This window comes from Pseudopodoces humilis, chromosome 5 (assembly GCF_049639895.1).
Source record: "Pseudopodoces humilis isolate 2021_Gansu_Grassland_sample_001 chromosome 5, ASM4963989v1, whole genome shotgun sequence".
Taxonomy (NCBI): Eukaryota; Metazoa; Chordata; class Aves; order Passeriformes; family Paridae; genus Pseudopodoces; species Pseudopodoces humilis.
The window spans coordinates 65282530-65354618 of NC_142204.1; the positions used below are offsets into that span (position 1 = coordinate 65282530).

Consider the following 72089-nt stretch of genomic DNA (forward strand, 5'->3'; position numbering starts at 1 on the left):
AATTACCAATGTTTAAACAAACTAATGATTTATAAAAGCAGAATAAAATTTAGCAGCTAGAGTTAGAATTCAGCCTTGTTGCTCTGGGTGATGGACATGCCTTTTTCAAGGCTAATTGTTACATCAGTCCTTTTGTGCCGTGCATTTAAGACAGTTTCTAAATATCAGAAAGGAGGGATGCAGGGAAAGGGTAAGAAAGAAGAGAGGAATTCTTGCAACCTCTCAAGAATCCAAATATTGGACACAATCAGCAGTCACAGCTGAAGAAAATAGATTCAGTGTAGCCCGGTATTTCCTGTGATTTCTGATGGGTAACACCAACTGTGATGCAGAGATAATCCACATTTACAGTAAACTGTAGGCCAGGTTGGATGGGGCCCTGAGAAACCTGACCTAGTAGATGGCATCTCTGCCCAAAACTGGATAATCTCTAAGGTGCCTTCCAACCCAAACCATTCTGTGATTCTAGGAAATATTGTTCAAGATTAAATATGTAATTTTTATAATACATATAAAAATGGATTTTAAAAAAATCTACTTGAGGTTTACATAATAACAAAAATGTTACTTTTAACATTGTCTCATATTTAGTATTTTCTCTGTGGTCATCTTCAGGGAAATAAATCAGATAGAGTGCTAAATTTAAAGACTGACCACTTTGGTCAATATTCACGTGAGTTGCCAGGAAGCTAAATGTCAAATGTTATAAGACATGGCATTTATGTCCAAGATGCTGACTAGGTTCTCATCTATCTGCTGGTAAAGGGCAATATATAAACAAGATAAAAATGTATCAAGTCTCCTAAAGCAAAAGAAAATGATTGAAATCAACTTTCATTTTGTCAGATTGTGCTCACAGTGTCCTCTGGCATGCTGGTAAACCTTAGCTAAATCCTTCTTTTTCCTCACCTTGTAGAACTTCTACTTGCTTGGTTTGGAACAAGTGTGCTCCATGGGACAGTTTTGCAAGGGACTTAAAGTTTATGAATTTTCTTTAAAACTGACTGCAATCAAAGGGCAGATTAGACACTTAGGTACCTGACTGAATCAGCATCAGGAAAAAACCAAGCTGCACATCAGGGCAAGCATCTAGAGAGAAACACCCTGACTCAGGTGACCCTGAGCAAGACCTGAATTCAGACAATCCCAGGTCAGCAGAAATAGGGTCAGTATAGACTTTCCAGCCTCAAATTTGAGAAATGGAGAAAAGCTGCTCAACCTTTACCACCACTCCTTTCAACCTTACTAAAAATACAATTTTCTACCATGGTGATACGTTACCACAATATTTGCTCACACAAGCCTAGAAAGCCAGAAGGTCATCTTGGTGATTAATTTGGAAGCTTGTGTTTAAATACATTACTTCTCATGTAATTAGTGCCTATCCCTGAGTCACATCTGTAAATTCTTAATTGTAATATTTCTTGTATGTGTTATACATTAACATGATTTGCTCTGTGATCTTTCATCCCAAACTTCTTCAATATGGGTGAACTATGTCATTTGTTTCCATAGTGTAGACTAACAGCACAAATGAAGTTCTTATGATATCTCTATCTCATAAAATAGAATACCATGCATGTCAAAATATTTAAACATAATCAGACATGGGCCCTTACCCAAATCCGAATCATTGCTGAAGTTTTGGAAAGTATTAATGCTTTATCTCTCCAAAGCTCCAGAATCAGTCCAAATCTTTATCTGAACTCATCCCATCATGTATAACTTTGAGTTTAATGTAACACAGACAAGGATAGTGAGATTTTTTAGTGGTATAAATCAAAATAACAGTACAGACAGAGCATGGTCTCAGAGCACACCTCACAAAAACTCAGCAAAATTATTATGTGTCCAAGCACATGTTTTACACTGAGTAGCTGTTGCTGTGCATGAAAAAAGTTCTTTGGCCACAATTTCACACTAAGAACATATTGTGCACTGATTCCTGTAGATTAAAAATGCACAATAAGATGAATAAGGAATATTAAATATAAAATAATTTTTTGGCACTTCAGTATTATAAACTCTTGGGTAATTTTGAGAAAATGAAAGGATACTGACATAAATCAATTCAGAAGCTAAAATAATTTATTACAGAGATGGGCTGAAATACTTGAGCATTCACAGTTTCTACAGATCACGGCAAAGTGAATTACACTTACTTTCCAACAGTTGTGAATCATTAAATCAGTTCAAATTATTTGATGTTGTTTTAGATGGTATTCCTTAGGGAATTTCCATATTTGTTTGATATTTCAGATGAACAGCAATAACCACACTTTGAGTTTGTAGTATGTCACCTGAGAAATTCCACCTGAGTCTTTAAAACTGACCTTGATTCATCATCAGTTAATGATATACTGCTGCCAACAAGTCTCATTGGTACAAACCAATAATAAATTATATATTCCAGTGCAGTATCTATATTTTGTTTTCTTTACTCTTTCAAACTCTCTGCCTGGCTCATACTTCAGTCATCCCTTGAGAGGTGCAGGTCAAACACGTGTTTCTCCTGTTTCCACACAGCCACAGTTGCCTGTGAGCTGTAACACGTGGGTATAAAACCCAGGTGATACAACACTAAATGGCAGTCACTGTTTGGCACTGCGGTCAATGGGTCAAGGCACAATTTCTTTTCCATGTAATTTCTTGGCTGCCACAATTGTATATTTTCTCTGGCTGCTACATAACCTGGACATACTAATTTAATGACTTTTCCCTAAGAGCAAAAGCCACTGTTATATTCAGAAAAATGGCTATATATTTCAAGTTTCCTTACATCAATATTATGACAGTACCCACATTGTTTTACAGCCCCATGCTGACAAGCCATTAACTTTGTTTACATTAGACCGTGGCTTAAGTTGGAATTTGGAGTTGGATTTCAAATACCCCAATATCCACACATGTTAGGAGAGGGGTCCTTGGCTGAGCTTACTGAGGAGCAGTACAAAATTTGGATCTGGACCGAAGTGTGATTTTGAATTTATGCCAACCTTGAGGTGTTTTTGCATCAGAAGCTTAAAACACAGCTCTTCCAGAAGAGGGGTACTCTATTTAAAGTATGGTGGTTTTTAAGTCCAAATGACATTGCAGAGTGGTCAAATACCTGCTGAACAGTGGGAATCACTGAGATCTTAGGATCTCATTACCTCATTTTTCAGCCTGTTCTAGGTATTTTCTAGAAGAAAAATAATTTCTTTTAATTCAGTGAAATTTCTCTTGATACCCCATAATATGACAAGAGTTGAGAACTCTATGGGAGATTTGGCTTCAGCTTCTGGTTCTGTCACAGAGACACTGTCAAGCTAAATCATGATGTCTGCTCTCTTGATGGAAGAGTAATAATTCTATTACAGCTCCTAAGTTTGGTGAGGATTGACATTTGGGTGGGAAAGTGATCCTTGTCTGCAGAGACAAGTACTACAGAACAGGACTCTATTGTGAGCATGTCTACGCTGTGAAATCAGCCAAAGCAACAGGAAAATCTTCATGTCCAGGGATTCCTGTCTCAGGCTGGTGTTACCTGCACACAGCTGGGCAGATTTCAGATACAGGCTGGTTTGCAATCTGCCCGTTCTGCTCAGGCTGAAGGCAGGCACAGCAGGCTTGGTTTGTCTGCAACTACCAGCCTGCTTTCAGTGAGAACCAAGAGCGACAGGAGCAAAGGATCATTTCTCTTTACAGTGTTCCACTCAAATAGCATAGTTAAAAAAACCCAACCCAAACAAAAAAATTTAAAAAACAGAGCTGCCACCACCAAAAATGACAAAAATGCATCCTGCAAGCTTCAAATAATATAAGAAACAAATCATATAAAGAATAAGATTTCACCATTTTAACCATTGTTTTCACATTATTGAAAAGATGTCAGTGACCACAGAGACAAGCATGTGCTCACCTCAGAACAGACTTTAAACAAAGCACAGATTTATTTTCATGGAGAGAATAAACAGACATAATTTGTATTTCTCACTTTGGAAAGCTGGTCCATGTGATGTCCAAGGGCTACACTTCAAAGACATCCCGTGTGAACTTTTTCCATGTGACTTCATGTGTGGCATTACAGAGATGAAGAGGCCAACTCCTAAGAAGTGGGAAACAGTGCCTGAAAATGTACTCTGTGAGCAGATATTTATGGAAGATCAGAAGACTTTATAAAGTAAATAATGTACATTTCGCAAATATATACAATGTACAGACTATTTACCAAGAAACTTGAAACGGCTGTCTTGGAAGAGTTCCAGTTTCTCAAGTAATCTGGTTATCAGGTTTTAAGAGAGATCCAACATGTATCACACTGACAAAATCTGGCTAAATATATTTTTTCCAGAAGGAGAAGGGTGGTAGTAGGAAATACCCTTTTTAAGGCAATTAACAAACACTCCTTTTACTGGCAAGTTGTTCCAAGTAACTTAGAGGGGAAAAAAAGGTAATCTAATTTGGAAATCTGCTTGTAATGCACACGTGCATAAATCTATTTTAAAACAGGCCTGGGTAATGGATAGCAGTGCAGAGACTCAAAAAAACCTTCTAAATTATCTATTTCAGGTCATTGCAGAAGTCACTAACCTGTGCTGAGGGGTGCCAGAGCTGGGACCCTTCTTCTAACCAGTCCAGGCAAAACAGCTTCTCTACACAGGTTTTCCATTGCCTATTAAAAATTAGAGTAAAAGGCTGTGTGACAACAATAATGTTGAGTCTATACTCTGTGTGTGCATGTATTGTCAATATGTCTGGTTTTTTCCTTTGGTGCTTTCCATGGTTATATTTTAACCTGGATTATTTTTACCTTTTTTTAAAAGTAAGATATTAAGATCACCCCAAACGTGGAGTTTCTGCTGAATTCAAATATACAGATTTGTTAAAACAAGAGGTTATTTTCTGCACCTTAGCAACAATAAGAAAAAGGGAAAAGGCATAAGTGACTGAGAAGGCTGGGAAGGAAATGGAAGTTGGAGGCAGTTTGGGGAAATTTTTGAAATATCATAATCCTCCTTTACAAGGTTCTCTCAATGAAATCGTGCCACTCAAAGATAACAAAATATTTTGCTTGGAAATGAAGAAAATTGAGGAAAAAAGCTTTTAAAATAACTTAAACATGAAAACCATTTTAAATAATACTAAAAATATTACTCTTACTTCAAATAATTGCAAAAGTTTGACCTAAAGTTTTAGACTGCCCTTAGTTATGATGACATACTTTTTGGAAAATATCTGCTTTGGAAAGACCATAAATAGTTTTCCTCCTTTTTTCCCTCTTTTGACTTGAAGAGCTATTTTTTTTTCTAGTATTGACACTTTTTCATAGGCACTAAATTTGGGCTACCAGTCTATTTCATAGACCACTTACAAATTTAAAGCTTTTGGGAGAAAAATTGTTTCACTTTTTTGCAGTGGTCTAAAAGACAAATGTGATTTAAGTTAAGTGTACAGACACTTTGGATAATGAAAAGAAGAAAAAGAGATATTGTGAAAATGTTACTTATTCTGAGCTACTCCTAAGCAGATTTGCTCAGATTACTATATAGATTTGTGGCCCTCTATATCAAATTTATGTGAAATGAAAACCAATTTTAAATGTAAAGCTGCCTGTCCCTTAATCAATTCTAATTATTGGTCTCTTGAGTGTAACACCAAATGTTGTTAATTAGCTAATCTAGTTAGTCCTGTGCAAGGGCACTGATTCACAATAGCTAAGGATCTGACTCATTCTCCTTCTCTCACACTAAATACCTCCATTTCCCATATCTTCTCAACAACTGCAATTATGACATCATTTTATTTCTCTGGAACAGCTGAAAATTCTTCCCTGCCTGAAAAGCTAACCCATTGGATACTTTGCTGTTGGGTTTGGGAGTATGGATGACACAGGGGGATCACTTATCACTTTATTAATTTATCATCATTCTTGCCCAGGGAAAGCTGATCATTCCAGTGGTAACTCACTGAATTTGCATTTGCATGTCATACACTCTTTAGTTAACCCTTAGCAGGAAAATCCTAAATCAGTGAAGAACTGGGCCAAATTTGTACTGGGCTTGTTTAGCCTAGAGAAAAGGAGGCTCAAGGAAGACCTTGTTGCTCTCTACAATTCCCTGAAAGGAGGGTGTATCCAGGTGGTGGTTGGGCTCTTTTCCCAGGTAACAAGAGAGAAGACAAGAGGAAATGGTTTTAAGTTGGGAATATTTAGATTGGATATTAGGAAAAACCTTCTTCATTGAAAGAGTGGTTAGGCATTAAAATAGGCTGCCCAGGATAGTGCTGCAATCACTGGCCCTGGTAATGTTCAAACAATGTGCAGCTGTAGTGCTGAGATGTTTGAGTGGTGGACTTGGCAGTGCTGGGTTAATGATTGGACTCAATGGTCTTGGAGGTGTTTTCCATCCTTAATGATTCTGTGATTCTGTGTCTCCAACATGACCCTATTTTTATGCAACAAAGTCAACAAACATATCACTTCAGTGCCACATGGCAAATTTTTAACTTTTACAATCCAAACACCAAGTGACCAAGCAGCTTTATCCAAGATACAGAGGCACTGCACTGAGAGTCAAAACTAAGTTTTAGGCATGTGCAAATCTCAGGCTCTTCAATGTATCCTTATTTTTTTTTCCTTTTTCTTTGAGACTAAAACTTTCTGTTGTATTGTTAAAATACAGAACTACAGAGTTCATGGTGCAGAGAGTTAAGAAAGCTGCATCATCTAAAAATTGTCATATTTTTCTAATGCTATAATAGTTCAAATCATAATGAATTCCATTTGGTCTTTTGGAAAAAAATATCACTACTGAAACTCAAAATATCCAGACAGAAAGAATGGAGTATAGGGTACTGGTGAAAGCACAGCTTAACAGTTTGGGACCAGGTTTGATCTTGGATATGATCTGTGACATTTACAGACCTGCACAGGAGCTCTCGCCCAGCACTGCACAGTGCAACACTCCTGGGTGCCTGACAGTACATTTTGTCCCCAGGCATGGAAAACAAGACACCCATTTCCCCAAATGTCTGCATTTCTCCCTGTAGTGTATTTCTCACTAAAGTATTCAGATAAGTAACCAGGCACTGCCACAGAAAGCCCAGCTTTGCTCTACAGTGAGTGCACATGCTGGAAAGTAGAAGCTGGCATGGTTAAAGAATGAGGGAGATTTTTTGCAAAGACCTATTAAGGAACAAAATGCACATTGCTGGATTTTCAAAGTAATACGTGCTTGTTAATTGTCTCTTACAAAAGCTTGTGTACTTACATAAATTCATTAAATAAGTTAAAAATAACCATTTTAACACTGTCAATTCACAAGGAAATTATGCTTTTGTGCTCTTATATGCATTGCAGAATTAAGTACTTAGCATGGCTTATATATATTAACAATATATGAGATGAAATAAAAGAATCCACTATGTTTCGAAGAATTGAGAAATACATCTTATTTCCAGTTGTTAAAAGTGGAAAACTGCTGCTAATTCAAGTCTTTCAACCCAATGTTAGATTTTTTACATTTCTTCTTCTGGCTTAACATGATATTTAGTTTAGTGACTAAACTGTTTAATTTATTTTTTCACTAATTGCACAGTCATAGGCCAGATTCAACATGGATGTAAACCAGGGTCATCAGTAGCATTGTAACAGCTTGTATTTGGCTGCTTGTGATCCTACTAAAGGCTGCCCTCAAAGTAGGTGGAAGCAAAACCTGCTAGCCAAAATACATATTTTTCTAGGACTGATGCTAAAAAATAAGGAATCTCCAGCCTGGAAATGTTTTTATTTCTGCATATCTTTGGCATATCTTTCCTTTTACCTTCTCTCCCTTTGCAAACTATCACTGCATGTCATCTCTGAGCAGAGCAGTAAAATAGTTCAAGCATATTTCAATATGTATTATGTAGCCATTGGGAAAAAAGTGGGTCCCAAGTATTTTCATTTTCTGTATCTTTAGTGTCTCTTCCTTCTCTAATTGCATGTTTTCAGGAAATAAATACAGAGGTAAATTCACGGTCATATTCTCTTAATACTTATCCAGGGCAAACTCCACTGACTTGAAGGGGGCACACTCAACACAAGCAAGATTTAGTGTATGAAATGTCAGAGTACTATAAATATAGTAGCAGGTATATGCAAAAGACAGATTTTTCCTCTACACCTTTTTAAATGAGAGGTGTGCTCTGAAGGTTATATAAACATGAGTCTATAGAAAAAAGTGTCAAGTATTTTATACAAGACAAACCTTCCTCTCTTAGAAGCCTTGAATAGACTTATGAATAATCTTAAATTTTTCTATAACCTTGAGTCATGTTTACAGTATCAAAATCTAAATTTAGCTTTTAAGTTTTTAGATGCTTGGTTTAATTTTCATCTTTTTGTCTCTGTCTCTTTTTTCCAGGATTATCATAACCACTGAAAAAACCCCAAAAAAGGAGCTGTTTTGAAGGAAAGTGTGCCACTAGTAGCAACCCGAGGACCAGGTTTTTAGCCAAGATGAAATCAAGCAAATTCTCTGTCTATAGAGATGTACTCATTTGCATGGCCCTTCAAAGACAGCCTGGTGAGATTTCGTGACAGTGTCTGCCAGGGCTGTGCATGTGTCCAACACATTGGGGTAAATGTGCCCTCATGGCTGTCTCCACTGAAACATCTCCCATCAGCCTTAATGAAAACTGTGTGTGAGATCTGGATATTGCTCTGATGGCAGTAAACACAACTGAAAAGTGTCAGACTGCACTGCTGCTTGGAGTAAATCCTTACAGCCCTCAGCACTGTTCCCATCTATTGCAGAGCTGTTAATCTCAAATATTCCTGGCTAATAAACAGTCTTTGGTCTCTCTAAACAGTCACACAGATGAATCTTTCAGACAATGAAACAGCAGAATTTAAGATAAAAGTAGGAAGTTAATATAAATTTTCACAGAATAATGACAACTACCAGAACTATGTGAAAATTTGTCATTAATTTGTATATGGGGGATAAATGGACAGTCCATTGCACATACAGAATTTCTTTCAACTTTTTGAAATAAAATTCAGGAAGGAGTAGCATAACTAGACTGATTTCTGATGAAGGAGAAATTATAAACAATTACTTATTTTCTTTTAGAATTCTCCTGAGGGAAGTAGATGGTTTATTATTTTTTTTTAGAAGTTTCTCACTGGAAATATTGAAACAAGTTTAAATGGGTCACAGATTAAGTCTCTTGTTCATTGTCATGAATATCAGAAAAGAAATATGCATGATTTAAAAAGCAAAAATAAACTTTAATTTTCTACACTAGTTTTTGGGTCCATTTGTTTTACTTCATTTGCAGTGGGAAACAAAAATGAAGGTGGCATAGAAGAATAATGACCCAACCATATCGTACAAATATGAAACTGAAAGAAAAAAATAAAATTAATTAAAGATGGAGAAAGATCTGTAGAAAATGGGAACAGTTTGGAAGGAAAAGGTTATGAAATAAATAGATCTGTCTGTGGCTACAAAGGCTCCTTGTAAATGTGGCAAATAATTGACTAGCATCAGATAGTTTGTCCTGACATCAGGAGACTGTGATCACTAATTTAAAACACTCTGTGAATCCAGACAGCAGACACCACTAAGGAAGGAAGAGCTGAGAAATCTGGATTTGGGTTTGGTTTTCTTGTATTTTTCCCAAGAATGAAAAAAAAAATTGTGATGGAGTGTGAAGATCCAAAAAGGCACTGTAATAAATTGTAGAGTTGTTCTGGTGCTGTTGCAGAGGCAATAGATCAGGAGAATGCATGAACAGATGGGCACAAAGTTCTGTGGTGACTCAGATGGAATGTCAAACACCAAAACTCAGAAGTTAGTCAGTGACTTGGAAAAATATGGGGTGATAGTTTAAAGCCAACCAGATTTGTTCAGGAAACTTAGTGGCAAAGCTTGTTTTATTTCTACAACTGCCTGATTGTTCTTTCATTTCTTTTCACCTTGTCACTCTGTCTCCTCCCTGTGATGCTCTTCCTGTGCTACTGACCTGAAAGCTGCTGCACTGCAGCCAGGAAAGAACCCCAACAGCCAGGGCTGCCCTCTAACTTAGGCAAGGAGCCACTTTGAAACCAAGATGGTCTGGGATGAAGGGAATAGAGTGTCTTTCTAGAAACGTCTTTTCCATCTCACGCCTTAGCTGCAGTGAGTCCAGACTGGGCTTGGATGAAATGCGGACACACGGGACAAGATTCTCAGTTTGTGTAAATTTGCAAAAGCCTGTTGACATCAGTGGATCTGTACTGATTTAAACCAGCTGAGGAGCTGTCAGGGTTTTTCAGTTTATCTCCCCTAAGCTGTGCTTGCTTTAATTACTCCATGTGATACATCGATATGCCTTAGATGGGCTGGTTTGAGCTGGGTGAGGAGATAACCATCTTGGAGCCATGAGAGTGCAGTCAGGTTCATGAGGAGCTGTACTCACTTCTGCTGACATCAACTTCCTTTTAAATCCTTTTCTACTTCATACACAGAGCAATGAAGGAAGGATTGAAAACTGTGCCTGCATTTATTAGGTTCTGGTACCATTTGGGATATTTTCTGACTGCATTCAAATAATTTTCCCAGCTAACTTGGCTAATTTCTGCAGCAGAACAGCCATGTTCTTCTAGTCCAGGAATTCATTACTGCATGTTTACTGTTGAACTAATTTACTGTCATTCTAGAAATATTTTTCCCCTCTTGAGATGCCTGCCTCCACCTGGAGAAAGAATCAGTGATTTGCTAATGGTACAACACATAAGATTCATTTTTGTTGATCTTTACCTTGTAAGATGTATTGCAGCTGTAGCTCTTGCTGTAGCTGTATTATTTAATGCAAAATGAATTATACGCATATAAACGTATGTTATTCATTTTAATGAGGACCAGGAGATTTACTATGAGGTTAAAAAATGGGTTTGCTTTAAGTCAGCATTCAGAAATCTTCAAAGAACTGTGCAAATGTATTAAAAATACACAAATAAGTATGATTAGAGCCATCCCCCAGGCAAGAAAACAAATTCAGTTTGGAGCTTGGGCTGGTGAAGGGAGGAGACACCTCAAAGCTGGACACCGCAGTGTCTCTCACTGCTGGGTGTCTCCCTCAAGGAGATAAACCACAGTGCCCTGGACTGGGTGGGATAATGAGGCGTCTCCTTAGAGCAAATCAGTACTTAGACAAGAAATGGAAAGGTACCCAGGAGTAACCTATCAAAAACATCAATCACAAGTGTGGACCTGCGTGCTCTGCCACCATCCAGCCTGTGGTCTGCAGAGCTAGGGTGGAGTTGCTTGTACTCACTTCAAATATCAGCTCTGTGAAAAATTTTTTGGGTAAATAAAAACTCAGGCCTCTTTTAAATTTAAAACTCACCTCTTTTAAATTGTGCCATGGCAGCTTTATGCTGGCATTTTCATAACAGATGAGCATTCATGCAGCTCTCCAACAAAAGGAAGGACCTTGTGGTTTCACAGTTGCTTTCACCCCAGATGATTTCAGCTTACATCTGAGTTCAATTTCCTGCTCTATTAGCTGTTTATACAGTTTACATTGAACAGTACCATTGGAATATGGGTGTGGAGGAAGAGTTTAGAAACTAGGTGTTCTCTGTGCCCCCAGTTTGTAATATGAAGTAATTTCCATTTTGCTTGTGCTTGGTTTTGGCCTGTGAGTTGCACACTGAGCCAACTGGAAAACAATGCTTATTCCCTCTAAAATACCTAATATGTCTTTGTGGGTAAGGCAGTCTTCTGGAAAGGAATTTTGAATCCCTAATGTTAAAACAGACCTGGAACCCATGTTTCATGCTTGCTAGGAAGCAAACTAACCTTTGGAATCATGGCCTTCTCCTCCTCAGTGCTTTAAAAGAGGGATGGATCTATCCCTGCTGAATGGAAAACATCAGGATGCTTCAGGCTCCTGTTCCTGTATTCCATTTAACAGCTGCTTAATGAAAAATGTTTAAACAGGGACCAAGGCAGGAAACAAAATAAAATTTTTCATTTTCAGCTGAAAGACTAAACTTCTTTTAGTGTTTTGCTTGCTGAGCTCATAAATCTTTCATGCCTTTGCTTCATAGCGTAATACTAAAAGGAGGGATGCAAAAGTGTCTGACTGTTCCCAGCTCAGCCACAGAATTAAGGAACTTCTCTAGGATGGAGAATTTCTGAATTTGGACCTTTTCAGACTGAACAGGAAATGAAACTCAGCTCTGCAAATTCTACAGACAGTGCTCTCACCATTCAGGTATGGCATAAAAACTGATTGATATCTTTCTGGCATTTGAATTTTTTTCAAAAGAAAGTGGTGTTAAGAAGAGAATTTGATCAGGATCCTAGCACCAGTGGCTCATCTCAGAAAACATATTTATAGGAACTTCCATTTTTTCTGGATCACAATTAGTGAACAATGCTGCTCAGTCCTGCCAAAAAAAAACCCCAAAAAACCCACAAAAAACAAATAGGAAAATACATTTTAAATTTATAGCACTATAACACAGCCACCTTGGAAGGAAGAGTCAGTAAGGATTTTGTCACCTGGCCCTAGTTAACAAACATGTTTTTCAGAGTTCAAATTCCACTTCAGAATGTTAATTCTTTATCCAGATCCATTTTTTCTTCTTCTGCCTTCAAAGTCTGATTAATTTTTACCCATTTGCTTTTTGCCTGAAGAAAGCTGAGAAAGTGTTTCACTTCAGTGATGCAGATGATTGCCTGAGTCTCAGGCTATCAGGGAAACAGGACCAGTAAAGCTGTTTATGTAAAATTGCATGAGAGTTCAACAGTGAAGGAACCACCTGATACACCTGGGATTCCTGGCTGCAAAACCAATGCTGGCCTAATTTTCACAGCCCTTTAGGGTTATGACAGTTCAGCACTTTTAAAAATGTAGTTACTTAGCTGCCTAAATATCTGCAGGCCCCATTTTTAAAAATCTGGCATTCCTGTGTAAACTGGTGAATCTCATTTATCACTGGAAAAACATTTTGCTGTCATATTGGAAGGAAAGAGAAGAATGTTTTTCCCCTTCAGCCTTTAGAGGATAACATGTATCCGTTGCTAGTGAAAATAAAAGAATCACAGAAGTGGTTGAGATTGGATGGGAATTCTGGAGAGCCTCCTGCCCAAAGCAGGTTGCTCAGGCCTGTGTCCAGGATGGGTGTGAGTATCTGCAAGGATGGAGGCTCCACAGTTTCCCTGAACATTTTGTTTGTTTGCTTTTGTTTTGTTTTGTTTTTATGTTTAGATGCCAGGGGCAGGTGAGAGGCAGTCCTTTGGAAGTTGCTGAAGACAATGCACTGAGCAAAATCTTAATATTCTGCCTCACAGAGAAGGAGGTTGTAGAGTAGATGGGGGAAGATACACTTTTACTTTAGAACACTGAAAAAACTATTGTAACTGCACAACTCACAGTGCAATTACCACCACAGCTCTAAGTTTAAGATACCAGTGTATGAAGGACTGGAGTATTAGGGAAAATTGTCTGATCCTTCAATCAGATATAAATTTTGGAAAAATACTATTTCTTGTAAAGCAATTATACAAAATCTTCAACTACACTTCATAAATAACTGATATTTGGCAGATTTGGCTGCACATGCTGCTGTTGTCATAAGCTTATTTTAAGACTGGTAAATTAGCAGATGTTCTAGATAGTTTGTCCTTATAATCCATCTCGTTCAAATTCCCTATTGTCCAGTGAACCATTAGCATTCAAAATCCCATTTTCCCTTTTTATATGGGGCTAATGGGATCCATATTAGTGGATACTATGTATTCATCTTGATTTCAAAATAGTTTTATTGTTATTTTTTGTATTATTAAAGATTGTCAATGGCATACAGTCAATTCATTACCTATTCTGGAGGCCATATGAGTTAATAATCTCCACTTTCACAAAGCCATAGCTGTGTGGCATGTCCTTGAATTGCTCCAGTTAAGCCAGATTTGAGAAACCAGAACCAGATATGAATAAAATCCAATGATTTTTCCCCACCCCCTTATTATATACACAAACTCTTTGGAAATCTCAACACTGAAATGCTTTCTTGTGAATTTTTCCATTAATTCAACTTTCCTCTACACAGATATATAATACTGGAACTTGACAGCTGGCCTGTTGGCACCAATTGCTTAGACTCCTTGAGGGAAAAATAAACCTATTAAAAAATCCTTGGATTTTGCAAACAGGTCTTAAAAACAAAAGATCTGTCAAAATCTGAGCCTAAAAGCTTTTCCAGTAGAGCTTTCAGCATTGAACTTCAATATCCTCTGGTTTCCATCTGTACAGCTGTACAGAGAAAGCATGGGAGAGCTGTAGATAATGACAGATCACCTTAGCATTGTCTAGATTTGGGTCAGAGTGCTATTGAGAGTCTGACTTTACAATACTCCAGGATTAATGTTTTATTTACCCCTGACCCTAGACTGTAATGTGTTTTATACCATGCTGTTTGTGAGGACCAGAGGTTCTGTTTCAGTTGTCTGAGACTTCACAGAGTGGATTTTGTACTCCTGGAGAGGCATTTGGAAAACAGGAAGGTTACCTCAGGACCTTTCAGTGGTTGTACACTCAGATACACAAAGTAAAATCAAAGTAATTCTGAATCCAAGACAAGTCTGTGCATTTCTGTGCAGGTTGTTGTGTTCTCAGAAATCCATTACAGAGCTCTGAGTGCTTCAGTGTCTCAGCAATAAGATGTTGTCATCCTGGTTTTCATGTCTTCCCAACAAAAATGTAGGGACAACTTGTGATTCAAGGAAACATTTGTTTAGTGGGTGCAGCCAAAGGAAAAAGATTCCCTTCCTTATCTGCAGTGAAAACCCCATGTCTGCAGCTTATAAAAGTGATTTCTGATTCCCTCTTCCATTTTATCACAAAACAGCACAACACACAATCCTTACCCAATCTAAAGTCATGATTAGGCTACTTTGATAATTTAGTGTTGTGTGCTGTTCTAACTTCACTGCTTCTTTCAACAGCAAAGATATGATTGCCATTTTTATACAAGAGCAGTAGGTTACATCACAAGTAATGGTGTAGGAATCATTTCTGGGACTGATTCCTCAGCTGCTGTAACACAACCCATGACAAGTTTAAAACATGTGAGGAGTTGGCAGTGATTGCAAAGGAGGACACCACTCAGCAAAAAGGTGGGGTGAATTCTAGACCCAAGAGCATTGCCTGAAAAGTTCATCCAAAAGCTTACATCAACATGTGTGTAACTAAGGAGATCCTTGTAAACAAGTCATAAACCAGGAAGAGAGGCACTCTGAGCAAAAAGATAATCTCAAAGAATAAATACTGAACAGAAAGTGGGACATGGGTACTGTAAAACTCTGATAATGAGCTGTTGATGTGGGAACACTGTAAGGATCAACATTAATGAAAAGTCTGGGAAGATACTGTCTTTACTCACAAATTAATAAATTCAATGTATATTTAAACATCAGAGGGATGCTCATAAGTATGAAGTAGAAAGAAGGAAGTAATTGGAACAAGTTTTTCTTTCTGTGATTATGCATTATTTAAATGTCAGTCCAAAGGACTCCCTTGAACTGTTAGTTTATATCTGGTTTATGTCCTTTTTGAGCAACATCAGTGGACAAACTTCTCAACTGGTGTGAAGTTAGCTTAGAGAAAATGAATTAATTGGGGACAAACCACTTGAGATTACTAAGGATACTGCCTCCTAGTAGATAGATATTCTGATATACACTATGAAAAACAGGGGCACAACAAGACTTCCTCCTTAGAAATATTAAGAACCCAAGCCAGCTAAAAATTATCTTTGATTTTAAACCACAGTCTACATTGTTACAAAATTCACAGACTGGCTAGATTAACCTAAACTCTTAAGTCATAGGTAACTATCATGAAAAGTCCATCCTGACCATGAGCTGTGAATTAAATAAATCAGGCAATGTCTTTTCTCTCCTGCACATGGAGAAAACCTGCTGTGATTGGGAGAGCAGAAAGCTGCAGCCCCATCAGGATGCACCAGCAGCCCTGCTCCCTACCAAGTGCAGCCACGGCTGTAAATCTCCTCCAGGCTGGCTGAGGTTGTTCTGCTGCTGATGGCTTTTGCAGATACACAAACAAAAATTATTTGCTGGACTATCATCTAGAGCTCCACAGACTTTTCTAAATGTTATGTACTTTTGCTACTGGTGGAGCACTTGGACTTATATGACCTCTAGAGGTGCTTTTCCTCTCCCTGTTTGGTCAGGGGATAATAGATCTCTAATTGCATAATCAGAACTTATTTACTTAGATTTTTTTTTTTTTTTTGGTCATAGTCTGCAATTATTTTGCTTCTGTTTGGTTTATAACTTACAAAAAATAAGTCCTTTTTGGCACTATGTCCTCATATCTTTTAGACAGGTACAAGTAGCATCTAACCTATTGTGTGCATCACATACAATCCTATAAAGTAAATAACGACCTTAAGATTTTTGTAGTTTATCAAGTATAGATGCTGGCTTCAAAACTTTTTTCATCAGTAAGAATTGTTTCTGTTACAGTCTATTTTATGAGTTTTACTCTGGTTAAACTCTAAACCATCACAAAATATTTAAATATTACAATCCTAGCAGATTTTGCAGAATTTTGTTCCAACTGCTTATCAGGAAAATATTCTTAAATTGTCGTCCACTATCTATGATCTTGACCTATTTAAACAACTGTATATAATGATGACCAAAATAAAAATAAAATCTCAATGTGTATAACATAATTACTTGCAAAATACAGACTATACTAGATCTTTAAGGATATACTTGAGCCCTGCTCATCCCAATGAATGCAATTTCAGTTTCACGATGTTCTAGGTAAAAATGTTAGTATAAACAACAGAGATTTGTTACATTATGTCTCAGGATTACTTATACATAACTTAACTATAAAATACAGGAAAGTATGAGTCCAGCAGTCTAAACATCTACACTGAGGTACATATGAGGTACATATATTGCATTCTTAATTATGCTGCTCTTCTAAAAGACTAGAAAATTCCTATGGATTTCCAAGACAAGAAGAGCAGTATGTATATATAAAAGCTTCTATGATACCAGAGATTGAGGCTGCTTTTTTGTCTACTTATTATTTCTTGAGTCAGTTCCAAAGACTGCAAATTAACTAAAAGAGCTCTGTCATACCAGAGTGAGGATCTGACGAGGGTGGGCCTTCATCCTTAGGAAAATTGCTTCCTTATAAAAGTACATATAAATGCAATTCACAGGAAAATCAGGGAAGCTGTAGCTGAAGGGATATATACCTCTAATAGAGGATGGATGAGGGGAAACCTTTGAAAATAAATTATTTTAAGAGCTTTTATTCTCCAGACATATGCTAAGCTGCCCTTGGGACAGGAAGTCTTACAATATGATCTATTTTATATTAACCTCAGTCTTACAATATGATCTATTCTCTTTTAACCTCCCCCACTTGAGGATTTAGAGTAGGCTGTCCCCTCCACAACAATAACATCAGTATGTCAGGAGACAGTCGTCCCATGGGGAGATAATTTTGACACAGTGACATAAAGCACACTTCATGTTCAGTGACCCTTCAGGCTGTTGCAGTGTGCTCCTTGCCTCACCTTTCTATAGCTCTCCTCCCTTTTGGCTGCCGTGGCCATTCCCAGCCCCTTGCTGGTAGAGCTTGTCAGGGGATTTCCTGCAGGACAGAGGAACAGGTCACCCTGAGGGTCAAGCACAGCCCTGAACGCTCTCATCTGCCATGATGGAAACCATGGGGCTAAAATCATTTTCTTAAAACTCCTGTGCAGTTACCACCTCCTTCTGAAGGTGCCAGAAGATGTTCAGCAACTAAATTTAAAGGATTAAAATTTCCAAGCATTGAAGCTTCTCCCTGAAAGTGTTTTATCCCTGACACCACTGAGCAACCTGAACCTTGCATGCAAACACTACTCTGGGTGCATGAAGCAGGCATTGCTTTGCCTGCCTCATCTGAGTTATTCAGTTTAGAATCAGAGGGAAGGAGGGAAACTGCAAAGATGTCTCTAGCCTTGGAGAGAGGACTGGGAATAGGGAGCCTCAATTTCAGTATCTATGCCAAGTTCTATCAAAAACACATGTACAGCTGCACTAGCTCAAATGGGAGGTCCATCTCTGATATTCCCATTTCTAGCAGTGCACTTCAGGAGCCTGAGGGGCCAAGAGCAGGATGTAAAGCAAGGGTTTAGGGTTATGTCATGTCCAACCCTTACAGAACTGTATTCCCTCCCTGCTTTCATCAACTAGAACTGTGGATCTAGGCTTGGCATAGTCCATATATTTGAAACTGATACTTACTTACATTTCCTACATCAGCAACAAGTTTGAGATGACTAAGGTATTGTTCTTCTGATAATGTGAACAGTTATTGGCTGGCCTGGGTGTGCAGGAGCCATCCCTCCTCTGATGTGTTCTTGAAATGCTCAGTACAGGCTGTGTTGGAGGTTATAACCACACCTTCATCACCATAAACAGCATTGAACTGTGTACACAATTTGTACAGACTTTGCCTGCTGAGTAAGCCTAGGACTTCAATCTGGTGAGTTTCAAGTAAGGGACAAGGGATAAGACAGGCATGGAAATGAATTAAACTGAGCAGTACAAACAGTAGAGATTGAACATAAAAAGTGTTCAGCAGGAGAATGGATCCCACACTTGTTGCTCAGTGGATGGGGTATGCTGGTGGCAAATCATCTTCCCTAGATCTCTCCCTGCACAAACTTCCCCTGTATCCTGCCTCAGCAGAAGAAGAAACCCAGCAGTTCCTGGCCATCTCCTAACTACAGTACCCAGACTGTGCAGATGGTGCAGCAGGGCTCAAGGACTCTGGGTAGCCCCAAGGCTTCCCAACTGCAGTGTGCCATGTTCAGCATCTGCAGAGAGGGCTCCTCCCTTGCCTGGATGTCTCTGAAGCTGCCTCAGTGGAGAAGGTTTGAGAAGGTCTTTTATGTTTCATCACCAGTGGGCCGGTGCACCTCTAAACAGCCAAACCCAAGGCCCAGAGTATGTTAGCAGATGCCAGGGAAGAGGAAGCAGGCAGCCAAAAATATGGGATCCTCCCCTCATAATATTTTTAAATCTTACAGCTCTTTTCTGTATAAGAATTCCTAAGCCTGGTGTGGTTTTTCTGTTTGGTAACCCCCAACAGATGTCTCCTCTAAGTATATGACTAATTTTTTATTGAATCCACATAAACTTCTTGTGTACACAACATCCTTTGGCAAGGAATTTTGCTGAACTACTACCCACTGCCAGGAAACCATCTCCTTTTGTTTCTATTAAATCTCTTAACTTCATGTGATGTGCCCTCATTTTTGTGCTGGAAAATGTCAAATAACCAAGTCATCATTGCCCTCTCCATGCTATTCACAATTTTACATAATTTGGTTTTTTTATCTCCTTGCCTAAATATTTGATGTTAGGCAGTCACTGGTGAAATTTCCTCCATTTGTTTATTGGGAACCTGGGTTGTCACAACTGTGAATGCTGGTACACAAGCCAGTTTGCCAAGAGTCCTGCATTGCTGTTTAATTGCTCTTATGAGTCTCTGATCAAGAAAACTCCTTGTTGTTCATGTTTCTACAGCTTATGCAGAATTAGGTAACGGTTGTATAGCCTCAGGATTTCATATACTGAGAGAACCTTCATCCCTTTAATTTGCATGCTCATAACAAAACATCCCTAAATCTCTGAATCTAAACATCCCAGTCTCTAAATCTAGGATTGCCAATAGAGAAAGCAGCAAGGCACAGGTGATCTGTGGCCTTTTCCAGACTCTTGTGGGATTGCTCTGTTCACAGTTATCATCCTGCAGTTGCTCACCTTTTTCCTACTTAAATCAAATGTTACATATAAATGCTAAATATTCTATATTGCTATCTTGGGGATGGTAATAATAACACTAATCAATGTTTGTTTAACCTCCCTCTTTGAACTCCAGTGTCAAAGCAATCATACTGTCGAAGGACAAAAGAGAGCAAATAACTCTGTGATAGAAAATTACTAGAACAACCAAAAATTAAACACATGAGGTACTTATTTGGGCTTGTCTCAGACAAAGTTCAGATAGAAGGGAAGAGGGATGATCAATTGCTTTAGGCTTCGAAGATGAGAATGCTGCAGCTCAGGCTGTGAAAAATCAGGCTGATTTTTCATAATAAGCTGGTATTTTCAAAGGTCTTATCACAGAAAAGTAGAGAACATGAGCTGACATGTCTTATCATGTGTGTACAATACAGCAATTACAGAGCACAAAGTTTAACAATCACACCTCAGAGATCTAGAGTTCAAAAAGAGGATGTGAGAAAAACTGAAGCCTCACTCCCCTTAAAAAGCAGCACAGCTTAAAAAGAAGCATAACAAGTATAGACATTATTTGAGAGAGAAGACACAGGGTTTGTGCCTCCTTTATTTTGAAGTGATGAAGATACCCTGCAACTCAGATCTGCATTAGTGAATGTGACAAAGCCAAGGCATGTGCCCATGAGCTGTCACACAATGACTTACACAGCCAAATCCCTGGCAGCAGCAGCAGCAGGACTCTTGGCCCAGGCCAAGGAGCACTTGAAAGCCATGCCCAGATCTGACTCAGGAGTCAGCACAGGCAAATAGATCATATTGTTGTGGCTACTCTTTTGTGGTGGGGAAAGAGGGTTTAGCTGAAATGTCACATGCCAGCTAATCCTAGGATCACTGAATGGTTTGTGGCTTATTTTGCTTACTACTAAATATGCAACCACAAAAGTTGGGAGTAATGCATTTAAACTCCAGAGAGAGGTAATATTTCAGGCAACATACTGCTTGTATTTCTAATATGTTTCCTGTTGCCTAGATCTCCCAATCAACTAGGTTTGCTCAGGGGACTGGCTGGGTTACTTTTCTGAAGCTTAGCATAATCTTTTTCTTTATTCTTACTGTTGCAAAGAAAACCTTGGCACCTAGCACAGCAATCTGGATTCCATTCCGAGAGCAAATCCAAGCTCTTTTTGGATCTAGCCTTGCTGTAACACCAAAGAGGAAGAGAAACAGGGAGGATGCCATGGTACAGCAGGGAAAACCAATAGATTAGACAGCATAATATATTTCATTTGTATACCTCTGGTGTTGCCTTTTTTATATCAGGTCAAGCTCAGGAAAGACACAAAAGCTGAAGTTCAAAACCAAGAAATATCAAAAATAAAGCCATCCTAGATCTCAGTTATGTTCACTGATGCTTTGTGAAGAATCAAGGGGAAAAAAAATCAAAATATATAACTTTTCCTCTACCCTGAGTGATGAGGGTAAGAAGAGACATTAAAATGTGAAATACTTCCACTGTGTCTTTAATCTCAGCTAGAATAGTTTTGTCTTTGGTTTAAAATATATTTGTAAATACAAATACAAAAAAGAGTAACTAGTTTAGAATAATTTGGGGGAATAGATTTGAGTTTAGATCTTTCTTTGCCTACTGTGGCCATAGCCTGCATGAGTTTAGAATGCCTAAGTCTGTGGATATATTTATTGGGGGAGGAAGAAAAAAAATCTTAAATGCCTCTTCACTCTACTGAGGTCACTCTGCTACCTACTACTAGCTCTTCTGAGGTTTTTCTTTCAGGATGTAATAGAATCTAGTTACTTGAAACACCTCTGGTAATGAATAAACTTCACTAAAATCAAGACAATTATCTACTTGACCATTGAGCTGATTGTATGGTGAAACATTATGGTTCAAATTCAAAAAGTCATTTAGCCATCTGCATTTGACCAACAGAAAAATGAAGCCACTTTAATTATGGAGCTAAACTTAATTTGATTTAGGAGTTTCAGCACTAAGGATGCTGTACATCACTTTATAGATGAAGCAAGAAAGTTCTTCTACCATTAGATACCTTTGTTTGTTCAGTGAAATTCAGAGAGCAAACAGCTTGACTGTATCATTACCAATAATGACAAATATTAAGCACTATAGAATCAGTCTATATTAAAAGAGAAGTTGTGACTGTAAATTTAAGTCTGTTACACTGAGGGAGACACAAAAACAGGACAAAAGGAAACAATTAGCTTTCTGAATTTCACAGCTTTGCCCTCCAAGCCAAAAAAATATTGGACAAAATGTCTTCAGGAAACCAACACTTGAACTTAACAGCCCTCCTGGCTTGTGCAATCAAATGGGGAGAACTCTACATCTGCAGTAGAAATGCAATTTCTCATGACAGTGCAGATGATGGAGGCAACAGCTTCTTTCAGAGGAGAAAGGAAAGAAAAGAGATAGGATGATTTCAGTTTTTTTGAGTCAAACACTTTCTTGCCCTTCTCTTTAGAAGATGGAAAATGTATTCTAAATATCATCCAGTACCAATACTTTATTTATAAAGTCCTCTCTAGTTCCTACAATGATCTAAAGAACTCATCTAGGGAGGGGTAGCTCTATGATACAAGTTACCTTTTCTAACAGTTTAACCAAATGGTTCACAGAGGGGGCCCTTCTGGAGAGCTGGGAAGGCTCAGCTCCAGCCAGAGAGAAATGGATGATTGATGGTCTGAGCTTTGAAAAAAATTAAAGTGGAATGAAAACCTGAACCTGACTTTGGAATACAGTTAGTCCTTTCTGGAGTATAGGGAGGAGTCATCAGTCTACACACCCCCATAAAATCTAGGACTTAGAAACCCAATGTTTTACTGCAAAGCAGAAATCTGGAGGAATTCTAATCTCTGAAATTCAATACATGAGCACACTTGAGCAAGTTCTGCATCCTATTACACATTGCTTGTTTTAATTAATATATGTCCTATTAGAAGTGAGTAGAAGAAATATTCTGACAGTTTTATTGTGTTTGGGATTATGTCAAGGATTTAGCATAAGAAAGGCCAAGTGCTACTGACTGTACATTTCCTTTTCAGATAATTTAACTGGCAAATTTGTCTTGACATATTATCTTTTGGAAAGGCTCCCTGTTACCTATGCCAGGTATAGGAACTGTGAAGAGAGCACTACTAATCCAACACTACCTGATGTGCATCACTACAGCAAAATCTGGATATGAGATAATAAATTAATGCATTAAAATTATATGGTTTAGCCAGAAAACTCCTCTCATGTTTCCCAAAGTCTGGATAGGGTGACTGCATCAGTGGTTTTCATTATAAGTCAGTGGAAATTGCATTATTTCATCTTCATGTGTTTTTTACAGATTAACATGATATTCCAAGGGCGTATGACTACTCTTACCATAATGGTTCTTCCTTGGTGGGATACTCCAAGTTTGTGTTTTGCTGTTGGATTTGGCATGATACTTTAGTTTAAGCAGTCTAGTCAGTGCTACTATTTCAAATTTTCTGCAGTCTTTGCAGACATTGATATATTTATATTAATATATTTATATATTAATATAGTAATATGTTTATATATTTATATATTGTACCTTACAGTAAGACAAGTATGTAAAATATTAAGGCCACATGTATTTTTTGTTACTGGTGAATGTTTTATACATGTTTCCAGTCACATTGGAAATGAAAATGTGGATTAACAATGATACTATTATTATAAAATTGGGGAAGCTCAGTCTTGCCCAGGTAACAGAATTTAGAGCATCTCCAACTGCCTTTATCTCTGGCTCTTGGGATGCTCCTGCTATAAATGTACTTGCTTGTATTGGTCACACTTCGTAAGGACACTGTTTTACCAGACTTCATCTCAACACTTTGTTCAAGTTAATTGGTAAAAGTTAGTATTGGCATGTTTAGAGACATTTATCCCACCAATGCTGAAATGTGAACAACTGCTGTCTAGATATGAGCAATCCCCTCCACCTACTATGGTGGGAGTGGTAGTGAAAAGCACACAAAGAACTTCTAAATTTTTAGCAGATAATATTGGCTGACATGAAAGCCTGCAGTTCTTAAAAGGGAGTTCTTAAGTGGGAGGGCTTAAAAAATTAGGATAGTTGACCTTACATGGTCCAGTAACTTTATATAGAGCTTTGTGCATGTTTAATAGGCAATTACAGCTGTAAAAGTACAAATTAGTATTTCTGCTAATAGGAAAACTATATTTTAACTTCTATGTAAAAGAATTGGCAAGTTTGAGTGCTTTGTCTATTAGCATGTCTACATTTTGGGTTTGTTTTCTGAAGGATCAGTAGGACTGATGCAATTTGGTGTAAATTCTTTGAATCCAAACCTGACCTAAACACAGTGGGCTTGGTTCATCTGAAACTGTCTGCCACCTATCAGACAGCAGAAAAGACAGAAGTCAGAAAAATGTTGGTCAGCAGAGATTCAAAACAAACTAAGAAAGCCCTAAGGGTTCCCAAAACCAGTGGTTCAGCCCTTCATTCAGCTGCCAGTCTCTCATCTACTTTGCTTTACCTTGTTATGTTAAGCTCCTTCACTCCACTTTAATGTCACACAGAGACTTGCTTCACTCTCCTGATTGTTAAGATTTCCCTGAGCACAGCCCTTGGGGGTTGGGAGAATCTGTTGAGTGAGAGCTTAATTGTCAGGCAGAATTACAAGGCATCTCACCATTATGTTGTAGACTCAACATTGTAACTTCATAAGGTTAATGAGATCTTTGAAGCAAATACAAAAAAGAAATACAAATTCCTGCCTCTGGACTGCTTTGAAGGAACTTCAGAAAAGATGTGTGTAAGAAAAGGAAAAGTCAACAGCCCATTTTTAAAGAGGTAAGGCTTAACATCTGAACAAAGCTCCAGTGTCCCAACGAGCACTGAGTTATGCCAAGGTTTGTGTCCAGGCTTTGTGAGCAAATCCCCCTCATCTGCACTTCCATAAAATCAGTCATAGGGGACACCTGAAGTTTCTAGCAGATGTCAACTGCAAAATGAAGCCTTTGATAGGCAGATTTGTGAAGCCTGAGAGAAGAGAGCATGCTTAAACATGCCTTCTAAGCCTGAAAATTTAGAGGGTGAAGACAGTAATCTTGTGAGAGGGACCTAGAGAAGGACAGAAGAAAGGTACCATGAAATCTTTACTAGAAATTGGCTTGTTTGATGACCTAATTTATTTCGAAATTAAAAGGTATATGAGGATAACCACAGGAAAATAATCTGCTTTTATGTCATGAAAAATCTCTGCCTGTTCTGGCACATTTCATACTATTCAGATTTGTTTCCTATACTGCATAAGTGCTCCCGTTAACACATTCACCCATAAGTTCTGGCATGAGTATTCCTTTCCTATGCTCTTTTCCTCCCACACTTGATGCTTCTCTTGCATTTCTTTCCTATGAACTATTGCTTTTCATTGCTGAGTTGCTCTCAGTTAACTTCTGTTTGGTGTTTTTCTAAAATCTCATCCTTCAAACCTCTCTGTAAAAATGATGAGCCGTTGATGGATAGACCAAAGGACAATGCACCAGAGGGAATCTTTTATAGAAAGGTTTTTCCTTAGATTTTATATGCTGAAAATGATCAAATTAAAATTATTTTCAAATAGAAATACACAAAGTCACAGCAGCAGGTCCAGATCTAGACAAAACCTAGACCTGGATCTGGTGGAGCATGGATTTTCCCACAAGTACTGAAACTAAAATGTGAGCCAGTTACAGAGGAAGGATCATGTCTTCTGGAGCGAGGAAAAACGTGTTTTTTTCTCACCAGAGATTGGAGATGTTGGCTGCAATCCTCTTCACACTAGAAGGAAAGGAAGACATGGTAAGGAGCTGCTGACCCATGCGCCTTCCTGAAGGGTGAGAGAAATTCAAGCCTAAATGTCTGTCCTTTGCAAAAGAAGAATTTCGGTCTGATTCTTGCAAAAGACTCTTTGCTCTTGCCACTGGCATCTTGGTAGCTTGGATCTAAGCATGTCTGTTTCTGGTTTTGACCGAAAATTGTGCACTGCATATGAGATTTCTTAATGAAGTTTTTATCAAAACCAGCATGGTCCTTTGAAAAGCATTAATGAATTGGAATTTCCTGATGAAAACATTCCACCAAAAAATTCCTGAACTAACTCTACTCTTCATTTTAGCTAGATTTGGATCCGGTCCTCAATTACTAGAAAACACTTCCTTCCTCTGCAGAGCTGACTCACAGAAATTCTTTAAATGAATGAAGACAGACAAGTCATTAGCTTTTTTTTTCACAGCAAGGTCTGAAGTGAATAGAAAGAAAAATCCTGTGCAGGCAGGTGAGGCTAGAAATATGTCTGTTATATTAAAAAAACATACCAGGAATCAAACATGATTTTTAGATAGCTTAAAAAATAACAAAGCAAGCATGTGAATAGAGACTGTACAAATATTTTTTGAATGAATAAGACTCACTTGAAAAATTTAATCATTGATTTAATTTTACACTTGAGATCATTTGCAGTTCTGTTTCTTTGTAAAGTAAGACTGATGTCACTTAAGAAACACAGAGGCTGAAAATATTTGCAAGCTTTAATTTTCACAGTATGACTTAAGGAAATAAAGCCATTTCAAGTTCATCTCAATAGTTCAGAGCTATTTTGAAATCTTTCAAATAAAAGTACAGATTCCTAAATGATAAAAATTTTATTCTGAGAAGTTATTGGATGCATCAAAGCTATTCTCTTCTCTTTTGAAGAATATGGGACAAATATAAATTAGACACCTGTTGGTGCATAACTGCATTTAATTTTTGACTGCTCTGCTGTTAAATATGTACATAAAATCCAGAGGATCTTGTTCCCTACTGCAGATGCCCCCAGAGAGTGACACAAACCTTAGAAGAGGTAGTAGAGGTAACTCCAAAGTGAGCACATGGAAAATGCAAGCACTGGAGTTTCTGAGTCCATTTGTGTGGCTCCTTCTTCCTCTCAGAAAATGTTGCTGAAGCCACAGAAAGAGACTGATTTGGGAAATTATTATTTGGGAAGTTATTATGGACAGGTACTTTAACGCATTCCTTGCAAGTCCTGAATAGGCCCAATGTTCCTAAACATGGAATTTGTGGTAACCGTGCCGGCATCCCTGTTTTATATCATGAGCATCATATCCTGCTCACCAAGAAGTGTCTGATAGTGTTGGAATTGGGCACCTCTGCTGGAATCCTCCACACTAACTCTAGCCATGGGCAAGGTGCACCCCAGAGCAGCTCCTGCTGACCCGGGGAGAGAGCAGGGGGTGTTCTGGGGTGCCGTTCATCCCATCGATATGACACTGGGGCGAGATAAGTCCTCCCCACCGCTGGACACCAGCCCAGGTGGGATTGCCTCCACAGTGGATTCCTGCAGGAACTTGGAGGAATGCCACAGCTGCAGCCCGATGAAGTCTTGTGCTTGGTACCACAGGAGATCTAAAGTCTATTATTTTGTTGCTTTTTTATCTCATGAATCTCATTAATCAAGGAAACCAACGAGGCTTTCCCAGTTACACATGATAATCATGTGCCAGCTTAGTGCTGTTTAATGAGAATTAGATGTGTATCATGTCTCTGTAAGTCAAAGCAGGGTTTTCTGTGAAAGGTAACAAGTTTTTCACAGAAAATAAGGGAATACTGCATTCCAATGGTTTTAAATAAACTGATTAAGAAAATGATGGGAGTGGTGAGGATTATATCTAACATTCATCTTAGATCAAACAGGTATGTTAAAAATATTTTTAGGAATACATGATCTTATTTATTTTTCCTGAACATAGAAAATAGGTGTTGATTTTGATGGCCAGACCAATGTCTTAGATTACTTATGTCGGGTGTGAATTGGCAGAATGAACTAGGTATTTTGTTAAAAAAAAATCTTAATAACTGTTTAAATCAGTGTAAAATTAGTATTTACACTTTCCAGTCAGAGAATACCTGCAGACAGAAGGCAGTTTGGGAGGTTTAATTTAGTAGCTAGGTCAGAATAAAGTTTTAGACTTTTAGAAGACCAAAGTTAGGAAATCGCTGGTTAATGGTGTTTGTTTTGTTTTTAACAACAATAACAGTATTTTGATTGCATGAGTCTTGGCATATTGGAGTATTCCAGAAGACTGGAAAATATTAATGTTGTGCCAATATTTTAAATGGGTAAGTGGGACAATCTGGTAATTATATTCCTGACAGCTTGACATTGACATAGGGCAAAATAATAGCATAGTTGATATAGGGCTTTAGTACTCAAAATCCAAAGTAAGGTAATGTCATTAAAGTCAGTCAGCATGGGTTTATGAAAACAATTCTTGTCAAAGTATCTTTCAGTGAGATTACACATTGCCACTGATAAAGGTAAATGATGCAATATACATTCACAAAGTATTTGACTGTTATCACACAACATTCTATGAAAAGGGCACATTATAAAATCAACACATGACATATTATGAGGATTAAAACTTTATTAGTGGTTAAATCTCCACATACACTCCTCAATGAGGGTTTATCATGTGGATGTGTTTCCAGATTTTTTTTTTTTAAATGGTTCAGGCCAAATTACAATCCAATATTTTTATCCAGAGTCTTGAAAACACCCCATTCCTAAATACCTTCACACAGTAGATCACATGAAAATGAAGACTAATGAAGAAAAATGATTAACAGGGTCTTTATTACCAACAAAAAAAAAAAGTGTCATATACCCAATAATAAAAATGCAGGCAATGAACTTAAAATATTTGACTGCTTCCTGGGCTGGAGTGACCATGAAAATGGAGAGTTGGCACTGTGGATATATAGCTGATCATGATCTCAATCTGATTCATGCCTATCAAAAGAGTATGATTAAAACTAAGGAAAGTGAGTGGGAAACCTGCATTCCCTCTCTATTTGTCATGTTTACTGCTCTGGGGTTCTTGTGTCCTGTTAAGAGTGTCTCTGTTCTAAGACAAAAGTTTAAACAACTAGAAATAGTTTATAAAAAACTCAGAAATTTAACTTAAAATTGAGAAATATGACTAAGAATGACAAACTGCTAAAGGGACTTGCCTTATCTGAGGAAACAAAAATATTCAGCAGTTTGAAACACTGAGGAAAAGCAAAGAAATATGATTATAATTTTATGGGTGTTATTTGTTTGTGTGTGTGTTTTGGGTTTTTTTTATTTGGTTTTATTTTGGTTTTATTTTGTTTTCTTTTTTCTTTTTATCTAGCAAACAAAGTTATGTACAGATGAGTGGACACTGAAGGAACACAGACTTCACGCATGTGAAGTCATACCATGTGACAGAAATTATCTAGTTACAATCCATCTAAAATAATAATAATCTTCTCCATCAGTAAAATACATTTAATTAATGATATGTGCTTATGTAATTACACGATTTGTTTGGATAAAGGCTTTAATATCTATAATGTTAGCACCAGATCACTGCATGCTTTTACCTGTTTCAGAAGGGCTTTCACTGGAGACAAACATATGCTGCACCAGATTTCAATGTATCTGTGAAGAATAACAACATTCTGGTGTATGGCCATCTTTTATTCTCTAAGTGTATGGTTAAATTGAATTCTGGTGAAATATCTAAGTGCTGTTCCAAAGACACATAAAACTTGATTGTGTTGTGTCAGGGGAGGTTTAGGTTGGATGTCAGAAAATGATTCTTCACCAGAGGGTGGCTGGGCACTGGAACAGGCTCCCCAGGGAAGTGGTCATAGCATCTGTACAATGCTTTCAGGCACAGGGTGTGACTCTTGGGGATGTCCTGCACAGGGCTGAGAGTCAGACTTGATGGTTCTTGTGGGTCCCCTCACACTCAAAATATTCTGTGATTCTATCATACATTGCATGGAAAGAATGTTTGTAAAAATACACATTACAATTGATAGAGGTTTGGGGCTATACTGAATGCAAGACTGGGCTTGTAGCTAATGCATTTAATCCTTTCACAAAAGCAGGAATAAATTACAAGTACTTGAAAGGGACCCTTATAATTCTTGCCCTGTGAAAGTTAGGAATGCTTAAAATTGGAAAGGTAAAAATTCAAGAGCTGTTTGCTCTGATCAGCAGAGCATGTTGTCAGTCCCTGACCACTGGCATGGAAAGGAAAGAAATGGACAAAAACCAGAAAGGCAGCAGAGCTTTGGGGAGAAAAACAAACCAACAAACAAACAAACCCCACTACAGAATAAATTAATAGTCTTTAATATTGAAGCTCATTAATACATTTTTCTGTTGTTGGTGTTGCTATAACCCTTATCCCTGACACCCAGGGCTGCACAAGTAATTACAGAAGTGAGCAGTAGATTGGGGAAAATACAAAATCAGAGAATTGATTTGACAAGATAATGACCCACACCTTGCTCTGGGAAGTCCAGACACACTACCGGAAGGCAGAGAAATCTTTAAAGCAGCCCAGGGAAAATAAAAAAACTATGCCAGCTAGGGAAGGGGTAAGGTTAATTTACCCAAATACATTGATTCACAGCATCTCCCCAGCACCATTTTTCAGGAGAGCCATTCAGGTTTAACGTTGACTTCCCCTGGTAAACATCCAGCGTGCTGATGTTTTGTGTGCCTGCTTTAATCCAGGGGAGATTGGATTTGCTGTTTTCTTGTTCCCAGATGGTGCAAACTGCAGACTTTATTCCCAGTAGGCAAATAGGAGATGTCACCTGCAGTGCAAACATCAGTGTAAAGAACCCCTGGTGTGCAGCATTCAACACAAAACAGATACTGTCAAGATCATCTTTGTACAGACAAGCAGGAAGGAAAAGCAAACACACTCTGCTTATACTCATTTACACGTTATGTTGTCATAAGCTTTCTCCAAATATTATGTAGATGGAAAAGTAGACCTCATGCTGCTGTAAATCAGTAGCTGTGCTGTGGCGGCAGGAGAAAACAGTTAAGGGATTCAGTTTTCTTCCAAGAAAAATCATACTTTTCAATTCCATCTGAATCAGGGCCAAAGGAATATTCCTTATCTGGCTGCAATAAGCGTTCTTTCAAGCAGGGGTATATGACCATCACACTCTGCTCAGGCCAGGGCTGCACTGCCAGGACGTGGAGAGGGGATTGATCCATGGGATTTGGGTGTCTCTTAGACCAAGAGTGAATTAGGCACCCACCCCCCTGAATTTCAAAGAGGATTGGGTTCTTGCAGCCTCACAACCTAGGAGTTCCCTCAAGTTTCTCTTCATAAACAGCAGTTCATATTTTTATTAAGGAAACCACAGATGAACTTTGTGCCTGGGAATACTACCACACACATCCTGAGCTGGAAATTACTGAGCAGGAATTATGGTTTTTAAATTTATGCATTACTGCAAAATTGCTGCTACACAACAACATCACTGTCTTTATATCTACAGTTATTTTTCTTGCACTGGAAAAAAAAAAAAAAGAAAGAATAATCAGACAAAAGACTTGATTTGGTTGCACCAAACAAAACCTTAGTATGCAAAGCAGGACAGCACAACTCAACAGAGAGACAGCTGTGATTTAGGGCATGGCAGGATTTAGAACTCCTTTTCTTTGTTTTACATCAACTTCCAAAATTAAGAGGTAGATAGAAAGGTTTCTTTGTCTCAATACATTCTCTCATGAAGTCTGCTCATTGTTCACTGTTCCAGGGAATCTGCCTTATGAACAGGACAGACTGAATCCTAAATAAGTAGTGATAAAATCTACAGCTAGAATTTTATTCAGCATTTCACATGACCCCAGACTGTAGAGTGTGAACATCTCCATCCTCTCCACCAGTCTTCACATACAACTATTTCTCTCAAGTGAAGCACAGCCTCCCTTTACCCTGTGTGTTATTTCCCAGCCTGCCTGCAGTCAACTTTCAATTCTCTGTAGTCTGCTTTGGGGGTGCTGGATTAACCATGTCCTGGATGCAGAGACAGAGGCTGTCTCAATGTGAAGCCAGATTAGATTAAATAAGCTTTATTATTTCATGGACAACTTCTCCATAGTAACTCTTCTGCTCCAGAAACTGCTGACCAGATAGTACACAAGTGAATGGCTTGTGCTGAGTCCGAGTTAAAAAGCCCTATAAAGCACAAACTGGACATGTGAAGGAACCTCAGCTCTCCCAAAACACATCAAGGACAGTGCAGAAGCGTCTTGGCTCTGTCAGGAGTAACCCAATGGCATTGCCAGAATTGAGTATAAATAATCCCAACTTTACTCCAGCAACTCTCCAAACCATGTAGATGTCTGCACTTGATTCCCCACATTTCAGCTGTGTCTTCCTCTGGATTTACGCCTGATATATTATCCCAACTTTCTATTATCTAGACCTTGAGGCTTCATATTAGTAGTAGATATTTCATTGTTTCAGAAAGCTTTTTGTGGTTTATTTTACAAGGGCAACTGATTCTCCCAATGCCTGTTCAGAGCTATCTTTTCTTTGCAGGGACACGAGTCCACATGTTTAATGGGATCTTAGCTGGAAAATATAAAAGTATTTTGGTACTGATGTTTTACAGCTTCTCCTGTGAAAGATCACCCACTTCGCACAGCCCAATTTTATGTGAAGGAGAAGAGAGAACAATAAAGTCAGAGAAGAACATGCCCAGGATTCTGCAGCACACAGGTAAAACAAGACCAAAACTCTGACTCCAGGCTCTGCTCCAACGCATATTTAATCACTTTATGTAAAATATGAAAGCCAGCACAAGAAGAATTTAGAAGGCTTCCAGCCCAGAAAATTCTGGCGCTTTTCTGGAATGTTTTAAATATGGGTCAGTGAAGGTCTTTGAAGTCAAGCAGGGCTTGATTTGTGCTTCAATGCAAGGCTCCTGAGGAAAGACAGAACTCATCTTCCTTACCAATGTCAAGTGTGAAAGTAGGGGAGAGGACAAAGAGGCTGAGGAGAAGCCTCACTGCACCCAGAGACTGAGGCAAGTGTGTTCCACTGCCTCTCGAGAGTCATCACAGGACTTCAATTAGAGGCAAAAGCCTCATGTTTCAGGCATTGAGGACATATGCTCAGCAAAAATCTTTAGGGAGTCAGAAGACTTTAGCTGTGGACACTGAAGTACCAAGATGTAACATGTAATGTTCAGGATCCAGATAGCAGTGAGGTCATTTGAAGGAAACAGCCTCCCATACACTCACTGTGGACAGGAAATACTAACAAACAAATACTAAAATAACTAACAAGCAGGGTCAAATCTCATTCCCTTTCTTTGGGGCATAATCAGGTAATTTAACAGCCACATAACTTCTATTTATTCCCCTTAATGGATCTACTGAAAGTCTTTATGCTGATTTATCCGTAGACCAAGGAAGGCCTCTCTAATGAACTTTGTCATAGGAGGGCAGGAAGGTATAAATAGATCAACTCAGGCAAATACTTTTTTTGCCAAAGCTGGACTTCTTAAATATTCTTAAATCATGTTTTGAGCTTAAGAAAAATGACTCTCTTATTCTGAGTGCCTCTTATCTTCTTCATGGTTGAAACACACACAATTAATTAATTAGTGTGTTCTACAATTAGTGTGTGGAGAGCAAGTCTTCATTCAGTTGCAAACACAGGTACCCAACACCAATGGAGTATCCCATGGTACTGGAGATATTTATTTCTGTAGGATTAATGGATATGAACTTTTGACAGATATGCAGCACGTTCAGGTTAGTAAATTGTCCTGCACTGCCTAAAATGGTGCCACTTTCCCATCAAATGTAATTGAATCACACTGAATCTATGAAGGCAAAATGGAACATCCAATTCAAACAGTCTTGAAATTAGCAACATAAAACAGCCAAGAACTTCTATTTTATTTCAATTTTTGTCATGCAAACTATTTCTAAGTATAGAATATTCAAGTCAGAAAAATATTTGTTTGAATGTACTTACAAAAACCTGCAATTTTTATCCAAATTGATCAGTAAAATAGAAAGAGCTTAGAGTTTTCCCTAAACACTAAATTCCCAAGGAGAATCATGGCCTTGGACTTGCATTGTTAAATTGAAAACATATACATTGATGATAAGAATGATGATGGCAAGTCCTGCCATCTTGAGAGTACAAAATCTACTATTTCATTGTTCAACACAGAAACATCATCAAATACTTTAATTTTTCATCACCAAGCATAACAGTATTTTACCCATGCTGATTTGAACCCTGAACTTGAAAATGCATTTGTGTCTTTTCATGGGCTTCCTTAACACCACTAAGGGTAACTCATCTTTAGCACCAGATGAAGATGAAACCTTGCCAAGCCCAGGTGGAAAACAATTTGGCTTTATACCCAAACATTGTAAGAGGCCAACACCAAAGCTCTGAGAATGGAAAGATGCCAGATGGAGGCCAAAGCTTTTAAACCTGTTATTAAACTGAACCTATCTAGCCACCATTTCTTCTGCCACATAGGCTTGTAGCCTAAGTTAATCATCCTGCTATTTCACATATTTAGCCAAATTCCAGCGTGCAAGCATAAAAAATGAAACCTTATGTATTACTAAATATAGCAGAAGTCCCATCTACTGTTTTAATTAGCTACAGGAATACATCATTTCAATCTAAGCTCTTTAGTAAACATCAGGTACATCTAAGCAAGCTGGAATTTATAAGTTTAAATCCGCTTTCCATTTTATTATGAACAATTCAGTTATTTTTTCCTTAAAAACAGTTCAGTGAATGTTTCCACTGCTTTGTATAATCACAGGACTCTCATAAACAGTTGCTAAACTGAATTCTAAGGCTAGAGCTGTAGAATGTAGAGAAAATGTAGAGATATCAGGCATTCTGCACTTTATTCTGTCCATACATGAACATAAGTGTGTGTGTGTTTATGCACATATACAGGAATGAATAATAAAAACTGCTCACAGGGAATACTATTCTGAAACTGTAGAAGTTATCCTCAAGCTGTTCTACCTAACACCAAACAGTGGTTCCTATATACTCATTTCTACATGTGGAAAAAACTATAAGAGGTGAATGATGACATTTTATATTTTATAGAGAGGTTACTGACACCTCTCTATAAAAGAGAGTGTACACAGAAAATTATTTCTAGCAACTATTTCCACATCTAGCAAAATCCTCATCCAACTGTAAAAAGTCATCTAAAGGAACGTGATGGATGGACAATGACTTGAACTATTTAAAACTGCACTGAGAAACTTCTGAAGGATTTACTTGAAAGTAACAGAGGAAAAGAATCTGTTTCTTTTCACTTATTTTCAGGCAGCCGTCTTAGGAGTGTGGTCCTGTTGGGATCTTTGTCCAGACCTGAAACAGCTCACCAAAGATCTGTACTAAACCTCCAGGCATTTCTCTCCTTTATGTACTGGAGAAACTCAGAGCTACTCACACTGCACCAGCTGCTAAGCACCAGAATCTGGCTGCACTGAATTTAGCCTTAGGAAACTTAAGAAGTCATTTTCACTTCAGCTATAAATCCAGTCTTTGGATTGAGTCAATTAAGGATTTGATGTTCAGCACGTCCAAATGAAGGACTGAGCTCTGGTGGCTTGCCAGTAATAACCCAATATATTGCAAGATAATAAAGTATCTTGTGAATACCAGAAAGCTCAATTATATTAAAAGCCTTCAGCTTAAGCAAGGCTATTTCCTTGATTTCTGTCTCTATTTAATTTTCAGGCTGTGACAGTAACTACTTCATCATGTGCTGGTTGATTTCCTAAGAGCATTAAAGTACTCAGTAAGTCAGACACAGCCATTTCAAAGATGCAAACAGGGAGGTAGAGTCACTCTATGACAGGTGGTCCTGGAAATATGTATAAAATATGGTTTAATAATCATCATGATATAAGTAGAGGGATTTATTAATTTAGCCATGTTTTATTAACTTAACCATTGGTCTTCTAACTCTGAAATCAAATAACTATTCTAGAACTGTATAGGGGAATTTTAATAATTTTCCTGTTAATAAGCCAGAGAATTTCAAATTAAAGGTCATTATTGCATTCCTTTTAGCTAATTTATTTTAGTGCACTTATCTGTAGCTCCAAGAGAAAAAAAAAAATGGAAAAAAATGCTCTCAAAAGATAAAAAAGAAGGTTTCAAATTTGACATCTCCTTCAAGCTTTAGTTGCATGTAAACCTATTAAGAATTCACTGAATTTCAAAAGACATTTGTGTGACCAGTCACCCAGTGAGATTTGAAAAACAAATGTATAAGTGTATAAAAATAATATAAATTTTCATTATTCTGTTGAATGTCTTCAAAATCCATATTTGAATTCTCCAGGAATCAATCCTTTAAATAAAAGCATCTTCCTGTGTATTTCTCATACATTTCTATTGCTTCTTGATCCTCTGAAATGGGGAGAACTGAAATGAATTAAAGCACCCAAGTCCTTTCACTGTGCTCAGTGACTGTCTTACATTCTTCTGCCTTTTCTCACAGCTGAGCCTGACTCTTCATTTTGTTTCTGATCATTCCAATCCCAGATAACTAAGTTTTGATCCCCCCTAAACACAAAATATGATGGCTGTAGTGGGGTACCACACAGGTGTATTTAAAAATGAAAATTATTTTGAGTACCCCAGGTGCAAGAAGTCATTCCAGTGCAATGTTTCAAAAGGTTTCTTCCTTATATTTACATCCTTTAGTCTAATTCATATACAATCACCTTCAGCAGTGATCTGGATGTACAATACAAAGCTGTTAGGCATCAGCACAACCACTCTTAAAATCTAGAAGTTTGTTACAATCGTGAGCTGTGGTGCTAAAATAACCACAATAACTTAGAGCAGACCATGAAACACATTTCCCATCAGAAAAGAGCCCTTAGCTTGACAAATCACCACAAAAGCCATATGAAGGAACTCCATTCAAACTTCAGTGTTATTATAAAAATCCAGCTTTCCTATGCACAGACAGAAGTCCTTTCACTCACAGACAGTAGGAGGGTAAGAACCAGCCTAACACAACCTCGAGGGTTTGGAGAGACAAAAGCAGGTTGCTGCTGCTGCCTTCATTAGCTCTGAAACCTAAACATGGTTGTTGTGCAGGACGTGGCAAGCAAAGAGAAGGGCTGAGCCAGTTAATCACTGAAGACATCTCATGCCTTCCCACAGTTCCTAAACCACAACAACGAGTTTTCCCCAAATTTGACAAAAAAGTTGAGCAAAGGCTAATTTACCACAACACAAGGAACCTTAACACTAGGGCTCTAGAAAGATGGTTCTTTATAAAGCCAGTAAAAACACTGACCTTTCAGAATAGATCTGCTTTACAGGCACCACAGTGAGAGCAACATGACTAAAATAACCGTCTCAGACCTTTGCAAATGTTTACTTTTACATATGTGAAACTCAGGTTGCAGTGATTTGCTCTGCTTCCTGAAGATAGTTTCCAGCATGCTGTGCCCTGACCAGCACATCTGTTAATATTAGTAACTAGTTATTAGTGAAACATGGCACCATGACAGGGATCGAGGCTGTCTTGGAATGGTCTTTATCCAAGTCCAAGCAGCCCAAAGTTCTGCTGGTAAAATGAGAGGGAAAGAAAACAACAATAAAAAAAGTACAAAGAAATTAGCACTTTGAGATGTAATATAATGGATAGAAGATTTCAGAAAAGAAATAAGCCAGCTATTTTTATATATTTTAACAGGGAAAAATACTTCAGTTTTGTTGCTGGCAATTTTATTTTCCATTTGGTTTTGAATACATGTAAATAAGGCCACGGCTCAGAACAAAGAGATTGGGTAAAGCAGAGAAAACAGGCTAATGTGTAGCTCCTCTTTGATGTCAAGCAGTTCATTCAACAGGCAGTTCAGTTTGTCCAGAATCCAACTTTAACAGCAGCTTGATCAAATTCACATGTAGTGAACCTGTCCCTTGGGTGTATTACTGACTGCTGAGGGATTGATCAAGGAAGCAAATTTCTTACCTGTTTTGTCACCAACAAAATCATTCTCTTGTGTATCTGCTCCACTGTTTCTTAACAAGGGAGTGTGTAAATGCCCCTAGAACATCAGAAAGAAAGGCAGTTAAACTAGTGTTTTTTACATTTTTTATCAGGCTTCTGCTTTCAAAAATAGACTGGAAATTTGCCAATCAGATGCAAAGAAAGCTTAGAGAAACCAAATAATACCTATGGCTGTAGTAGAATGATCTAAATATTTTCCATGGTTCACAATCTACAGCTGTTTGGCAAATAGTGAATATCACATATAAATACCCTTTATAAGAGATGTATCTTTATTTAAAACTTCATTCTTATATAAATAAAGTATTTCAGGAAAGTAATGTCAAATTGTTAACAGTGATATGAAGCAGTCTCCATGTGTCATTTATTCCTATTTCCATGCAAAAAATGTTGAAAGAGCTAAAACATTCTTGGCTTCTAAAGAAGAAACCATATTGGATCTTTCAGCTATTTCCTTTGGGAGGACATTAAAGTCAACCCTGAAACATCAACAGGACATCTAAGGAAAAGGAATGGTAAGAGAGAAATCACAAAAAGAAATGATGATAGTTGTGGGGGTCTTGAAAGTTAGATAAACATTTCATGATTTAGCTGGCTTAAAGACATTAGCCTTGCTGTTGCCTGTAAGAGTATTACACTGCAGCCATCCTCTGTACAAATGATATCAAGCTATCTATTTTACTCTCTCCCAATTAAAAAGTTCATGTTTCTTTTCCACCAAGACTTGCTGATAATAAGAAAAAGGAAATATTGAAAACAGCTTTTGAAGGTAACTTCAAAGTTTTCCTTTTGGCTGATAACACAAGATTTTTCTCCCACCAATTCACCCAACCCCACCCTTCTTGTCAGCTCTTAAACATATTTTTCAACTATTCCTTTACTCATTCTCATTGTTCATTACATTTTCTCCATTTCCTCTGATAGAACTCCTCCTGCTTATTGGCCAGGACTCTTATTTGATTTTGTAACTTTTTCAAAACTATCTGCTTTTCTGTCCATTAGTCCTAATGCTCATGGTCCTTCTACTCATCAAATGGCTCATGTCAGAAAACAGAAACATCCCATTTCCATGAACTGGAGATTACCAAGGGAAAACACAACCCTAAATAAAGAGAAAATTACGTATTTTTCATTACATCTTTCAATTGTGAAAGAATGTCAAGCTTTTTTCATGCTTGGCTCAGCAATAGGAAAGACACTAGGAAACATTATTATTACTATTATTATTATTACTATTATTATTATTATTATTATTATTATTATTATTATTATTATTATTATTATTATTATTATTATACTCAGCAGATAGGTTTAAAATTTTTTCTTTTTTTTTTTTTTCTTTTTAAAAGCAATCTTCAGTTGCTGTGGCAAATTGACTCTAATTGTTCAACAGAAGTTCTAAGTGGATTGCTTTGCTCATGGAAAAGGAAAGGTTGTGCAGAAGTGGGTGGAGCTGAGTAAGAAACTGGGATGAGAGGGGAAGCAGTGCTCCAGCAGAGGGAGAGGCAGATCATGCCAGACTTGGGAGGGCCAAACATCAGCAAGGCATATGAAGCCTCCAGAACCCAGATAACTTTTTGGGACACTTGCATAATCAGTGTAGGCAGAGAAGCCACAAGTGCTTTCCAGAAGTCTATCTAAGCATCTTAGCTAAGCCCTGAGCCAGAGGATGAGCTTTAGGTCAGAATTTCTCTAGGGATAGGTCTTTATTTTCCAGAATATTTCAAAAGACAAATTCTCTAACACCTTGGAAAAGAACTACAATTATCCAGGAGCATCAGCCTGACTGGCCCCAGACTGTACCTCAGATATCTTTTGATTTTTTCTGGACTAGTGGAAATCTAATAATTTTCAGACATCCAAACCAACCATCTGCACAGGATGATCATCAGCAATGTATTCTGTGCCAGCTGGCCAAGCACAGTCTACACACCTCAGTCTATCTGTACTTCTGTACTTTTCCTTTCTCTTGAGCAACATTTGTCATGTAATATGAGGAAACCAGCTTGGTTTTTAAGGCTAGATCCAACCTCATCAAAGTAAACACAAGACTTTCCAATGACCTCAGCGGAATTTGGATATGGCCCTTCACCGTCTTCTGTCTTTGAAATATAGATGAAGATTTTGAAAAGTCCTCTGAGGCTCTGTGTATCTTTTAGCCATCTAAGCCTAGTACCTCTGTTTACACAGAGCTGGGTGGTTTGCTGCCTCTCTTTCCAGCTTCTTTTTTTGTTTTGTTTTACTGATATATTAAATCCTTTAAACAGAGGCTTAGCATGCTTAATTTGTTTCCCTTTACTGACCTGAGCTTTTGAAAACCAGATGTTAGTCCTGAGCCACACCTCTATGGAATTTACACCTCATATCAACAGTACAGTGCTGCTCCTGTTGCTGGAGAAACAGTTGAGTGACCAGGTCTGTACCTGACAGACTCTACTTTTAGAAAAAATAATAAATAAAAGAAACACTTATTTTTCATGGTTTTTTTGAAATGTTACTAAAAACCTGCTGGAGTATTGAGGCCAGCATCCATGACAATATAATATTTATAGGCTCAAATCATTAAGAAGATGTAAATGCTTGTGTGACTTCAAAACAAATGTCTAATTCCTTCAAGCGGAGAAGTCACAAGACACATGCTTCAACAGGTATGAAACCAAAGGTATGTTACTATACTTATCCTTAAATTGTTGTATTCAATATGAATCTGAAAGATATAATATTGGCTGCCCTTTTCTCTCACTCCTCTCCCTAAACCACTCAAGATAAAATATTTTTAAATGTATTTATTCCCATTTTCAACACGTGTAAGTGAAAGACGAACATGTGCTCATTCTTGTGACAGCTGTTCCATGCTGACCCCAGTTCAGGTTTATATCCTTTCTCTCTCTGCCCAACTACACCTCTCTGATCCCTACACATTTCCAATCCCCACTGGAATTCTAACCTGATAGGATGTCTGACCACTGTTCTGCTACCATGGATGTCTGAGCAAGTGACAGACCTGATAGAACATATCTTCAGATTGCTTGGGAGAGGAGGAACTGCACATATCTCTTCACCATGTTTCTGTTCCCCAGAATCTGTCACTCTCAGCAGATCAGCACCTTCTCTGGTGAGCAGCTCTTTAGGCACCCTCAGCTTTGTCTAAGGGAAGGGTGCAGCAACAGTCTGCTTTCTACAGCATTCCACAAAACATTTTCTCCAGGGTTTCTGCTGAGGGATGACCTGATTCTTTCTTCAGAAGCACGGCTGCCTTTTCTGCAGCTTAGTTTTCCTCTTTGCTCTTATTTCACTCATCTACTTTTGTGCAATGCATAGAAACAACATTTTCTGAACTATATTAAATAGCACAGGCTTCTCAATTTCTATGTATACAATAATATCCTTTGGTTTCATTTGGAATCACAAATATGCTGAAGGACAGATATGTCCCTAACTCAAGTCACCAGCCAGTGCTCCCTGATATGGACACTTAAAAGATTATTGGGTACAGTGCCCAGTCATGAATACAACCTCAGCCCCCAGTAAATGCAAGGTAGTTGTGCCTGGTTTGTCTGAACGTCAAAACACATATTTTTCAATATTGCACCAAAATATTTTTTTAATCTCCTATTTTAAACTTTTTAGGACAAGAGTTCTCCATTTATAGCAATTATATCAGATTAAACATGTTAGGTTTATAAATAAGACTAATTGCACAGCAGTAGAATTACTAGAGTCCCTATTGTAATAAAATAAAGCCCATGTAACCTAATAGATTAGAAAAAGACTGAGACATTTCTTCAAAACATCAGTTAACCAAATGTTAAATCAATGTATTTTCAACCAAAGTTTTTTTCCCATGCATCATCACATTATCTTATCTGGTCCCTTAACTAAAAATATTATTTAAAAAGCTCCTAAACACTAATTGGATCATGAGCTGCAGAACAGTGAATCCTGGGCTACCCTTCAGGGCTTGAACTTTGTTAGCAGTTGGCTCTGCAGAATTTTCAAGAGGATTTCATTTTTCCTCCACATTTCTCAAAAAATGCCTGTTTCTTGAAGATCATCAGTTCGTGAATGAAAGGGAAAACAAGGGGATCAACTGTTAACAAAGGAAATATTTTTGTGGTTTTAAACTGTTACTAAGGTATTTTATAATCTTCTACCACTGTACGGAGAATGAATCTTTCTTATCTCTTCTGTCAAGACATTCTTCATGGAAGAATTTAGATATATAATTGGTAGAGAAAACAAAAAATAAAAGCCTAATACTCCTCTGGTTTTCCTGAAGCCTGATCCAAAGCTATTACAATTTTCATGTCAAAATCCCTTTTGTGTGGAAAATTATGGACTGTGTTTTATCAAAGACTTGTTCACTGCTCGCCAAAAGCAATAAAAGTCCAGTATTGTTTAAAACACAGAAATAAAGCAGAAGCTTAGAAGTGAAATAATTGACACTCTTGGTTAGGAGGTACAGAACTGAAGCACTTCTAACCTTTTTAAGAGCTGGTAGTACTTAGCATCTTGATTTATTAATCACTTATTCCCTAAAAATCATCCCCAAGAAAGAATTTTCAAGTAGTTTTGAGGTGAAGGATCAAACTAAATCGTTGAGCATATGGAAATAACTCCAAGTTTTACTGTATATCACCCAGCAAAATAACCTGAGTGATCTCAGCCTGTTCTGAAAATGGGACTTGGGTACCCATATTTCACAGGCATTAAATATTATTCAGGAGCCAAAAGCCTGAAGATATTTTAGAAGTTGTCTACTTGTGTACTGACTTGTACTTTATTCCAGGCTCTGATTTTTTCTGAAGTTGTGGGTATAGGAATTTACAATAAATTATACTCTTATTGTGTAAATTCTGGTAAATGCAAAGCAAACTCCTCTACACAAACATCAGGTTTATTCAGTCAGGTTATTCACTCTCATCCTAAAGATTTCTCTGAACTATTGACAATTTTCCCCTCAGGAGGACCAGTGGCTGTAATACGAGGTGCTACATTATTTTGATCAGTGGACTGGGCAGACCAATTGTGAAGAGCAAAGAAGAAAATTAGCTCCTATGTGTAAGTTGTATTTCTGAAGAAATATTTCCAGATACATCAAGGCAAAGTTCTTCATCCATGCAAAAAGGACATCAACAGTTGTACCTTCTTTAAGTTTCTCTGGGTAGCTTTAACAAAGGAAAACAGTCTGTGAGAACAGGATATTATTATTATGGAAGCACAACTAATAGCACATCCATGTTATAGATATACAGGGAAAATTACTGTACAGAAAAACAATAGAAATAGAAAAAAAATATTCTAATAACTGGGCTCAGATGGACTTCTTTATGCTAGAAATTAAATAGTATATGCTCTAATAGATGTATTTCTTGGCTAAATTGCAGCTATAAACAGAAATTATGAATTCATTCTGCTGTTTGACCTTTGCACTTGAATTTAGCAACGTTCCATAGGAAATTCTTGCTTACAAATCAACACAAGATCAAAATCACATTTCTTATTTCTCTCAATGTTAAATCTTAACATGCAACTCTGAACTATTTTTTTTACAGATACGGACATTATTTTGTATTATGTAGGAAAATAAATTCTTCTCTGGAAGTGCAGGTCTTGAGTGTGTCTGGTACTAAGTTTATCTACTTTGCAGGGCTTTTCAAGGGCTGTGTCTGATTGATGGGTCTCTGCCCACAATGAACCTAACATGAGGCAGATCTTCCTCCCAGCACACATTCTCCTCTTTCAACATGTGCTTGCTCTGGGACAGTTACTTGGCATAAGTCAGCTGAAATGAAAGAATAACTTGTAAAAATTTTGAAGCCTCAGCTTAATGTCTTTTGGTAACAATAACATTTGAAGATGAAAAAAACAGTTGGAACAAGGTGGAACATCAAGACTTTTATAACTGCAATTTGAACCTCACTGTCAGTCACACAGATGTTGGTCCATATTAGCCTTTATGACTTAATTGGGTAAATCTGGAGTAAACTAATGAATGTGGTGTGACTGAGAGGTGTAGCTCTTTATTAAACAAATTTCATCAAAACAATCCATTTATCAGTGGTATATTTAAACATTCACTCATATTTGCACAAAAAGGCACACTTCACAAGCTGTCCAAAAAAATCTGACTATAATCAGGCAGAAATAAAATTGAAAAGATGTAATTTTATATCTATCAAAATATATATATGCAGCAAAAAGAAATAAATAGACAGTAGCTAAAGTCAAAGAAAAGCAAACCTGAAGATTTAGAGGAAGCAAGGGCTCAGAACATACCTCTGTTTAATTCAATCAAGATCACAGTCATTTTTCATATAAGTCTTAGCTTCCAAATCACTTATAGAGATCCCAAATCTTTGGATCACTTTCATTTTGTCTTCTTTTGTCAAGTGTGGAGACTTGAGGGCAGAATCAGGCACAGCACTTAGAGACATCACTGTTACCAGCTAGTACAAGGCTAGAACAAGTCTGTTGCAAGGAAAAGCTATGGTTTGCCTTGGGATAGATGATGATATGTGGCAGGATATAACATAAAATATATTCACACACAGCAGTACAGTCACCTGAGGATTGTCTGCTGGTCATATTGGCACCAAGGAAGTGCAGCAGTATTAAGTTCAGCTGTTCACTGAAATAAACTGATCCTCAGTATTTCTGATCATCTGAATCTACATATTTTCCTCAGATAATTTTATACCTTTTCCTGCTCGTTTTTTCTTCTGAATAATTGATTAGTAACTCATCATTAACAGAGCAATCTCACTTCTTTGTTTCTACCTCCTTATTATGCAGAATTTATTGCACTATGTGCTCTCTCATGGGTTAATGGCAACAGCTGCTGCTCAGTGCTTGCTGCACCTGGATCACAAGCTGAACCTCCTGAATGCAGAGCCAGGACACACCATTGGATGTGTAAGTCCAATGCACATTCAAGTGGAAAACTTCAGCCTGCACTTGACCAGGACTTTGCATTCCCTCTAAGACCACTCTGTGATGATACCTGACAACTTGACCTCTGCAATTCACATTTACAGATGAAATCACATTGCAGCCATGTGCTCCATGCTCTGCATGGGTGTTGCCTTGCTGATCTCTGTGAGCAGTGTTTCTGTCCTTTATCAGACTTTATCAGCTTTACTGTAATTATACTCAGTCACAGCAATCTGTGCCTGCTGGCACCACTGAGCTGCTCACCAGCAGGGAAGGATTCCTGCACTCAGCTGTCCTCATTTGCAGATGTGTCACACAGCTGTTCAGAGCAGTAACTCAGAGCCTGTCAGCTACTAGGACACAAGTTTTTTCTTTAGCCACCAAACTCCAGATGCAGAAGTGAAAGTTTTAGGTATTTCAGTCTGAAAATGTGTCACAGGGAAAAGTCTTCCTTGCAAAAAGTACATTAATATAGTAAATCCAACTTGTCCTTCCATGGACTTCCATGAAGACTGGGAATCTCTATCAGAGCATGATGACACTAATCCATTGCTGAGCTCACTATTTTTAAGTTTTCAGTCTTGTTTTGAGAGGAAAGTCTGGGAGACCCAAAGTTGGATTTCATCCTAGACATTAACTCCTTAGTGTCAGTGAGGTTCTGTACATTTTATGGACTCTTGACATGGCAGATAAAGAATGTCTCTGTGGAATGATACAGATGGGCCTTTTTTTTTCTTTCTCCTGTTTTTCCCATTAGCATTCTCAAAAATGAGAAAGAAAGATCTACTAACTGTCAACAACTATTTAAAGACTCCTTCTGTATGGATCATTTGTAGAGCCATTAGAGCAGGTCCGTCACTTAACTCCATATTGAGAGGGCAGCCTAACATAATTCCTGCTAGCTCAGGGTTTGATCCCCTAAGTGTTCATCCTGGATTGCCCAAAAAGCATTTGCACACAATGTGACTGGACCTGATAGGAAAAAATTAAATGCAGAATCTCAGGAGGGGAAGGAATAATCATCTCAGTCTTTTCCTTCAGCACCACTTAAGAAGTACTGTAAGACCCTCACCTACAACTTGGGCTCAAAGAGACATTATTTTCCTTTCCTTTCCATTCCCATTGAAAATTTTCTGTCTTTTGCTTTTTTTTTCTTTTCCTTTTGCTTTGGCTTCTTCTCTTTAAACACCCAACAGGTCACTTCAGCAATTTTAGTTATACCTTAATAAAATACCAAAAACATTTCTTCAAACTGCATTTGCTCTTTGTTTCAGAGCAGTGGCTTCTCTGCATTGCTATTTACAGTTGCATGAGTTAATCTAAATGGTTACAATCAGAAACCCATCAAGCACTAGACTACTACTTCATGCAGCTGCAATGAAGCAATAAAAGTCAGAAATTAAATCTGTCCAGAATTCTTTCTTTCTTACAAATTTCTGCAGAAGAAACTCTACACTTATGACACATTTATTGTAATAACAAAAAGCTTTTTGTTAAGGACAAAAAAGTTTGCTTTTTATTGTTTTGTTGTTTTTTTCTCCTCCATAGTCTAATGATTGTAGTAACTACCTTCTACCTATGCTAGTTAATGCACATACAAAATTAAAATTAACTTCTAACTTTACACTTATCTTTGAAACATACATATTTAGGATCATCTAGCTATGGAATTCTCTTTTGTTTATTCATTTCTTTTAAAAGAGATTTTAACTAATATTCTTTCTGTGCTTTTGTATGTCATGCAAGTCCAGTCCCCATGGAAAATCATTCACAATGTCCTATTAGGTAGAAAAAGTTTTGACCCCCTTGTAGAACTTAGTTCCAAGCCCTAGAATTATGTTAATTGTTATTCATGGGTATAGCAACTGCTTCCATAGTCTCTTTTTTTTCTTTTTCTGATGAAATTTAAAGTACTGTCTCAGGAAGACCTGGAAGGTTTGTTTAAATGCCCATTCTGTGAGTTAAGTGGTGAATTAAAAGCATCAGCATGATGAAGCCTCTTTCTCCCTCTGAATGCTGTCTTGCTTCTTAAGAATAAAATTTTTTCGTCCCCACTCATGGTACCAATAAAGCAGTATGATACTGTTATCTACTTAAGCACAAGAAATAAAAGATTTTCTGAGTTGTCTTGGCACCTCCACTTGCTTGTTTTCTATTTGGACCTGCAGACATAGCTTGCCACCTTGTGGCAAATGAGCTTTTAAGAACTATGAATTTCACAAATTGTCATATTCCAAGCATTTCTCAAAATCTAAGCCCACAATACGAAACAACAGTCTTTAAAATATGGGTTGTCTTTTACTACAATAAACAAACAAATAAATAAACAAATCAATCTATTTCTAAAGTAATCCCTCAGTTTAGCTCATTGAAGTACTTTTCTGATACCTGCAGCCAAGGAAAAACATTTAAGCATTATTCACACCAGCCTTGGAGTTGTAAAATCTGTGTAGGCTGCTGACAGATAAGTAACAAAAGCAAAGTCCTTCATGAACACAGGTATGGCCTTACAAAGAGAAAAGCTCTTCTTTTAAGATCAGCAATTATGGTTAAACTATCAGAAAAACCAAAGATTACTAGTAGCTGATATTTCTGTTTGGTGATAAAACCATAAATAAACACTGGTTTAAGTCAACCAGAAATAAAAGTACTGCAGAACTAATTTATGATCTTTTCCAGTAATTTTTTATACAAAGAAGACCTTGAGTAAATTTATATGTATTCAACCAGGATGCTAGAAACAAACACCTCTCTATCTAATCAGAGCAACAACTACCCCCATCCTGAGTATCTGTTAAGGACAGTAAAATCTGCTTCTTCTTTCTGGGCTATTTACTACTCAAATAGCCAATAAGAAATCCTGTATAGAAGTGTCTTGGACACAAATCTTAAATGTAAACGACATAAAATATATTGCACTGGGAGAAAAAGGGCTCTGAACCTCTGCCCACCATACCCCAGGGAGGTTCTCTCGAGACTGAGCATGTGCATGTGAGAACTACTCCCACCCCTGCTTGATGAGCTGTTCCACAGACCCACTCCCTTCCACCAAAGTTTGGTTCTCTTTTTGCTACTGTCGCAACCTGGGCAATCACTTGAAGAGTTTTAAGTCAACCGAAATATTTTTTCTGTGAATTAACTGGGAAAAAAAGCTATGTTCTTAATTGGCCAGACTGTTTTTGCTAGTTTGCTTGTTTTGTTGGTTTGTTTGGGTTTTCCCCTTGTTAAAAGATTAAACCAGTTATGGCAATACTAAGATTTGCTCAGATTTAATAACTCTAGCTTCAGGCTGCCTTGTCTTTTACTTTTTCCAAACATAGATTCAGTTTTGCCCAGAAGTTTCTTTTGGCTCACAGATCTCATCCAGGGAATCTTTTTGTTTTATATGTTTCATTGCTTTGATACAGGCTCAGAGGCATAAGGCAGATGTGAATGAGAAACTCATGTGGCTTGGGCTGAGTAGTGATTGTCAGCAGATTTTATGGTCCTAACCGATTAATCTCCCAACACCAACAACAGGAGAGGGTAACCAACTCTGTTTAACATAGAAATACTCTCAAAAAAGAAGATCAGAGCAGTACTTCATTGAAAAGGGCTTGCCTCAGCTGCAAATATTGTGTTTTCCATCAAAGTTTTAGTATTAAGTCATAAAGGACGACTGGAAAACTGTCCACAGAGTAAAGAGCAATTCCTGTAGTTACTTCAAAGGAGCAGAGAATTCCATGACAAATCATTGAGCATTTCTGTAACATATAACGTGCTAGCTCATTTTGGGATGTCATAAAACATAGTTCTCTGGATGACTTTTTCTCCACGTACTTAGAAAAGCTTCCATTTCTATTTTGAACAAGAAATGAAATCAGACCACACAGCTGTTTCTCAAAGGCATAGGCCTCTTTCTCTTATGAGCAGAATGTCTCTCCTACCTCCTCCTCCCCCTTACTGTATGAATATCTAAATATTTGGATTGCTTTTTTTTTGCTTGTACTTCAAAGCTATATTGACATATTATCCTGTTTCATATCACTTTATGGGCTGATAGAGTCACGCCAAGATTGAATCTCCTCTTTCACTGTTTTCTTTTCCTTTAGAATGCAGATCCAAGCCCCTCTCTCTGCTCTAAGGAGCAATTAACGTAATTGCAAAATAGTGGAAACTAGGTGGCTTTAGCTTTCCTAATCTCTCTGTATCTATATGCCAGACTAGATTCCTAAGTAAGTTTACAGATGCCTTAAAATTGTTTTCACTTGCTGCAGCTATTTTGAAAATAAGGCATAAGTAATGCAAAAGTTAACACAGATGACAACATTATCTAGGATCAAGATATAAGAAATACTCTACTGTTTAGCAGTAATGTAGCTGACAATCTGCCCAAAGTGGATTGATTACTTTCCTCCCTTTGTTTACTACAAATCTTTTTATTCCTTTGTGTTTCTATCACGTGACACTCAAGAAGAAGAGTATCTCAGCTCCGTCTTAAAAACACAAGGGTTCAGGCTCCAGTGCTTCCTGATGCCTAAATTAAATAAGTTTAATCTAAGAGCAATTCAGCCATATCCTGCTAATCTACTTTGTTCTTCCTCTCTGTAAGCATATAACTTTATCAAGACAACCAGTAGCACCAAATAATAAGTTTTTTAGTAATATTTATTTTAACTTTATTTTTAAAACATAAAACAAGGACAATATTTTAGCATGTAGTGGATTGTAACTTACAATCCACTTACAATTGTTCTTACAATACAAATCCAAAATTTTAAATAAATCAGAAGCAAAACATCATTTTAGGAACATGAAAGCTGAAATTTCTTGTAAATCTGAGATTCAATGCTTCAAAGAAAAGGGCGGGGGAAACATCACTTAGTGCCATGAAGCTTCAATTAAATTATGGGAGCCATAGAAGTTAAGAAATGCAGTACCTAATTCTTTTTCTTACCCATCTGAACTGCCAGCCTTTGGGCTAATATGGAAGATATTGAGCTCTTAACTCAGTCGGGAAAGGCAAATGCCCAATTAGGAACCAAGTGCTGTAACAGCAGCTGAAGGAGCAGCTGCAGAGAGCATTAGTGATACACAGATGGTTTAACTGATATTCTCTTCCCTTCGTGCTCCAGCACAGGGGTGTAAACCACCTTTGGGGGAGCAACAGATTAAAGCTGGTAATCGTTGCATGAGTTGGTATTACTGAGCATCCCTTTTGGAAATGCCTGAACAGAACTTTATGTTCCTTGACAGTTACTTGATTACTAGACCAAATTAACTTGAGGTATTCTAGAAGGTGTCCAGTGTTCAGACAAACTACACCACTTAACAGCTGTGAATATTTGCACACCTAAGCCTAAATTTGTAAAAATTCTTTTCATGAAAATCTGTTCTTGCCTCTTCAGGGTGCAGAAGAGGCAAGAGATGCTCGTGGGCAGGGTTAGATGAGAAGTTTCTTTGGCATGTAGTCCTTCCTATATTATGAGAAGGTACTGGGTTTTTTTTCAATTAAGAGAAAACAAAAAACATTATTTCTTTTAGCAGGCATTGATTGAAAAGGTATTTAGCAGGCCTTTTCATCCATATGACTGGGCTTAACTTGTCTATTAATTTTGTTAAACAGTCTTGTCTACATTCCAGAAATTCCTCTGAATTTTTCCCATAAGCAAATTGAAAAGTATTTGAAAAATGTAACTTTAAAAAAAAAATAAATCCTGGTCAAATTAAGTGAAAAACTCAGCCCACTTTTTAAGCATAAACTTTAGACTGGGATCTAGATAAATATACATAGGTGGCCATTTTATCTCTATAAAACAACCCAAAACCTCAGGCATGAGCACCTTCAGGGAGTTCAGAGTCATGTTTGAATCCAAATGCTGTGGATTAGGCCCTCTTCAGCAGATACACACCCATTAACTGAGAATAAGCTTGTGCTGCTTAGAGGGATGTAACATCATATCTTCCTCTGTCAAGGTATAAGGGATGTTAAAAGCCACTCAAACAGAAAGGCCTGCGTTTTCTTCTGTACACTGAATACAACTGAGTTTTTGTGGGTTCCTGCAGGATTCTGTGGGTTTCTTTATTACAGAAAAAAATAATTTTTTTGGAACCCTCGGAGTAAAGTCAACAGTCTCATGTATGTAAAGAAAATTGCTTTATCTGACACTGCAGGTGGCTGTTTTAACTTCACAAGGGCAACTTTTGCTGACAGTATGCCTGTCCATGCATATTCCTAATTCTGTGCTTCCTTTTTCCTCCCAGTGAAACTAATACTTTATTAAAGGAATTCAGCAGGGGAGCAGAAGTACCAAATATAATAAGCTTCTACCTGTTTTGTGAAAATGGATGACCAGCTACAGTAAGAAAAACTGTATGTAATGCCTAACAGAGGTGAAAAGGAGATGTTCATGTTCATGCATCTCGCACATGGGACAAGCTTTTAAGCGGGCCCCAGACAGAGGAAAAGTTTCAAATGGAGCTTGTGCTTTCTTTGACTCTGAAGTCAGTCAGGCATGCAGCAGAAATATATGGGGCACAAGACTTCCTTATTTCCTGTGCCTGTGGAAGTCCTTGTTTAAGTAATTAGTCTTCATGACTGTATACTAATAGCTTATATAAAGAGAATGCTTCTGGTACAGTTGTTTTTTATGCAAGAGCAGATGAAACAGCAGTTGTGCAAGAGATTTCCCTTTGTGAATTAACCTAACAACTGCAGGGTCAATTACCTCTTATCCTCCTCTACACTGATGTGGAACAGCAGCTGCCTCCTGTGTTCTTGCTGCCTGGAAGGCATAAGAGTATATGATAGGTACATTGTTTTAATTAGCACTCTTGCATGGACTTACACTCAATTAATGTTAGATTTAGTGCACGATGAAGCAGCTTGAGAACTGTCAGAAGGAAGGCAGCTGGGCAAGGATGTTGGTTTGATCTCTTGTGTACCTTGAATCTACCAGGAAAAGGTTTGACTTCCTCTAATGATCATTGCCAGTGTGCCTGGTGTCCTAAGTATGGCTCATTGCTTTTCAACCTCATTTCCTAAAAGTCTTGGCTGAGTGACATACCTCATTATTCCCTGACATGGAAAAACAACCATGACTGTTTCTTAAATTTCTGAAGCAAGTTCTGTGGGAGACGTATGATCTGAGAAATGCCTGAGCAATACTTTGGCTCTTCAACTCTGTTAGGATACCACAACATCCCACAGTTTACCCTAGAGGCATATGCAGCAAGATATCCCTGCTGAAAGACGTTTTGTGGTACTTTTTTTGGTTTGCAATATGGTCTCTTCATTGTGGAGACAAGAAATCTGTGCAAGATAATTTGAAAGCATAATTTGACTTTTTTTTTCTCAATATATTCACAAGACATAAGGGTATCTCTGAGGCATGAGTTCTAATTAAGGATATACAGAGAGATTTTCATGCAAATAAACTTTGGGATGTCTATACAAGAAAGCAACCAAAATATGATCAAGTAAATTAGCTGCAGTGTGAGATAGCAGAGAAAAGGTTTTCCTCAGAGATGCTTCTTAACAGTCTTCCCATATTTTCTCTCTCATAATTCCTTCTCTTTTCTCTAATATTTTTTTTTTAATTTTTCAGAGGGCTTTTTTCAAATGTAAGTGTTTATATAGGGGAACCAGGTATAGATAAGAAACTTTTACTGTTGCAGACACTTTTCTCAAAGCAATTTGTGTCATTCTTGGAAGAGGCAGCCTTTTCCTTTGTGTTTCTCTCACAGTTGTGACTGATTTACCATCTCCCTTTCCCTGGCACTTACAGTTTTGCAATTTAAAAATCCCTAGTCCCAGCCTTTTCTGGAAAGGTGAATCTGGCTGTGAACACAACTTCTAAAGAGCAACACTGGAAGAAAAATTAAGAGCAGAATAGTCCCTAGACATGAAAACAAAGTTAAAAATAAAACAAAACAAACAAACAAACAACAACAAAAAAAAAAAAAAAGAAGAAAATAAAGAGAGAACTCTCCCCTGGCATGTCTGTTTGTGGCCCTCTATGTTCCATTGTAACATTAAGGCCTTCATCTTGGAATATCTAAATCAGTATTCCCTAGTGAGCAGGACACCAGCACCTTTCACCCTGATGGCAGCACTTTCCTGAAAGTGTTCCTCCATACCCCTTTAAACACACATTCCTTTTCCCCTATTAGCAAATAAATCTGTCCTTTAAAAATACAGGTTTTGTGCTTTCATTTTTCCTTCCTCCAGTCTAACAAACAAAAGACACAGCTTTCCATTGTCTGAATGATGGCAAATATTTTAAAGAACATTAACAGGACTTTTCTGAAAGCATATATTATTACTCTGCTACTGGTGCTTTTAGTCTCATTATCAACAAGACAAATCATTTTTATTCAACTCTATTTATACATGTGGTAGACCAAGAGAAAATGTTTTTAAAAAGGCTCAATGAGGTGTTACTTAAATGTGGTTTTCAGCTTTAAGTGATTTATTATCTATAAATTGAAAGATTTCAGTTGAGAAGGCTCTAAGACGCTGCACTCTTCCTCCTCTTTGCAAACTGTCTTTGAGCTAAGATTACAGCAGGTGAAAGTTCTAATGTCTGTTCAACAGATCTTATGAAATAATTACATCCAGGAACCATTTGGTTCTCATTAGATCCAAGACTGAAGGAGCAAAATATTTTGAAGGAAGGAAACTTCCCTACCCCAAGAAACACCCCACATCCACACACAAATATCCTATAGGAGAGTTCTTTCTCACTCCAATAGCTGCTTAGTAAGCACACAAATCCAACTTCATGGACATACCACTGTTTTTTTAAAAACCCAAGATCTTTTCATGTCATGGAGCACTATTAATTAATTATGTGTCTTAGTCTTCTTTTGCTTTCCCATGTTTTTCTTTCTACCATGTCTTATAGCTCAAATTTTGTTTTGTGGTTTCAGATCTCTGCCTACTCTTTCTCTGTTTTGTCTCCAGTTACTCCTACTAGTACTGCTATGGCTCTCCTGTATGATGGAGAATCACCATCACCAGACTGAAGAGTAGTTCCAGAAGAGGAAGAAAGTACATGTAGTGTTTTATAGTCATGATCCCTGCTTTCTTTTGTTTGTTTTACTTTGTGTAGATGATGCTCTTCAAAAATTAATTCTGGCCCAGAAAAATCCCTCATAAATGAGACCCAGGAGATCCTGTGTAAATCTCAATAGACCAGCCATCAGAGAGCTGGCTCAGAGCTTCACTTTTTTTCTCCTCTAAAATAAATTTCTCTCTTTCTTTCCTGAGTCCTTTGCTTCATTTTCTGTGACCAGAGATGTTGCCTAAGTGTGAAAGGAGAAGGAAGCTGTCAACAGCTCAGACTGGGTATATAATTGGCAGCAGAACATTACATTTCTCAAGTAGAAAACCTTTTTTTTTTTCCCCACAATACATGGCAACTGTAGACCTTCTGACATCAGGATTTATGTCTGGAATGGCAACCTTAAGAATGCCTTAAGGGTGAGCAACTACTGAGATTTTCTTTGATAATCAGATAATTAATTCATCAGAAGCTGTGGGAGCTGAGCACAGAGTTACTTATGGGATTCTAATGAATATCTATTTATATCTTCAGGTGCCAAACCCAGTGCCATGCATCCTGCTTGCTCCAAACAAACCTTGAAGTCTGAGCACTGTCAGCACCCTCTAAAGTTACATGAAGGCTGACATGGGAAAGTTACTCTAATGTTCTGGGATGTATTTGTATGAATGGCAAGAAGAGAGCATAGGAAGGTATTTATTTTGTTTATTAACTCATTAGATGTCCATTGAAAAATTACTAGCAAAAAAGGCAAAGAGAGGCTGAAATTGAAAGATACAGATTTGTTTGCCAAAATTTCATAGTCATCACTGTGACTCACCTTACATAATCACTTTTTTAACTCCCTGTGTTTCAGAGATGCCTCAACTCCGCAGCTTCCTCAGATGGTTTTAATTACAGATACCCAAGAAAAATTATGGTGAAAGTAGTGACAGCTCACAGTGGCCTCTGAGATGTTGGTCTAGCCAGTACAAAAAGAAGCTAAATCCAGTCCTTTTATATCCTACCATCAAGAAGATGGGCAACAGATGTTGAGAACTATTAATATACACTTCAAGAGTATGAAGGGTGGTGTCCTTCCATCAGGAAGCACATCAGTATTGCTGTGGTTCATTGTCTCATCTCCTGCTACAAATATTTTCATTGTTTAACCACCTAATATGGACTTCTGCTTCTTATGGAAGCTTGGCTCAAAGGTTTTGAGAGATCTTTCAAAACTGCAATCCCTTGTGCTGCAGAGACAGCTGCAGCTCTGCTACTCCTGTATTTTCAGTCTCACAACTTATGCAAGTTTATGTATCTCTCTAACTTGTTTGATCAGTATATTCCCCTGTTATGGTAGAATCTGTCATATCAAAGAGAAACTTTTGCCCCTTTCCTCATAGGAAATCCTCCCTTCTTTTGTGTTTCATTCCTCAAGTAGGGAACAATGGTGTTGCTAATGAGGACAAAGTGCAGAGACCAAAAGGCTGGGTTTGCTTTCCTTTCATGCTATGATTTCTTCTGCTTTTGTGGTCACATATGTTTAAGTCCCTTCTATGGTTCGCAGAGCGTCCTCTAGATAAATACCTTAAAAATTCTGAGTTGGTACAAATTAATAGTAATATTGGAGGACTTCAGATTTTTTTTTCCTATGTCCAACCCCTACAAGCTGGGAGTTTTTCTCCTGTAAGACTCCTTTGGTTCACCACTCTCCACCCCAAAAACTTGAAAAACATAAGAGTTTCATACTAACTAAACAGCAAAGTTTGGCAGGAAAGGGTCTGGGTCTGTTTTTCAGTGTTCGTAAATATCTCCCTCCCTCCCCCAGTGATCAGGTTGTATAAACTGAATATCCCGTGACTTTAAATGACATTTGTACCATCTGCAGTAAAAGATACTGTCAGAAAAACTCAGTCACCCACAAGAGACATGTATTTGGGAACAAAAGTCACTGAAAAGCTTTATTAAAGTGTTCCAGTAAAGCACATTTTACCAATTGTTTTCCATATTAAGAAATCTCATAAAAACTGTACATTTCCAGACCTCTTATCTGTTCTCAGATAAGGATTATTGTGTCCTATTGGACAAAACTTTGTAGAAGTCCTTTGCAAATACATCTGTAGTATATGATGGCTGTTTCTATTTCATTATGGAGAACAGGGATTGGGAAGTCTACAAAAAAGGAACATCAAAGATATTTTTTTGCTGGTAGTGCAATAAGTCTGGCCAGAAATGTTCACAGTTTGCTAACATGACTGAATAGTGGTTAGGGACTCCTACTCCTACTTCAGTAGGAGTACCTGACTGCCTAGTACTCATGCCATATGCTCCTTCCCTAAAACAAATGTAGAGGATCTGAGATTTGTCAGGGAACTTTTGTCTCAAATAAATACTGAAAAGGAAATAATTAAATCATTGCTGTAATGCTGCTGTACTCAGCAAGGCTTGGGAACATTGCAAATGGTGTTCAACTAGAAGCTAAAGCAAAGACATTATTAAAATAAATGATTCTACTTGTGAACTTAGAGTTGAAAAAGTGCCACAACGGTTGCTGAAAGAAGAAAAAAGTCAGTATAAATTGAAGTAAAAAGAAATTAAAAGGATATATGAGAGTGATGAGACCTCAGTGTAGCTGACAACAATTTTATCTTTTAATCCTCCTTCAAGGCATTACTTATTTGAAACAGAGATTAATGTCACACAGCCACCCCAGTGTCTATTTTCCTCTTCTCCTATCCTACATAAAAGATTCTGAGATCACCTTTTTTTGAGAAAAAAAGGCTATTCTGTCAGTTCTTTCATTTTGAGTAGTTCCTAATTATAGTAACTTTTGGCAATTAGAGAATTGGGGCATGAAATTTGAATACACTCTTTCTTCTGTCAACAGAAAGGACTCAGACAAGTCCCTCAGAGGAATAAAGCAGTATAAAGAAAGCAAGTTATTTGCCTTGACTCTCACAGTTTTGATCTTTGATATTCTTCAATGTGATAGTCTAAATAACAAAGATACTTTGCGAGGGACTTAAGGAAAGAAGAGAGGGAATCATTGAATCACAAACCTCAAGTGGGAGTAATTCTGTAGAAGTCTGGTGTTACTCCATGGCATGAGGAATCAGAGTCCTGTGGCTTGAACACCAAAGCTAACAAGCCCTATGTAATCTTAGTTATTTTAGAGGCACCAGAACTAGAGAACTTCTCAAGAACTTTTTAAAATCAGTGCTCAATTCCATCATCCAAGAGCTGTCACAAGCCTCATTCCTTGCTTCTTCAGGCTGTGCTTCAGGCAGCAGCAGTCCTTATGCAGGCATTTATAGAGAGGGTGTTTACAGCCTCACACCCAGCCACAGAAGGCACAGCTGATATCACTTTCAAATGAGTGCACTGAATGTGTGAGGAGTATTACCTTGATGATCCAATCCAATTAATCCAATCCAATCCAACCCAATCCCAATCATATTCCTGAGCCCAGCCCCTTGTCTACTGACACCACTTCTGTACAGAGCTCTCCCAGGCTTGGGTTGTCTGCCTGTACAAAACTAAGGGCTGTCCAGTCACTCAGAGCACAGTTATCACTGCATTTATTAAAGGTGAAATTGCCTGAAAAAGGTGTGTCTTCACAGCATGTTACTGGTCTAGGCAGGAAAAATTTGCAGTCCCAAACAAAGAATACTTTATCCACATCAACATCTTTGATTTCCCCTTATCAGCAGAGGCTACTTCCCTGTCTGTGACTTCCAGGTATGATAATAACTAAAGTTTAGAAGAAAGTGACTCTGTGTAGCAGGAATATTCTAGCTTATGTGCCTCTGTGTGACAGCAAAAGCACTAAGAGTGATAAAAATGAAGTGATACGAACAACCATAGCACATACATTAACTGCAGTAAGATAGTGTTGAGAGGTGGTTGGTTTGGTTGTTTTTGTTTTTTTTTTTCTTTCTCCCTGTAAAAACACACACCAAAAGAAAAATCTGAGCACTCAGAAGCACAAGGGAAGGACTGCACCCTGCCATCCAGCATACTGACAGACACATGGATAAATAGCCAGAGGCTCTCCTAGGCCCCAGCTAACTTGTAAACACATGTGGGTTCCACATGTTCACTTCTGCTCTGAGGTTGGTTTCAGTCTCTAAATAGAAGCCTTGGCAAGCTTGCTGCAAGTCCTGGGGACTCTGTTTTCTTATCAGAGCATAGATGTCTGCTCCAGAGCCTGCCGACTTGTCCTTCGGCAAATGTACCCCTCCAATTGCTGCTGAGAGCTCTCACACCTCTACCTCTAAAAATCATCCTGTGGATTGCATAAGGCTTTAAAAACTGAAACTTAATATTTTAATTCAATTTTAATTTTTAAAATTATTTCTTAATTTAATTTAATTTAAAAAAAAAATTTATTTAAGTCCCTTTGTATCTTTGTTTTGCTTCTCAATTTTAGACATCATAAAAGGTTAGCAAGCAAAGTTTTGAGCAGAATAAAGTTTAGGAGGACTTAGATCTATTATTTTACAGGCTTAAAATACTTTCCCATTTGAATTATTTTGGTTCATAATCTATTCAGTTTTGGCTTCATCACACATTTTTCACAAACATTACCAAGGGGCTTCTGATCTCCTCTATTCAGATATATATTTAAAAAGCTAAGGAGCTCCAAGAATACTGATAAACCCTTCATTTGATCCAGAACCATGGTTATTTTTATATCCTCCAGATACACACAAACCTCTGAAATAGTTTATACTGTAAACAGATTTTTAAAATTCAGTCCTAATGACAGAAGATTGGGAAGGGGATAAGTTAATGACAATTTTAGTACACTGAAGACGTGCTTTCTGGGAGTTCAGATATGGTAACACTGATTTAGAGAACAGCCAAAGGCTTTAATCTAGAGATACTGGCACAATCAACGCTCTGCTCTGGTCTTTCAAGCCAAAATATTTGCACGCAGTTTTACCTCAGCCTTCCCTTCCGCTCAAAACATCACGCCTGTCTTCACAAGCCAATTCTTAAAATGTGGCAGATGTTGAAGCACTTCATAAATGGCCCTTGAAAATTAAGACAGCTACTTCTTGAGACCCATCCCTGAAAAGTGGTGAAGTATTTCTGCAGCTCATATGATATCCTTGGTTCCTTCCATCATCATAGCCAAGGGTGGGTAATTTTTCCCACAGAATGTACTGCGGGAGCTTCAGATACCTGAACCAGCCCTAAACACGAGCTCTGAGCTGTATCAAACACCCAGACTTCAGCAGATCTTTTAGCTGCCTAAAATATAATATATTTCCCTTTACCATGGTCAATCTTGTGTCCCTTAAACATGAACAGACTCTCTCAACAGACAGCTTAATAATGCTATGGATATTTGCTTTTACCAGTGAAACCCTATGTCTCTCAAAGATGATATTCAAGTTTATAATGTGAAAATTCATATTGTCCTTTGATTATTCTTTTATCACTATAGTTTTGAAATCTGTGAATTTGAAGGAGACAACTAGTGGAAAAAAAAAACAGTGGATATTTTTAAGGTCCAAGTTTTTGAGTTTATTACGAATTTTGCAGGTTTAGTTGATGTCCAGTGGTTTGATCTCCTTCCTTTTTCTCTTCTTTTCAACAACAAAACACAAAGCCAAAATAATATAGACATGCCTGAACTGAAAGTCTGAATTTCAGAGATTGCTCACACAGATTCAGGAGATGGAAACTGATATCCTGTAGGTGAAACACTAAAGCAATTTAAACTCATCTGAAGGCTGAATTGCCTATTGATAACCTGCCACCCAGCTAGTTCTGGTAATTTTTAGTACAAACTCAGAAATTTAGGTTTCTTTCCTCCAAGTGTGCAGTCTTGCTACCCTCTAGTGGCTAAAATAAAACTTTGCAGTAATTTCTTTCCGTGTAGGTATTCAGACACTTACAGCTGTCTGTATGTGTCCTAAAAATTTGTTTGGGGATCTTCTATTCATCAGCACAAACATGACAGGTGAGAAAATTATAAACTGATTCCAAGAAAGAAGCCCAAAACAGAGTTGTTTGTGGTTTTGTTTTCCAAATGAGTAAGAAGGTATGAGTTCTTTACAACTCAGACATATTGCATAATTTTATTGGAAATTTAGACCTCTACTGATTTCAAAAAAGAAGTCTGGGAAGCTTTTGATGTTGGCTCTTTCTGACAATCAAGTACCAGCAGATGTCACTTGGTCTTGAAAGACACACGTGGTGAATTATTCTGATGTGGATAATGAAGACTTATATCTAATGTCAAATAGTTTTTTGAACTGGATGTGGGACCTAAAGAAAAATATTGTCTAGAGATCATTTGATGCATCCTAAGTTTAGCAGCTAGATGTAATCAGTTGAAGAAAATTAGAGAGATCTGTTCAGGACATGAACTGGTCAGCAACAAAATGTAACATATAAACTATTTAATTACTGATCAAAGATATTTTCAATCTTCCCATTTTTTCATGGTCAATCTCACTGCCCTTGCACGGACAAAATGTATTTTTTATTCCATGCTGGGGAGCATCTTTTCTGGTGGATTTTTACATATACTGACACTGCCATCTAGTGACACACGTACGAATAAATGACAAAAGTTGAATTCAGGAATGCTGAGTGGCTTGGAGCTTATTGGTAACTCAAGGAAGAAACTCCAGTTATTAATGAATCTTTCCATTTGGTCTTATGAATCGATCTTTCCACATTTATGACTTAAAATAAGGGGTGCTTAGATATATTGGAAATAGTATTATTTTTGAGAAGGATCTGCAGTGTGGAAAACTTTATTCACTCAGGTTTCCTAGGCAAGGCAAAGTAGTGGGTGTGTGGTGTCTCAAGGCCAGGCTCATAATTCGAACCCCATTGGAGCTTTCCTTAGTGAAGGATTAGCAACAATTTTAAGCAAGTTCTCCAAGTAAGCCAGAGGGATGTTTGGCACTATTAAAGTTATTTCTAGTTTTTTCCAGCAGAGAAATCAAGGCACATAATATTTTACAGAAATTCTCTGACTCAGCCCAACAAGGAGAACAAAACTAGCAATTTCCACAACCTTGTCTTCACCATAATCTCACACAGTACTCTACAGCTAGCTTCAAATGTGATTTCTTATGGTAGTAAAGGCATTTTAGGGCAAATCTTAAATGTTCAGAGTGATCTAGATGCCAAAATATTAATTTAAAACTTTATACTGTCTTTTGGGATCCCTGAAAATTGCAACTGCTGTGTTTATTTCTGTATGTGTTCCAGACCTTGAAGACTTTTCTTCTTGCCCTAGCTTTAGGGACTAAAGGTAAGGTAAGCTGAAATAAATATTGTAAATAAAAGAAATGGTACATTAAGAAATTCCACAGGAATGGATGAAGTAGAACCAACTCCTAGCCAATTAATAAAAAGAATGAGTCATGCCCCAGAAAATGTTGGAATTAAAGCATTTTTCTTCCCCAAATTTAAAAAATTGACATTATTTGAGTACTCCTTTCAGCTCAGAGTGACAGAATGGGCTAGAAATTATGACTAAAATGGAAACATGCAAGTAAGATCAATCACATCTGTAATTCTTGGCAGGCCAAGATGCACAACCTGCACATGTTCAGTGTCCTTATTGCCTGTTCTGCTGCTGAGCCAATACCTGAGGCAATGTCCAGTGTATGAAATCATAAAATTAGAGACATTGTGGGGCTGTATTGTGCCAGGGAATGCATCACATAGCACAGTTCAGAGAATAATGGTTTTGAACTAGAAAGTACACAGCAAAGCTGCAGGCTCAGGGCTCCTGCTGCCAACCCCAACAGGTATCACATCACTTCCATTAACTGAGGACAGCCAGTCTTTAGCCAGACAAGGAACATCATGTAGAAGCTGATAAAGTCACAGGACTATCTAAAACATGGAGAGTTTCAGTCTACTAATGTTTGAAGTGAGCAGTATTGCACACTTTCAGCAACCTGGGCTAGTGAGAGATGTCTCTGCCCATTGCAGGGGGATTGGAACTAGCTGATCTTTACCCAAATTATTCTGTGAACCCAAAACATGGTCACTTTATTGTTACAAAGATGATAGATAGATAGATAGATAGATAGATAGATAGATAGATAGATAGATAGATAGATGGATGTAGATATAGTTTTATCTGTATATGAGAAATTCATAATTTCTGATATAAACCCATGTGAACATGTACATATTCTTTTTCCTTTCTGTATCAAAACCCCCTATTTTTAGGTATTTACACCTCAGCTTGTAAAAACTGAATTACTTTACCTTGTGCCTGCAATTTTACTGAGTCTGCATTTATCCTAGTTTGCAATTTCCTATGTTTAATTTGGACTTCCACGATAATTATTTTTTGTGCCCAGGTTGTAGGAGTTTGGAATGCCTATGTCAGGCCTGATACAGTTTTAATCTGGCTGTGCAGTGAGTTCCAGGCGTGATTTCCATGTCCAAACACAAAACCCCTCCTAAAACACCCTGTAGCCAAACCCATCCTTTTAGCATGTTGGTCTGGTCTCAGTGCATATTGCAGCAAGCTGCATTACAAAAGTCCTGAACTACTATGCAAACCTGAATTGTAGAATTAAGCCTTGAACTCAACTCTGAGCCCAGATCTGATGGCAGGAACCCCACCCACCATATGATGGCAGGCAGCAAAACGCTTACCAAAGCGTTAAAGGTGTCTGCACCTTTCACTGACAGCTTGTCTCTTACATCCCCAGAGATTAATTTTTTTTTTTTTTTTAGATTCTTACCTAAATTGTCAGGATGGAGAAGAAAACAAAACAGGCTTCCTTCCTCCAAATGATATGACAGAAGTGTCACTAGAAGAATATGATGATTACAGGTTAAACAGAATTAAAGTTTTTCAGTTCTTTCTAATATTTTTCACAGATATAAAATACCCACAGATCTCTGATGGACCCTTCAGATTTTGTCAAGTAAGGATTGTAGGATGAATAGATTTACCATCTCCAAGCATATAGTCAGAGACAAGGGCAAAATTCTTAAGCACTCATTTGTCTTTACTGTATTTAACCTCCAGCATTTCTAAGGAGCAATGGTGTTTTTCTGTTGTCAAGAGCATAAAGCAGGAAGATTAAGGGGAAAATGTGAAGGGTGTTTAGGCATAAAACTGAAACCAAAATTGATGAAGTCTGATCCCTTAAATATTTTTTTTATGCATATCTGCTCAGTTGAAAAAAAAAACAAAACATCAGGTCGATCCAGAAAGATAGATTGCTTCTCCTCATAGTTTTTGTCTTAAAATTCATGAAATTCCAGGATAGTAGTAGGCTAATATTTAGTTTTATTTAGTTTGTAATTAATATGATAATTGCTCTTTCAGAGAAACAACTGATGGAATCAAGCTGGCAAAAGCAACAGGAATAAACTCTCATGGTTTCAGGTTAACATTTATTCAAGGAGAACACAATGCTCTTTAGCAAAGATTTTCCCTGCTATAATATATTTGCCTGTCATGTGTCTCTGCAGTTTAAAGTGAGATCATACCCAGAGACAGAGCAGTGCAAAAGGGAAGGTACTAGACTGTTTGTCTATCTTTGATTAGCAGGCAGGAGAGAGATGAAAGACAATTAGCAGGTGGGAGAGAGATGAAGGAAGAATTTAGATTGAGACAAAATTACATATAATATTTGGCTTTTATGTATTTTCATTAATTAGAATAAGACAGCCTTTCTGTGTTCAAAGGGATTTTAATCATGAAAGGTTATACATTATATAAAGACAAGTAGATTAAAAGCAAGCAAATAAAGAATATTCCATGCTGAAATAAAAAGTCATATGTGATAATGACATTAAAATAATTTGTACCAAAGAACAGGACCTTGAAAGCTAGTGGTATCTTTTCACAGTGAGGCATCTGGAATCCTAAGAGCCTTAATTAATTCACAGAGATTATCTGCTTAGGTAATGGAGATCAACAAATCCCTGGACAGATGAGCAGAATTTAGAAGAATTAATAGAGTAAACAACTGGAACAGTCTGGCAAAATTTCAAATTGCATAATCAGAGAAGTCCAGTGTAGTGCTTGCCTTATTTTATTGCCTGGATAACAACTAGTCCCCCAAACCCGAGCAGATTCACGGAGGAAACACAGGAGTGGGGTGGGATGTGCTGCCATGGAGAGGCAAGGTCCCTCTGCTCCCAGGGTGGTTTTCCACGGCACTGGTTCTCCTGACCAGAAGAAGAGGGTAACCCAGGCTTTTATTACCAGATCCCTCGGGGCAGATTAGAAACCACTCTGAGTGATCAGTGCTTGTAAATAACCAAGTGCAGGGTTTATTGCAGAACAGTTTGGTTGCAGTAGATGTCAGGTATGTGGGCATTTTGGTTATTATTATCTGTAATAAAATAACAACATGAAAGTACTGCAACATGAAAGAGCAAAAACATCACCCAAGGACATGCACAGGGGAAAGGACAGAAAGGAAAAGGACAAAAGTGAGAGGAAAAAAAGAGAGAGAGAGAGAGAGAACAGACAAGAGTGTGAGACTCATCACCTCTAGGCCCCACAATGAGGTGGTCCCTGGGCAGTCTTGGTCACACTGGCGGTCACAGACCGGATCTGTTGGATGGTGAGGGGACCCCGAAGGAATGGTTAAGAAAAATCCTTGGAAAATCCCCAGAACACAACTCCTATTGGTTTATAGTCATTCACTCAGGTACCCCCAAGGGGCAGATGATCATGGACATGGATCATGGATCATGGGACACTTCAGGAGCCCTTCACACCTCCTAGGACAGCACAGCTGCCCGTGGCACCCCAAAGCTGAATCAGTTATGGCCCATCAGAGATGAACACCCTCAGGACACACACCAATGTCCAGGGGAGGATGAGGGTCCCACAACCCAGTGGTTTGAGCAAGGGAAGAGAATTTATGGTGGCAGTAGGCACCATCTCCATAAGATTCATCTCCTGTCTCCACCCTCTGTCCTATGAGATCACCTCTTGAGATAAAAGCTCACCTCCTACACCTCAGCAAAGCACCCCAGCTCTCCACATATAGGGAATGTTTGGAGTCATTATCCCTTAACAATTCAGTCTCTCACACTGGTTTGAGCTCTGTGCCATTGTATTCATATGGTCTATGTGAAAACTGGATGCTTAATTTTATTGTAGTCCAAAGATGAGATAAACATTGGGAAATAGAAAATAAAGAAATTGAGAAAGAAAATATAACTTTTGCAGGGACAACTGTCTGTGATGGACAGCTACAACCTGAGGCAGAAGAAGCTGTGAGCCATTAAAGATACTGGAGTTACTCCATTCTAGATTAGGTGAGGAGCTGCTCTTTCACTGACAAGAGTCATACTGTACCAAACAGACATCAGTTAAAAGGAAAATATCAAACTCTATGCATTTGCATTGCTTTAGTCATGTCTGTGTGGTTCTGCTTTGCTCACTGCTCACTCACCAAAACTAAGTTTAGCTTCTGGATTTTTTTTTTGTCTGCATTGAACATTGTTAGTTTCTCATCTGAAATCACACAAATGATAGCAGAATAAAACCTGAAAAAGTGTATTTGAATCAGCTTTCTCATTTAGATACTTGTATTTAAGAAGTTTGTGGTTTTGTACTCAAGAGAATAAGAATATATCTCTTACAATTTTTAGAAGAGAACTGCAGTGATACCAGATCCCAAAGTCAATATTAAAGGATTTTTGCTCCTATTTGGCTTGGAGGTTAAATCCCGTGTGAGTATCTACAGCACGACTTGTCTGTCTGGGAGAAAATTTTTGCAAGTACAGCAGGATTCTTCCAACAAAGGTTACAGATGTAGTAGAATAAATATTTTTTCTAGAATAACTATCCATCCCTCTTTTTTTTTCTTTCATATTTTGAATACTACTCTCACACCTGCCATGCTAAAAAAATACAGTCAGCAGCTACAAAAATCAGACAAAGCAACTAACTTGTCCAAAGTAAAACTAAGTTCCAAACACTGGTATTAATTTTATTATTAATATGATTTCATAATTTTATAAAGTCCGGAACAGCTGCACTTAGATGCTGCAATAAGACCTAACAGTCCCAGGTAAGCTGAGGCTTTTTGAGATGTACATCAGAGTGATATGCTTGTGTTTATAGTGATTGTGATTGAAATCTGATTTCAAGCCATTTCCTTGATTTGAGTAAATGTTGCTTTTCCATCTCCATTTTTAACTTTGTATTAAAAATAAAGTATTGCATTAAAAAAAAAAATATTTTCTTTCACAAACAGCAAAAGAGACAGAAAGTATGAAGTTACTTTAAAACAAAAATCAAAGGGTTGTTAACAATAAGCAATCAGTAAGAAACATTTCACCCTTAGACCCTTTAATGTACCTGGACATTTTCAATTTCTGTCACCTGATTGGAAGCAAGACTGTAGACTGAGAAAACAGTTCAGGCTTTATTCTGAAAGCCTTGGAAACTTTAAAAAAAAATGTTTCTAGTATTTTGAGTCAGATCACATTGTGTCTGTCATCGTTAGATCTCCACATCCATTTGAAGTTAAAAGATTCATTCTAAGATCAATGGTACTTATTTTGAAGATACGTATTTGACCATAGGTCAGTCAATCAGTGAATAATCCTTTGAATTAATTCAGTTGTGGTGACATACCATTCTTGTTATGATCTTATTACTTTTTATGGTTATATTGATGGAAGTACTTAAGAAAAATATAAAACCTCAAAGTAGTTGAAACTGAATTTAAGACTCCATCTAAAGCCAAAGTCCCCTGATAGTCACTGTGCAATTCAATATAGCTGCCTAAATACCCTACTTTGTTGTCTAAGGGTTTCATATTACCTCCAGGGCAAAAAAAATTGTCGTGCTCTAGGAGTTTCTTCTTGGTGTATAATTTTATATGTTAGTAATAAAGTGAATCCTTCTGTTTGTTTTGTTTAATATTTAGAGAATGTGACCTGTTCTTGGTCCTTCATTATATTTATTGGTCCATGAGAAAGTTTTGGAAATCCAAAAGTAGCTGAAATGTTATTAGGTTTTTGCAACTGAACTGACCCTCATAGGTCCAGTCATGTGTTACCAGCCACGTGCTGATATCCAAAATACATTTGCTCTGGCAGGTTCTGCTGACTTTATAGTCTAGAATGCCATATCTAAGAGATCTTAGACATCTAGGTTATACAGACAGCTAAATGTAGGTGTCTGCATCCTCAGATTAATCCCACACAAAGTAGCAAATCAGTCATTGGTAAATGACAAGTTTGTCATCATATGTCATGTATGATTTCTATGAAAATCTAGAATAACACTTCATAATTCATTAAGTAGTCACCTTTTTTTTTTTTTAACATAGAATGTCTCTTAAATAGAGTGATTAAAAATATGGCAGATGTAGAAATGGAAAGAAACATTTGAAAGGAGTAACTGACATTTTCCATAATTTTCATTGAATAGCTTAGTGCCCAAATCCAGAAAATGGAGGGACTTAAGTTGCTACAGCCATATTTAATAAAGAGCATTGTGTTGTTACATCTACTTTCTAAAGATAAAGCAGTGAAGAAGACATTGTATATGAGCTGTGGAAAAGGGACTGGGAAAAGAAACAGAAAATCTACTACCAGTAGTTGAAGAGATGGGAAAGAGGAAGAAGAAAGGAATTGTGGCAGACATTTCCCCAGGACCCTCTGGAAAGAGCACACAGAGCACCTGGCTGGTGATAGCTCATACATCCATGTCTTGTTTATGCACATTAATAACAACAGTAAGCAACAAACATACAAGTGGGTGAGGGCTGAGACATGGAAACAGAACCACTGGCCTGGCACTGTGAAGATCTCATGGGAGTCATGAACTGCCAGTTACCATTATGTGACTGAAAACTGATCAGCATGAACACAAATGCCAAGTGAAGATCAGCAGAACAATTTCCAGACTGACAAACCCTTAACAAGTTTGGGATTATCCAAAGGAGAATGGTGGGAATGTTTTTCCTGGTGAGAAGCTGGACAAGAATCAAGGACCTCAGAACACCTTGCAGAGCTCTTTTCCTGTCCCTCTCAGAACACCTTGAGACTGATGGAGTTACTGCCTGCAGAGTCTCGTTGTGGGATACCAGGCGAAGCAGAGCTTCCATAAAAATTATTATGGAGTGTTTCAAAGGAATTATGGCAATGTGTGAGACACTATAGGATGCTTAGGGAAGGAATGGAAGTAGGAAAGGGAGCTGTCAAGATGGATTATGAGGGAACAAGAAGGAAAGAATAGAGAGAGAAGGCAATAAAACAAGCTGATCAGGTATAATTGTCTTGATTGTCTGTTGTTATTACACTTGTCAAACTGCCTTTCATAATTGCAGTTTGCACTGTGTTCTCATTAAATACTCTTCCTGGTTTTGTATGGCTGTGCTCTCTATTCTGAGCATGTGTGAAAACTGGTGAAATTCAAACTGAATTAGACAGCAAGTAGGATAAAAATACCAGTTACAGGATAAACGAGATCAGCTACTGGAGCACAACTGCAAACCTCTGGGGCTTGGATGTCTGCATCCCAGCAACTGGGGACACCAGGACAGCTGGGAAGCTGCTGCTGGGTAGGCTGAGCATCAAAGGCTCACCCTCAGAATGAAAAATATTCTGTATTTTTTTTTAATCACCACTGGAGTTCCAGTGATTTTTGTATCCACAAATCAAGAGGAGCAGGCCACCCACGCTGCCCCTGTTTGTGCAGGTGCTGTGTGCATTTCTGTGGGTGCTGGCAGTGTCCTGCTGTTCACGCTTGTGTCCGTGTGTCCGTGCATGTGTGTGCCAGTGATTGCACTCTCAGCCTTGCTACCTTGGGGCACAGCCACAGCAACCTCACATCCATCAGGCTGTCAACTGCCTCGAACAAGAAACATGTATTTTGTTGGGGAGGAAGGTGGGACAATCCTTCAGAGAGAGAATATGACACTGTCAGCTGAGATCAACAGAACTGTGATAATTTACCCACTAAAATATATTTTTCTATCACAGTTTTTCACACTTTAAAGGAGAAAGCTGTCACTTTATTTTTTGAAAGCAGAGGTGTTTAGCCTAGCTTTTAATATTGGTCCTATATGGCTTTCTGAAAAAAAAAAAAAGTTTGAAGCAATTTTGTCAGTATTTTAATTAAATTGAATTTGGAATATCCAGAAATAATGCAGCATTTTTTGCATGGCAGGCTACAAATGTGTCCTTATTCTTGACATAAATATATCAAAACAATAGTAATGGTCTTAGCTTCATATAAAATATCATATGTTGCTACTTATTTATAAGTGGGCAAAAGTGGGTTCTGATGTGATTCACATTGATTCTTTAATTTAAGGATATTGCATTTTTGGAAGGAGAGATACACTATGCATATCAATCTTGAGGGAAAGAAGTTATATTTGCTGACACTGCTGCTCTAGCTCACAATTTTTCAACATGTCTGAGGAGATGGTGCTCTGCAGCAAACACTCTGAAGCCAAGCAATTGTGGAAGCCAACAACAAATGTGTATCTGTAGTGTAAGTATCAGAAGGGAATACTTCCCCTCAAAGGAATTATTTATTGTTCTGTTCCAGGTGGCTTTCACAGGTAATATGTCAGCATTCAGACAAGTTGAAAAGTGCATGGGTAATTTATGACACCAAACATATTGTAGTTTGGAAGGTCAAAGGCAAATAAATTGAGAAAATAAAGAAACAGTCTTGAAGAAAAAAACATTCACTCTTTTGTGTTGAAAAGAAAGAGAAAAAGGCTTAAAGGCTCTAGGTTATGTCACCAAATCCACTGTTATTTCAAATAACCATGTAATGAAGATCTCACAAATTGACCTTTCTTATCTTAAGAAAATTAAATATTCTTTTTCTCCTGTAATATGTAATGGAACTTAGTTCAAAAAAATTAATCAGATCACAATAAAAAAACCAAATCTAATATTTAGAGCTATTCTAATATTTGCAAAAAATTTACACTTGACATGTTTACTCTTGTGCAAGCATTGCTCACTAATAACCATAATAATGCATTTTTGCATTTTTTGATTTTTTTTATGCTTCTTCAACTATTACAATCCCTTTTAGCTGTTTGATTTGTTTTGGTTTTTTGGGTTTTTTTTTTCATTTTTACTTAAAAAAACAAGAGCTGTTTGAGCCTTGGGTCTGCACAGGTCTGCACATGTACTGGCAGTGATTGAAAAGTTCTTCCCCAGCTCCATAAAAAATATAACTCATTCTCCTCCCAAATATTTTAAAATATATTTTTAATATATTATTTTAATATATTAAAATTAATTAAAATAATTAATAATATATTAAAATATAAAAAATATTTTAATATATTTTAAGCCAGTTGATGTGCAATTGTTCTGATCTCATTCTTTCTGTCCTTTATTGCATCCTTCTAAACCAAGAGCAAGAGGCAACACCGTTCTACTGACCTGCAGAGTCAGTAATTGTTTAATCATAATTAATGGAGGGAGAGAAATTTTCCTGCTTTTGATACATATCCAGCATTTTAAGATGTTTGCAGATAGAGTGGTTTGGATGGGACTCTAAGAAAGGCCATTTAAGGCATTGATAAGGCTGAATTCCTGATAAATTGGGACAACTTTCTTGAAAATAACTGCAGCTACCGTCCTGGCAACAAGAGGAATATCCACATATGCCATTTCTTGTGCTCATTTGAATGGAATTGATGTTCTGCAAACCTCACTTTGCCCCTGATCTGGGAGCTAAATGCATTGTCAGACAAGATAGGAAGCTGACAACAGCAGTGACAGATTTATTCCATTTATTATGTCAGTTGTCACACTTTGGCAGCTTTCCCATTCTCAGATTATCTTCAGGATACAAAATAACTATGGTGGAAGAGAGTAATTTTTCTTCAGTATGGATTATGGAGTTGAAATTTTTCACAATCATTCTGTTTGAGATGGATTTGTTTGTCCACTGATGCTGTGCACTGATAGTTATACTCTTCTTTATTAAGACCAAGACCCTGCAGGTATGGAGCTTAAATCTATTTCCCCTTGACATCTTTACCTTTCCATGGGGACTGAAGTGATACCTTTATCTTCAGCCCTTAATGGTGCTGTCTGTTTGCCTCACTTTGGGAATCATAAGTTTCCAAAGTGACTTTGAATCAAGCAGTCAGGCAAACAGCCAGCTGACAGCTATCAAACATTCAATCCTGCGTGTGCTGAGAGAGACCATGGGGTAAAATTTGGCTTCTTGGGCTGTAATATGAATTAGTCCTGCCATGTAATGATACTGATAGATCTATAAAATGACTTTACAGCAAGTTGTATTTTTGGTCCTCTGGAAGGCAGTTCTGAAATCCCACCAGTCTGCTGGTAAGACCCGAAATGACAAGGGATCTGTTACTGTGCAATTGTACTGTACTGTGGTGTTTGCCAGGGAAATCTGCACATTGTGGCACAGATATAAATCCAGCCATGGTGCTGCTCCCTCAAAAGGGTCCCTGTGTGGGCACTTGAAATTCAAAGCTGAAGAGAAGTATGGCCAAGTGCCGCCACTGGTGCTTCATACTTAAAGGAAATCATTTGGCATTAAGATCTCTTGCAGATAATGGTAGGCTGACATTTGAGGTACAAACTCCCTTTTTCAGGCCTTCCTCAGTAAAGGGCAGTGAAATATTTGGAAAGTGAGAAATGGAGAATACTGATATTGTGAAATTATCTAACACATCCTGCCTTCCTTGAGTCCTATGGTATAGTCATTACCCTGAGACCCACACTTTCTATCCCTGCTCAGAGAAGTCAATGCCAGCTGCAGTGAAATTGACTTGCAGCTGTCATGGCAGCTTTCACTCAGAGTTCTGAGTTGTGCCATTACAGCTGCTATAGGGGACTCGCCTCTGTTCATTATTTTCTCCCTTGGATGCTGCATTTCCATCCTGTTATCCTCTTGCATAAAGCAGTGTGAGGATATATTACAAACTAATGAATGTTAGCAGTATTAACAGTGAATCCTTATCTAATGTTTTCCTTTTTTAAAAAATATTTATAATTATTAGAATGTATGTTGTGACTGAGCACAGACCATGTGGCACTGTTTGTTCTGAACAGGTAAGTCGTTGAGTCTTTTTAAAAGTATTACAAATGTAAAATCATTATATGACTTTTTTCTTTAAGATCTTAATATGTGCATTTTCCATGTTTCTGCCAGAAAAAGTTTTCAGACTAATCAACAATAACAGGAGAAAGTAAGCAATGAAAAATTCCTTAAAATATTCAGTTCTACTTGAATTTACTTTACAGTGTCATCCACCTTGCCCAATTATCAAATATTTCAGATTATAAAATTCAAAGAGAAAAAAATCTGTGTGTAAATAATTAGTCACAACTTCTCTTTCTATAGATGGCTATGGAAACACAGATTGGCATAACTTACTTGGAAAAAAATCTAGAAA

The 72089-nt window shown here is 37.7% G+C and overlaps 1 long non-coding RNA gene across 1 annotated transcript; it reads right to left on the minus strand.

Annotated features, from left to right (window-relative positions):
- Positions 1 to 30382: 30382 nt before the first annotated feature.
- LOC148184367 (uncharacterized) lies at positions 30383 to 56960 on the minus strand. The gene is made up of 3 exons (XR_015772452.1): positions 56760 to 56960; positions 37703 to 37778; positions 30383 to 30493 (listed from the first exon to the last, which is right to left on the minus strand). It is a non-coding gene; the product is annotated as an uncharacterized LOC148184367 (long non-coding RNA).
- Between the last annotated feature and the right edge of the window lie 15129 nt (positions 56961 to 72089).